Raw genomic sequence first — 72,089 nt, 5'->3', positions numbered from 1 at the left:
AAGATTTATAAACACAAACTAAATAAAAATATTAAGAAATACAATCAAATAACAATTTTTGTTTAATGATTATTAATTTTCTAAAATCCTGAACATTGCACGGGTGACCACTAGTACACAAGAATACGAAAATGTATAGAATTTTCATAATTTTTTTTTTATATTTTTGGTATTTAGTGAATTTCTTAAATATTTTTTTTTACAAATATTATATTTTTTAAGTGTATTTATGTTAGATGTGTTTAAAAATTAAAAAAATTACTTAACATATTAAGAAAATTCAGTGAAAATAAAAAATAAAAATAAATAAAAAATTCAATTATGTGAAAAGTGCTATTTAGTTTCTCAAAAATATTAAATTTATTTCCACTTTTGTTTCACCTTCCCCCCATATAAATGGAGGTTGTTGAAATTATTTATGGGTGAATCGCCAAATCTCAGAATGTGATCTTATGAACTGTTTAATCTTTTATTTATTCTTCTGAAATTAAAGGTCCCATTGACATGAAAATTACATAAAAGGGTAGTCACTTACACGTTTGTATTTAATTTTTGAGAGATAAAAGTGGATATCTCCAAATGTAAAATTATACATTTAGGCAATCCGCAATATAGAGCTTTTGAATTTTTCCTCATTTTTGAACAAATCCCACATTACGAACAATACTCTAATGTAACACACTAAAAAACTCCCCAATATATTTTTTTTTTCAAACGTAACAACGTAACACTCAAAAAAAATTATTTGTGTACTTTCTCAAACGTAACACTTCAATGTAACACGCAAAAAAAAATTCTTTTTTATTCTTTTTTCAAACGTAACACTCCAATCAATATAATTTTAAACGTAACACTTCAATATAACACACACAGAAATAATGAAAAAATTCCTAAGTATGCTTTTTCTCAAGCGTAATACTCACAATTTGAAATTATACATTTGTCCAAAACTTTTTTTAAAAAAAATTGTACTCATTTTGGAATGGTTTGAAGAATCTCACATTTTTTTGGAATGGTTTGAAAAATCCCACATCATTTTTTTTGGAGTGATACGTTTAACAAAAGTACACTAAGAAATTTTTGTGTGTTACATTAGGGTGTTACACTAACAATTTTTTTTGGAGTGTTACGTTTGGAAAAAATACATTAAGGAATTTTTTTGGAGCATTACATTGGAGCGTTATGTTTGAGTGTTGTAGTTTAAAATTATACATTTCCCAAAACTTATAAAGGAATTTTTGTACTCTTTTTAGAATGTTTGAAGAATACCATATTTCAAGGCATTTTTGTACTCATTTTGAAATGTTTGAAGAATTCTACAACCCTTTAGAATGTTTGAAGAATTCCATATTTCAAGTCATTTTTGTATTCATTTTGAAATATTTGAAAAATCTCCCATGTCAAGTCATTCAAATAAAAAAGATTCTTATATAAAAATTCACCCAAATTTAATTCTCATAGGTCTTACCTTTCTAGCACAAAAGAAAAAAAAGAAAAAAAAAGGAAAAGAAAAGAAAAGAAAATAAGGAAACATAATACAAAAAAAGATATAACAGTAAATCTAATTTCTAATAATAATATATTAAATCTACCATTTCAAAATTAATAGGAGTAATTGGTCTATAGGAAAATCCTCTAGACTAAAACAGATCATCATTCCTCAATATGAGATTTATAGGTAATTTTTTCGTTATTTATTACTAAGGGCATATGTTAATAAGATTATCATAATTATGGAAAAGTTACTCTTAATTGAGATAGGCCTCATTTGGGAAGTTGACTATTTATAAGGCTATTTTAGTTTTTGACTATTATAGTAGGTTAAAATTGTTATGTTTGGGAAGAGGGTTGGATTTTTTTTGTAGTTAGATGTGATGTTTGTAAGAAAAAAGTTAAATGATTATGGATTTGATGTGATATTTTATTTTATTGACTATTTAACATATTTTATCTTTTTATGAATTTTAACAAAAAAAAAGTCTAAACCCAACTTGCCAAACGTGACCATAATAACAAGCTCAAGACCCCATGTTGCCAAGCAAAATATGCTAGAAAAAGGTAACACGGATAACTAACAAAAATCTTTACGGGAAACATTATGGTATACATAGAGTTGCAAATAAGCCGAGTCGAGCCGATTTTTAGTATGTTTGAACTTGTTTATTAAGACTCTAACGAATTCGAGCTTGAGCTTGAACTCAATAAAAATTTAACGAACCGAGCTCGAACCGAGTTGGCTTAAGCTTAACTCGAGTTCGAGCCTATTCACGAGCCTTAAGGAACCAAAAAATTTATAAATTCATACTAGTGTATGAGACTAAAGTTATAATTAAAACTTTAATTATACAATTATATATATAATATATATAAACATTCTAAAAAAAAAGTCAATATTTTATCAAAATAATAATATCTACTACCACTATTATATAAATGCACTATTATTTACATTTATATTTTTTTAAATATATGAATAACATGTTTATCTTATTTTTTATACATATTTTTATATTATTTAATATATAAATAATAAATATTAAACGAGCCGAGCTTATGAGCCGAGTTTTAGAATGTTTAGACTTGTTTATTGAAAATTTAACAAGCTTAAGCTCGAGTTCGAACGCAAAAAAAAAATTAACGAACTAAGTTCGAACGAACTTTTGCCGAGTCGAGCTCGAGCTCGAGCCTGTTCACGAACGACTCTGTTCATTTACAATCCTACTTAAAGGATGTATATCATATACATCTTATAATCAAAGAAGAAAATGGCATAACTATTGTCCAATCAACTCCCCACCACTGCATCATTTCAGACCAAACACACCAAGAGTAAAGGCAATATTGGAGCAATAGATGAACAACTGATTCAGGTTCATTCTTGCAGAACACACACACATTAGCTGCATTGCTATTTAGAATACCAATTCGGTATAGAAACACAGATGTCTTGACTCTTTCTTTTCAAGCCAACCATCCAAAAAATTGTACCTTAGGGGGGATATCCTTATTCCATACAAATTTGCACACTCTGATCTGGGGGGTGAGATGAAGCATGATTGGTGGATTGAAAAGAGAGAGAAGCCAAACGACGTTCGGGTAAGCGAAGAATAAGAGAGGGCCAAGAGGGGAAGCTTGCGGCGAAGGTTTGATCGGAGTTTGATTTCATTGCAAGACTCGATGATGATACATATATAATACATATATATATATATATAGAGAGAGAGAGAGCATACAGGCGTAAACTGCCATCGCCACACCACCGCTCGTCATCGTCGCTTGTTTGGGGATTTTGGGGGAAAAAGATGTTGTTTCAAAGATTTAGGGATTTTGGATCAAAATGATCAAGCGCCAAACAATGGGAGAAGCGAGACAAAAAAATTTTATTACTTTTTGCGACGGTATATTTTAACCGTCGCAAAAGATAAATAAAAATAGGTAAAACAACGCCGTTTTTACTAATGCTTTTTTTGCGATGGACATTTGCCATCGCAAATTGTCCACTATTTGCGACAGCAAATTTCTACTGTCTCAAAAAAATTCTTTTTGCGACGGTACACAAAGGCGTCGCGAATACTTCCGTATCTATCAACCTTTTCGTGTATGTTTATTAGCGACGGGATAACTGCCGTCGCAAAAGCTACTTATTTGCGACGGTTTAAACTGCCATCGCAAAAGATCATTTTTTGCGACGGGAAACACGCTGTCGCAAAAAGTTCCGTGTTTTACACTACCTTTTCTTGTAGTGGGGGTGTTTGGGAAAAAGCTTTTTTGCCTTTTTGTGCTAAAATAGCACTAGACAAAATATGCTAAAATAGTAAAAAAGACAAAATGCCATATCAAACCTATAATCATTTCACATTTTCTCTCACAAACATCACGTCTATTTACAAAAAAAAAGAGGTAAAGTGAAGTTTGTCCTTAAATTTCTTCATGGTATCCAACAAGATGTTGCACCTTTTGCCTTGTCCGCTATGTTTGAATCTTGTTTAGGAAATGGAGGGAAAGAGTGAGAAAAAGAACAAAGGAAAAGAAGGTTTATATTTCATTTATTTATTTTAAACTAGTTTCATTTCCCTTTACAAATCTCTACAAATGAATATAATCGAAACATAGAATTGAAATGTGATGAAAACTGTAGTATCTATTAGAGAATTCACTTTGTAGTGAAAGGCCAACCAATAGGACATGTTCTGATTTTTGATATTTGATTTGAAGATCGAGTTTTTCCAAGTGAGGTCAAGTCATTGAGCCAAGAAAATAGGTGAAATGTCTCTTTGCAACAACCCTTATGCTCAAAATAAGTGAAGTCATTGAGCTAATAAAATAGGTGAAATGTCTCTTTTATTTACCGGAATAAGATGGAATGGAATAATTATTTCTTTTATAATGGTGAAAGCTAATTTCATTTATAATGTATTTTTTTATTATTTTTGTTTGTCAACCAAACATGAGAATGAACATTTTAATCGAATGGTCGTTTCATTCCATTCCATTCCATTCCATTATAGAGAACCAAACATTACCTTATAATTGAGTTCTTTTCTTCTGTGTGGTAGTTAATCAACTATCAGCCTAGGGGTCTCTCCTTTTGTTACCAGTGGGGAATTATTTTAAGGCAGCTAGTATCAAAATTAAACAAGTTTGTTTGTTTGTTTGTTTGTTTGTTTTTTTTTTTTTTTTTTTTGTTTTTTTTTTTGTGATCAGCAAAGGAAAATAAACTTTATTGATGAAGAGGAAAAACTAATACATCAATAAAGGAAAAGGAGGATGAGTGCAAAAAGCATCATAGCGAGCCAAATCGATCCCAACTAGGTTGGCACCAATAAGACCGCCCAATCATATGCTAGCACACCATCAAGAGTTGGTGAGTAGCCAACCACAAACACCCAAAAATAACCTCACCAAACAAACCAAAAACTAGTAAACAATAATACAATACCAAAAAGAACCAGTTTCACTATCCCAACTTCACCACATCTACACTTTAGTACTGAAGTAGCAGCAAAACATGCTTCACTACTGGGAGTTGAATATGGAGATGCTGCTGATATTACTATAAAGCTTGGGAGTACCATCAGCAGTAGATCAGCCCAGCAACCGAATACCATCATCAGCATATCTGCTCAACAAAACCAGAGTTTGCAGCCATCATTAGAAAACTTGCAGTCAATTTTCCACCCAGGACTTGCATCCACTGCTAAGCATAGTAGACCGAGGCTCATTCCTTATAACAAAACAATACAACAGCAGACCCACATCAGCCCAACAACAACCAACAAACATAACAGATCAACAAACCTTAGAATAGGAGCCTCTGCTGAGCAACTACAGTTCTGAACTGAGCAGCAACAAACATACTTACAGCTTCACCACCAGCTCCAAATCCTCACATCAAAGCCCTAAGTGATGGCAGACCCAAACTAGCTGATATCCCTCCACTGCATTTCTAAATTTGGTCCAAATTGATGATTAATCCACTAGAGTACATGCGCCCTTTTACAGAAACTCCAAAAGACAGTAGACCCAAAAGACAGCAGACCCCAAATGCAAGCCAGCAGACCCCAGATGCAAGCGAACCATAACACAACAAAAAAATAGACCAAATAATAGCAGACCAATCTCACCAAGTGATGGCAGACCCAAACCAGCTGATATCCCTCCACAGAAAAAACAAAGGACAGAACAGAACCCAGACAGAACAGAACCCAATCAAACAGACAGAACACAACCAGGACAGAACAAAACTGGGGCATCCAGGGCATAACAGATCTGAAGTTGCAATTACCAATCAATATACCTCTATTCTGCAGCATCAACTAGATTAACACCAAACTAAACACAAAAGCAAACCTGCTTCAGATTATATACTATGTCATGAACTGAGTACTTCAACTCTTTATGAGATTTTGCCTATAATGCCACTCTAATCTTCACCAACTTAGTCAAATCTGCAAAATCTGGCTTTACCTCATTAAACACACACTCATTCCTGAGTTTCCACACAGACCACAACATTGCTAGAGGAATTACCTTCCAAATTTTCACCATCTGAACCTTAAATCTTATACCTGACCACCACTGTAGGAGTTCCTCCACTGAACCAGGAATGACCCAACACAGATTCCACCGTTTCACAATATCAGACTAGACCCTCCAGACGAGATGACAATGAAGTAACACATGATTCATAGTCTCCACTTTAGATTTGCAAAACACACACAATGTACTAGCATTGGGATTCAGCACTCCTATCCTAAGCAACAGATAAGAGGATTTAATCCTACATCTCCATGCTAGCCAACACAGAAATTGCACTTTGGGAGGAGCAATATTCCTCCAAATACTTCTTGTAATTGATTTTTCAGGTCCTTTGGATGATTCCATTCTTTGCCACACAGATGCCACAATAAAAGACCCAGAAGAGTGTGCTAACCAATAACAAGAATCTTCAACCTCTGTATTTAGAGTAGGTGCGTTAGACAACAAATCATTCAACTTGGACACCTCATCCTCTTCCTAAGCTAAAAGGGGCCTTCTAAGAGCTAACTTCCAGTCCTGACCCTCTCATTTCTTATGGAAAAAATATAGCAGTGAACAACCTTTCTCAGTTGATAGAGAAAACAATCTGGGAAAGGCTTCACTAAGGCTTTGATTATTAAACCATTTATCGACCCAAAACTTAATCCTTTTACCATTACCCACAACTATTTTTACATTGTTGAAAAAGAATTCACTCAAAGTAGGATTAGTCAAATTAATTGATAATACACCCTGCCACAAAGTAGACATCAAATCTGAACTTACTGTGAATGGACTTCATCTACCACCATGCCCTCCATATTTACTGCATAACACTTGTTTCCACAATGCATTCTCCTCTCTACCATACCTCTACCACCACTTTATTAATAAGCAATCATTTACCTCCCTCAAACTCCTAACCCCTAACCCTCCTTGCAACTTACTCAAGCAAACCTTCTTCCAACTAACCAAATGCATTTTTCTCCTCATCTCAGATCCTCCCCAGAGAAAGTTAGACTGAATTTTATCAATTAAACTTGCAATACCCACTGGCATTTTAAACAGAGATAAGAAATAAACCGACAAACTTGTTAACACTGATTTTATTAATGTTAACCTACCTGCAAAAGACAAGCACTTTCTCTTTCATAAAGCTAGTTTCTTCTTGAATTTATCCACCACTGGCTGCCATGCAGACTTTCTCCTAGGGTTTGCTCCTGAAGGCAACCCCAGATACTTCATAGGCAGCTTCTGGCCATGATAATTGAGCCTTGCAGCAAATTCTTTCACCAAATCATCCTGAACACCTATCCCACACACCTGACTTTTATGAAAATTAATTTTCAATCCTGACATAACCCCAAAACATCTTATTATTCTCTTGATAGCAATTATTTCCTCCCAATCAGCTTCACAAAATCTGATGGTATCATCTGCAAATTGAAGATGAGATAATTTCAGCTCATTTTGACCAATTGAAGCTCCTTTAATCAAGCCCACAGCTTTTGCTCTTTGCAATAATATATTAAGGCCCTCTACAACAATATTGAAAAGGAAAGGTGAAAGGGGGTCACCTTGCCTAAGTCCTTTCATTGGAGAAAATTCTGCTGAGGGCGAACCATTCACTAACACTGAGACTCTAGCTGTAGAAATACAAGTCTTCATCCAACGTACCCATTTTTCTTCAAAACCAAAACTGGTCATCATTGAATATAAGAACTCCCAATTTACTGAATCATATGCCTTTTCAAAATCCAACTTTAGAATGATACCTTGATTCTTTGATCTTTTCCACCAATCCACCACTTCATTGGCTATTAGCACCCCATCTAGGATACATCTTCTACTCAAAAAGCCTGTTTGCACTTCACTAATAAAATTTGGAAGCACCTTCCTCAACCTTCTTGACAAAACCTTGGCTATTATTTTGTACATTGAACTTACCAAACTAATAGGCCGATAATCACCCAGACCCATGGGATTGTCTTTTTTAGGAATTAAAGTGATAAAAGAACTGTTCACTCCTCTAGCCAACTTACCATTAGCATGGAATTCCTTCATAAGTTGCACTAACACCTCCTTCATTATATGCGAGAATTTTTGAATGCAAGATAAGTTAAACCCATCAGGCCCCGGAGCTTTATTGCCACCACAATCATTGACTGTTTCCCAAATTTCACCCTCTGAAAACTCTGCCTCAAACAAACCAGATTCTATAGGACTGATTGAGACAAAATGTGAGAACCCGAATATAAAAATTAAGTAAATAATATAATAATAATATTACAATCTCAAATATTTTTGTGGTGAATCCTAAAGTGCAAATTAAATATTTGGAAGGTCTTTTAATTAATTTTAAACCTAAAATAAATTTATGGTGTAAGTCTTTAATTTAGAGACAAGATTTATTATTTAAAAAAAAGTGGCAAATTAGTAAGCATATTTTAATCCAATAATATTTGTATGTTATTTAAATTAATTGAGAGAGAAAATAAAATAAAACAAAAGATAATTAACTTGAGCCTTTTGGTTAGATATATATATATATATATAGTAACCCTAAGTTGCCTAATACAATATATAACAACCCTAGGGTTCCTAATCTACACTATAGCAGCAGCAAACACAGCAGCCACGGGAGAGAAGGGTTGAGAGAAAATAAGAAGAAGAAAAAGAAAGGGTTGCAAACAAAGAAGGATTTTTGAGTGTGTGGTAGGTCTTTATCTCTCTTCTTCCTTTTGTTTTTGTTCTTTATCCTTACTCTATTATTATTTAGTTCATTGATGGAGAGGTTGTAGGTTTATGTATTTTGTATATATATATATACTATTAAGAAATTTGAGGAGTTAAATTCATGTATAAAGAATGGGTATAATTCTTAATTCAAAAATTCTGCGCATAATCACGAACTTTAAAAATCAAGAAACCATATCAAACGGATGAATTTTGAACTGAAATTTTTACAGTAGATCAGTTACATATTGAATTGCATATCTGAATTTTTTCATAATTTTTGGGAATCAAAATCCATATAAATTGAGGTATTCAAATCTATCCAGGAAACCAGTAGTAAATTCGGGAGTGTTGTTCTCTTTGGGTATAAATCCAAAAATTATCAAATCAGTGTCATTAGAACCGGTTACGAGTCTAGTTTCTTGAATTTTTGACCTTGCATTGATTGCTCGTGTATACTAAGAGAATCGTCAATTTCTTTAAAGTGCTGCAGAAAACAACTTGTTTGGATATAATAAATTGTAGATAATTATTTTGATAAGCAAATCAAGTGAAACCAATTGGGTTTGAAACTTAGGATATATTAGTTGATATATGGAGGTTTTTGAAATTTTTTGAATAGCGTGGAGTGGGTTTTGTAATTTTCAAAGTTAGCGAATAGATTGGGAAAACTTGTTTGAAACTCTGTTTTATCTTAAAGTCACAATTAATTAAGTTTTGACCGGAACCCATGTCTTGGGTGATTTTAAACCTTGAAGAACATGTACTTAGGTAATATTTAAGAGTAACGGTGAGTTGGGTTGAGCCGTGTTAGTGCGCTTTAGTTGAGGTTACTTAGTTCCTATTTTTTAGTATTTTAAAATTAGTTGTGACGTGTAGTTTTTATACTTGGTTCGGGGCACTAGTTGGACTTTTATATTCTATTCGAGGATTATATTATTTCGGTTTCAGGTGAGTAGTTTCATGCTACATATTTTTATAAATGTTCCCCTACCTTGAACTGTTGGAAAATTAAATTGTTATTTCATGATTAAACTGTTTTGATAAATTATTATATTATCAATTGAATCAAATTATTTCTGAAACATGTGTGAACTTGGCATATTATAAACTATTTGTTTGGTCTCATGTTTATAATGATGAACTACCATGTTTTGCGAAACTGATGTGTATTGATTATTGGGACCATGTGTGTATTTAGTCCAGGGAAATTATTCCACTGTGTGTGGTGACTCTGGCCACTAGGGAACAGATCCGGGTTGGGCCGTGATGACTCTAGTGCTCAACGATTGTAAGGAAAAGACCTTTAAAAATAACTAGGTGACCTTCAATCGGATCGTCTTTGAGAAAAGGCACAGGTGCCACCCTGAGGATGACTCTTAGTTCGGTATTAGATCCAACGGGGCTTATAGCCTGAGAAATGTGTGGCATATTATTTGTTTTTATTGGTACCCAGAAAATTATTGGTGTTCATGTTATAATCTGTTTTAAGTGGAAAATGTTGTTTATCATGTTCTTGCGAGACATGAGTATTTTAAGTGTTGAACTGTGGAACCTTCTTTTTGAAACATATTGTATTTACCAAACTGTATGCCAATCTAGTTTCTGTGATATATATCTTATTTTGGAATTGAACCTTGTTTTCAAAACTGGATTTACTATCCATGTTGCTACTCACTGAGCTATCAGCTGACTTAGTTGTTTACCATTTCCAGGTGTTAGAAGGATTTAGAGTGGACTCATGGCGTAGCAGGGACTCAATTGCATGGACCTCTAGGGCATTTATTTAATTTGTTTTAGGTTGCTTGTCGAGTTTTGTGCATACATTGTGGTTGAGTTTTATTTAGAATTATTTTATTTTGTGGGCGGTTTGTGTCCCATTTAGTATATATATTTTTAGGAAGTTGGTTATGACTTGTTTTTCAATTGTGACATGTCACTGGATTGAGTTTTGATTTATTTATTTCTGGGCTATCATCACATTTATTCTTTGTGGTTTTGGGTTCATGTTTAGGCTTACGTGTGCCTTAGGCTAAGTCCCTGTGGGCCACGGCCGGTCATGCCCGGATTTGGGGTGTGTCACAAAAACACCGGACAATTTTGGCTTGTTCCTCCAATCATCAGAGAACAGTTGACTGAAATATCTTACCACTGCTTGTTTATTTACATCAGGCTGATCATTTATAACACCATTCTCATTTACAGAATTTAGCAGATTTTTCCTCTGCCTTCTATTAGCCATTAAACGGAAGAACCTTGTATTTTTATCCCCATTTTTTGCCCATGACAGTTCGGATTTCTGATGCCATAACCACTCCTTCTTTATACTCAACTCCCAAACTAACCTTCGAACCTCTCATCTTCTTACAATCTCCATTTCCTGCAGATTCCTACCTTCAACCCTTTCCGTTCACTCACAAATCTAATTTCATTAAAATCCCCCCTACACACCAAGGTTTTGAAAAAGTGGATTTAAGCTTCACTAAAGACTCTCATAGCTGCCTTTTTCCCAATACATCATTTGGTGCATAAATGTTTACAATAACACAATCAAAACAATGAAGTGAAGTACCTGCCAGCAAAATGAAATTTCTATTACTGCAGCACTCCTTTAGGAGAAAGATTTCTGGATTCCATAGACAAAGTATACCTCCAGCACTGCCCTCTGCCCCAGCCTCCATGTAACCCATCTCCCCCCATGGCCATAGTGACTTAACAAAGTTTTCATCAACACTACATCTCTTTGTTTCTTGCAACAGTAGAACATCTATCTTTCTATCCCTAACCATATTCTTTATTTTTCGTCTCTTTTCAGGCTTCTGAGACCTCTAACATTCCACGATAATATCTTCATAAGGAAACTGTTACTGAACACCAAACCTCCTAGCAGCAACCAAATTGGCTTAGGAAGCAACACCTACACCTTCCATTCTTTCTAAGTCCTTCTCTTCTAACTCAATTATTTTGTTGACCACCTCCTCCTCCTTGCCTTCACAGTTCAGCCCCACAATTTTCCCAACTTGAATTGTAGCTTGTGTTTCATTCATCAACTTCCTCCTATTCCTAGAATCTGCACTCTGCGAAGCTGATAATGAAATTGTAGCAGCGGCCGCTCGAAATATAGCTCCATTTTTGAAACAATTGCCAAACAGCCCACCCTTGTTCTTCAGTTACTTTCGATTTAGCTTTCCCATTTTCTTCAATTCATCTCCTTTCCTCATACTTCGACTGATGACTTTTGTACCAGTCTTTCCCCTTTTTGATGTATTACCCCTGTTGTTCACTCTCTGCTGGGCCATATGAAGAATCTGTGGGCTTGCTTGGGGTTGAATTGCACATTCACTTATATTAGAAGCCTCAATGATAGGCCCATTAGCCAATTTTCCAACCTGACCCCTCTTTAAAACTACCTCCAAATTTATATTGGGCCCTGAACTTTCAGGCCCATTAACCCTCCTAATATCCCCACAAGAACACATTTGGCCTTCAACAATTTGAATTTGATTTGCCACGTCTTTTCTTGGATTATTCAACTGACCCAGAACTTGCACCATACAGTGACCTCCATCATTTGTGTTTCCCAAATCACACTGTGTCTTTTTTACGGATGATATAGACTCGCATTTATTGCTTACTTCCTTCTCCTCTATATCTATGTCCACCATTTCCTTCTCTTTGCTTGCCACGACAACTTTTCCTAGCATTTCCTCTTTCCTTGATTTTGCATTTGCTGCATCCTCATCTCTCTTATCATTTTTTGACAATTGATCGACCTCTTCCTGAATTTTGGAAGCAACATCCTCGCTCTCCTGGCTTTTTTGTTGGTAGAAACATGTATTGACTGCTGCAGATGACTCTTCGCACACTCGAACTGGGAAGACATTTCCATGACATTGAACATTGATCACTGTATTTATGTATTCAAATCCGGTCGTAATTATTCGAACCGTACCAAACTGAAAGGAACTTTGCTTAAGAATGTTGTCATCTAACTGGACAACTTCCCCCCATAGTTTACCAATATCTATGAAAGTATTATCACTCCACAGGTTAAAAGGAACACCCTCACAAGTAATCCACACACACCTTTCTTGTTTGATATACAACATTTTTTCCCAATCACTTATAGTTTCACACCATTCAAAAATCCATTCTTCAATGGCTATTCTGGCTTCCTTCATATGTAGGTCTGATTTGAAAGTTAATACTGCTAACCTTCCACATCCATGTCGCACTCTTACCTCCTTCAGGTATCTTCTTTCAAACTCCTTCTGAAAATCAATGAATGAGGAAAAAGTCTTCATCTTCACAATCAGACTTTCATATAGCCAACCATTACCTGACTCATAAGCCTTTAGCACCACTTTCGGTTTCTCCTGGATGACTCCATTTTGAACAGCTTCAGCATAAGATCTTCTTCCTTCGTTCCCCATTTGTTGCTGTGAATAGTTCATCTTTTGATACTGCCTCATCATCTCACCCCCTCTGTTCCTCATTATGGGTTGTTTCTGCAAATCTTTTTCATACTTTGTGTTTCCCAGTGCAAAAATCCTCTGTTGGTGCTGCCTCACCATCGGACCACCATTGTTCTTCGCTGAAGGTTGTTTTTGTTCCCCTTTTTTATAATCTGCCTTCTTCACCTTCAGAGCTTTATCATCGCACCATAAACCATCTGCCTTTTGAATCGAAATGTCTATAGCAACCTTACAGTCGTATCTTACAAATCCGAACCGAGAGCCTGTAACTTGTCTTCTTTTCATTGAAATAAAAACATCCTTAACTCTTCCGAACTTACTGAATAAAGTAAACAAACTTTTTGGATCCATAGAGTTCGAAATCTCGTCTACAAAGATGGTAAATAACCCATCTACATCCACATTTTGGCTACTTTGATTACCCACTTTTCCTGATCTTCTTCTTTTAAGCACTAGGTTTCACCCTCCTCTCTCCATTTTTCTCTTTGAGTTCTTTATTGTTTGTTTGCTTTTTCTTGACATTATTGCTTCAGAACTTGGTTGAGACATCCATGCACCATAACATAAATCCGTAGGCATATTTGTCAAATACGAGGAGAACATTACTGATTGAAACTACTTCCAACACACCTAAGAAACTTCTATACAAATACAAAAACAAAAACAAAACAAAAAGTGAAAGAGTTACTTAAAGGGGCATTCCTATTAACGATCCAGCATTGGCAAAGAGCAGTCAACAACGGCAGACTAATTCCAACACTCAGAAGTAGTTCTAACTTTCTGACCAATTCTTAAATGGTGCGGTGAAATTCTATACCAAATTAAAATTGATTGCAATATGGAAGACAAATGGAACCCCAAAATTATTGATAGTCTCATCCCCTAATCTTAAGATTGGGGGGAAAAAAACCTGAGAATGGAAAATAAGTTCATGTGCCTTCTGCTAGTCGTTAAATGAAGAATTCAGTATAAGCGTCCTCCTCCTTGATCCACATGACTAATTTCCTCTGTAGCCAAAACTTCTGTCGAGTCACTTCTAAGATCAATTGGCCACTCATTCAAAAATATTCTAGTTTTCTAGCCTAAGCTTTTCGATAATGTTTAATTTAGGAACATAAATAAAGCCACGTGCCAACAAAATTCTTGCACCTCATTAGGGGGTCACATGTTCGAGTGAATCAAGTCTTGCTATAGGCTAGACTCTACCCCTCTCCCCTAGGCAACTGCTGTTAGTATATATTAGTATATATATTAGCTGTCAAACCTTTAATAATGTACCTTTAATAATGTTGTTTGGTTTGTGCTTCTACTTTCGGTTTGTAATTTTTCTCCATCTCCTCTATAAAGGAGAGAGCTCAACACAACATAGAATATATCAATAGATACATTTATTCTCTATGTATTTCTCTCTTTATACATTGAATTTTACATGGTATCAGATGTCACGACCCAAACCCGACCCTATGGGTTTAGCACCGTAACCGGCCAGTAATCCAAGATTACCGAAGGCCTGCTTAACAGTAGTACAGTAAAACAGAGTACAGGGCCTGGCGGAAGCCAATACAGTAAATGAATAATGTCCATTGAGCTGTGACAGTCTGCATGCCAAAAAGATTTTTCATGCATTCACATATACAAACAGTACAGTCTATACAAAATTTACAGTCACACAGTACAGGGACCTAATAGTAGTACGGTAAACATTCAGTCTATACAGAACAGTAGACGGTACAGAAGGGGGAATTGTAAAACACCCCTAAGCCTTAACACGATAGGCTCGGAACCTCGCAGTGAGGCACATAGGCTGGCTTGACAAAACTGGAGTCTAACCCACGCTCCTAGCTCCGGTCTGGTGGCTGAGCACCTACATATATATATAAACAGTGAGCTAAAGCCCAGTGAATAACATAATGCGTAAAGAGGTTATGAATGAAATGTCCTTACAGTAATGAAATCAGTTCATTAAACAATACTTCAGTCTTTCAGTCAGAACAGTTATTCAGTCATATGTGGTACATCCATTAGCATAGCAGTAAACAGTAGGTCTTAAAGACCGAACAGTAATGATGGCCATCAGTCAGTAAACAGTAGTGGTTCCACGAGGGAACCGACAGAGATCTCTGTAACAGTAACAGTAACAGTAACAGTAACAGTAACAGTAAATGCCAAGGATGCCATAGTACAGTTTAGAATATAGGACATACATTTATTCAGTAAACAATAGCAGTTCAGTAAACAGTTCAGTTCAGTATTCAGAAGATAATCATTTGAACATATCTTTACACAATTGTTACTCACAGAGTTCGGGCTACAGTAAGCTAGAGCGTGTCTCCCCAGTCGCCAATCCTACACAGTTAACAGATTGAACACACTAAGCTACGCAGTTGGGAAATATAACAACTTAATCCCTAATGCCTCGGTGTGTTCTACCTCTATATCCTCAATAAGATGTTTTAAACTAGGCCTAAGAATGCCTAGGATGGGATGAGGATGCAAGAAGGCACACTTAAAAGCATTTTCAGAAAAACAGAGTCCCGCTCGAGCGCAAGTTTCCCCGCTCGAGCGGTCATGCAACAAAGGTACACGCTCGAGCGTAAACTTTCCCGCTCGAGCGTACTGTAAAAGTACTGGATGGGTGAAATCTCCGCTCGACACCCGCTCGAGCTTGAGACATGACTCCGCTCGAGCGCCCGATCCTCCGCTCGAGCGGACTGTAAAACAGTGCAGAGAGATGCTGGATGCTCAGATTCCACGCTCGAGCGGAACTTCCCCGCTCGAGCGGAAGTGCGAAATCTGGAAAACCCAGATTGCACCTCCAAGCTCAAACTCAAGTTTAAATGCATCAAAACCGATCCTCTTGGGCTGAATTTCCAGAAAACATTTATAAACACATAGAATAACATGGTTCAAAACTCAATTTGAGAAATCAAAGCCCAAGGGTGTTTAATTCAAATCCAATTTCAAACCATTTTCCAAGAACATGGAGAACATGCAAACATGCATGATCTTAAATCATTTTCAAAGCTTTAATGCTGTTTCAAAAGAGCTCAAACCTTCAAAAACAAGATGAACTCATGGAGTATGACCAAAAGATGGACATGCATGTGAGGAAACATGGACTACAACCTCAAAACTTCAATATATGTACATGCATGCAACAATTAAGCCACAATTCAACATCTAAACCATGTTTTGGCTCTACACTCCATCAATATGACATGAACCATGCAAGAATCAACTTAAAACATGAACAAGAAGACAATGGAGCTACCTTTAGTCTTGTAGTTCAAGAAGGGAGCTCAAATATGCAATCTACCCTTCAACAATTCTTCAATTTCCAAGCAATTCACAAGGTAGAACTCAATTTCTCTCCCTCTCCCTCTCTTGGTCGGTTAAGCACAAGAAATGAGCTGAAGCAATGTTTTGATTGAAGTGTATACAAGGCTCAACATGTGTGAAGTAGTGGCCACTAAGTGGTCTAATGGTAATTAAGTCCAACTCTTTAATTAGCTTAATTTAATCTAATTTAATCATACCTAATCAGTCTTCAGGTAAATACACCATAAAATCACATTAATCATGAGGATCATAAAACACTAATCGGTTTCTAATTCGGCCGCCGATAAGGCCTTCAATTAGCAGTTTAAACATATAAACATGAACAGATAATCATACAGTCAACAGATAAAATGCAATTCAAACAGAAGTATTCATTCCATTCAGTTTCAATTTCGGTCAGTCAGTTCAGTACTTTTAATCAGTTCAATTATCAGTCATGATCAATTCAGTTTCACGGTAATCAGTGTTTATCAGTAACTAATCAGTCATTAATCGGTAAACAGTATGAGGGTTGTTACATCAGGGCAGAGTTAAGAATCTAATAATTTCGCTTCACCGGCGGGCGGCAACCTCGTCTTGGCCGCCCGCCGGACCTCTACACATACCTTCCCTCCGCTGCCACAAATTATTCTTCTTGATCTTGATCTTATTGTTGCTACGGCTGGAATAGTTTCTAACAAATTCCATGGCAGAACTCCGCTCATCATAACGATCATGGCTATACCTACAACAACCACCATTAACAGCGTTTCACCAGTTCATGCCGTAATGAAGATTCTGCTGCTCTACTGAGGGGAGACTGAGTCTTCTTTTCTCCTCTCCTCACAGTCCACATTCAAGACTCTTTCTTTGAAGTGCATTCAACCATAAAAGGTTCAAAAAAAAAAAAAACTGATTAGAACTGAGTGATTATCTCTGTAAAACCAATGGATTCTCATCTGGGTTTGGTTCTGATATGCTGACGGTGCTCGAACATGAGGGGTATTATCCTGAGGATCATTTGGACTCATCCTCACGCCACCTTTACCTTTTCTTCTTCAGAGCACCCTTGGTGTCAAGCAAATGATCTGTTGTTGCAACAAGATGGATGCAACTACTCCCAAGTACTCAAAGGCAAGGTATGATGAAATTGTCAAGGAAGTGTCTTCCTACCTCAAGAAGGTTGGATATAACCCTGACAAAATCCCCTTCGTCCCAATCTCTGGGTTTGAGGGTGATAACTTGATTGAAAGGTCAACCAACCTCGACTAGTACAAGGGCCCAATCCTTCTGGATGCTCTTGACATGATTTCAGAACCCAAGAGGCCCTCAGACAAGCCTCTTCGTCTCCCACTTCAGGACGTCTACAAGATTGGTGGCATTGGCACTGTCCCTGTGGGCCGTGTTGAGACTGGTTTGATCAAACCCGGCATGGTTGTCACTTTTGGCCCAACTGGTCTCACCACTGAAGTTAAGTCAGTGGAAATGCACCATGAGGCTCTCCAGGAGGCTCTACCTGGTGATAACGTTGGGTTCAACGTTAAGAATGTTGCTGTCAAGGATCTCAAGCGTGGGTTTGTTGCCTCAAATTCAAAGGATGATCCTGCAAAGGAAGCTGCCAACTTCACTTCCCAGGTCATTATCATGAACCATCCTGGTCAAATCGGAAATGAACATTTTCTTCACTTTCCCAGTTGCCAAACTCTGGCACTTGTGATCGTTGTGCCATTGATGTGCTCTGTGCAAAATCCAAAAAAAAAAAAAAACGCCAAGCACCACTCTGACCAAACACCACTCTGCTCTTCACTTTTCCCCCTACCCCACTTTCATTTTTAGTTTCTTTTATGTTTTTTTTTTTTTTACTTTACATCATCAGCATGGTCCCACTCTTTTCAACTTTATTTTCTTTTCTATATATATACATATTTTTTTATTATTATCATATATTATATCAATATACCAGCCCACATATTCAAATCACCCCTCATCATATCTTCATATTTGTTTAATCTATCAACATCCACCCACCTACAATTTATTTTTGTTTAAAATATATTTGTTTAATCTGTCATTACCCACTTTAGGTATAATGGCTGGCACCATCATGTGTTGGTTTGAACAAAAACGTGGATCCAATTACCACTTTATTTATTTTATTTTCTCTTCATTTTTCCATTAAAAAAAAACATTCATTCATAACCAACGCGGTTTCCTTCCCCAACCTTGTCATTTCTTTATGCCGAGAATCAACCCTGATTACAATTTTACACAAAAAAAAAAAAAAAACAACAACAACAACAACAAAAACAAAAACAAAAACAAAAAAAAACAAAACCCACACATCTCCAACTACAACCCACAGCCACCACAAAAACCGGCCTTACTTTTTTGCCTCTTCCGTTGTTCTCTTCTTCTTACTTTTCTCTTGGGTGTCCTGTGACAGCCCTGTCTCAGTACTTCCTAATCCACCGAGCACGTTCCCTCCCTCCTGCTCCTCCACTGCAGCATATGGCAGACCTCCGAATCGGAACATAACGGTGGCCTTCAGCTTCAGCTCCTTATTTTCCGCCTTTAGCACACATATCTCTGCTCGCACATCCTTATACATGCGCTGGAGCAGAGCCAGTTGGGCGTTTAACTGCTGCACCTCATTTGTCCTACTCTGAAGCCGGTGCGACAAGTTTGTGACTGCAGTCATCGTCTCCACACATGACTTCAATGTATACTGATTGGCCTCAATATCTAATTACGCTGCCATTATTTGCTCCACAGACCGCATCGGAAAGGTCAACGGAGCAAACCCAGGGGCGCTTGGTTGAGGTTCAAGGGCAACCGCACCAGTTATCTCTCTTGTGGACTCGTTGAGGTCTGGAAAGAGAGTGACCAGACCACGGGAAGAAGAGGCCATGTTATGGGTTGTTGAGTGTTTTAGATGTTACAGAGTGTTTTAGGGTTTGCAGCTCTTAGAGAAAAGCTCTCAGAGAACAAAGAGGTTTCAACTGGTTTGTTATGCTTCCAAGCCTCAGGCTTCACTTTGGTTTATATAGACCATGATGAAGAGGACGACAATACACTCTGTCGGTCACGTGCATCGCCGCGTGTCCGGCACCCCTTTTGATGGCTCGCCGCTCGAAGATTTCTGTTGGGCACGCCTTTTGACAGATTGGGCACGACTTTTGAGGGTGCGATATATATATATCTTTATATATATATATATATATCTTTTGGGCTCCCACAGTCTGACACGACCACACAGTGTCTGCTACAACGGTCCGGCATAACCCCGTAAACTGTCCCGACATTGATTCCGATTAGCTGCTACATCGGTCCGGCATGACCCCATAAACTGTCCCGACATTGATTCCGGTTAGCTTCTACAACGGTCCGGCATGACCCCGTAAACTGTCCCGACATTGATTCCGGTTAGCTCCTACAACGGTCTGACACGACCATACAGTGTCTTCACCAACGGTCTGACACGACCATACAGTGTCTCCTATCCACTTTTATTTGTCAGTTTATTTTCTTGTTTTGTTACTCTCTCCAAACTCAAATTGGTTAGTGCCTATCCTCCTTGAGTTTGAGGGGGGCTGTTAGTATATATTAGTATATATATTAGCTGTCAAACCTTTAATAATGTACCTTTAATAATGTTGTTTGGTTTGTGCTTCTACTTTCGATTTGTAATTGTTCTCCCTCTTCTCTATAAAGGAGAGAGCTCAACACAACATAGAATATATCAATAGATACATTTATCTCTCTGTATTTCTCTCTTTATACATTGGATTTTACAACTGCCTCCAATATACACAAAAAAAGAAAAAAGAAAAAAAAGAAACTCATGAACAACACTCCACATACCTAATGCATCCACAGCTATTTCAGATAAATTTTGAGATATCATTAAAAAATATATCAATATCACATCAAGTCTTTGCATGTGATGACAACATACTGTAACAAGTAAGGATGACTACATGACAGTCATTTATGATAAATCAGTAGCAGCATACCTCCACAACATCAATGGAGTTCTGTTTTTCATGAAATGCACCAACCCACTCGGTGTGATCTGCACTCCTGAATAACAACTGCATGACATACTGATGTGAACTCCAGGCCCTCCAAATAAAAAGGGGAATGGTGGATAGTATTGCCACACTATTGTTTCTTGGAAAGAACACTATCAGACAAAAATGTAATAAAATCATGCAATAGAATAATCCAAAAGAAACTATGGATGATAAGAAGAAACTGTACCCTGAATCCATCTTCATGTGATGAGCATTGAAGATAAAAACTGTGGAGGGTATCAAAAAGATGTCAAAATACTAGACATAGGCTAGAATATCCTCTTAATCTATATCTACCAATGCTATGGTTGCAAACTTGGACACCTCCCTCGTTGATTTAGAAAGCTGTTCTCAAACAAGGAGGCAAATAGAACAAAGGAACCAAGATAAGCAAATGAACAAGACTATAAACATCTACAACTTTCCAAAACTAAGGTCAAGTTTGGCATGTTTTGAAAAAGACAAAAAGTCAAAAAGTCACTATCCTATTTAAGTCACATCATCTTATTTAAATCACATCACCTCTCTAACACATCACTTCAAACACAATCTAAACCCAACCCATATTTCATAAAAAAAAGTCAAAAAGTACACTTATTTAGATCATCCCAAACAACTCCTATGTTTGAAATTACGATGAAAAACTACTTCTTAGAGAAATGCTACACATATTCACTTTACCTAATCTTTTCTTACCCATTAAATACAAGGAATTTGGAACCATATTAATAAACACAAGTGGAACCCACTTGTTTGTACCTAGTTCATCAGAATTATGGATAAGCAATGTAGTTTAGATGTAGCAATTTCCTACTTAATTTGTAATGATGAGTTATTTTAGCAATGTTCAAAGTTTTTATTTTATTTTATTTTATTATTTTTTAAAGTTTTGATTTATAGAATCAACTGTATCGCTTCATGATTACATGAGAATTTTGGAATATAAACAGCCTCAAGCTTTTTTATGGGATGGGTTTGTGATGCACATCTACTCCTAATGATATGTCATTTTTGGCAATGTTTAAAGTGTGAAGTTACCAATTTTCCCAAAAGCCTAAGCTATTAGGAAATGGGTCCAATGATGTATATCAAGTTATCTAACACACCCTCCTTCACGTGCAATGGAGAGATAAACAACTAATCAAACAGAAGGAGAAGCAAACAACTAAACAGAGAGGAAGAAACCAAATGCTAATAGCAGACTTTAACCCAATACCTCTTTTAACCAGAGCTTTGATACCATGTTAAGTTATCAAATTTTTCCAAAGCCTAAGTTGTTAGGAAATAGGCCCAACAATGTATATCAAGCTATCTAACACAAAGTATTTCACACATATTTCTTTTTTAATTTGTTTTTTAATCGAATCACATTGTGTCGCTTCGTAATTAGATGAGAATTTTGGGACAAAAACAAAATTGAGCTTCTTATTTATTGGGTGCATTTGAGACTCAAATTAGGTCTTCCATCAACAAACATATAAGCCACTATTTATCTCAGAAAGCAAAATTAAACAACTCTATAAAGAAATCAAAATGCTATTAGATATAAACAGACAACGGATAGAGAAAGACAAAACCCTAGACCTAGAGGAGCATGACAGAAGTGAACATACAATGTCATCGAGCATGACAGCAATATCTGGTCAAGTAGTTTCACTGTCATGTAGGAATAGATGTGCAAAAGAAAACAGAAAAAAGAATAAGCACATAAAGCCTTTCACCATTAACGGATCCCACTGGAACAAGATGAACATAATATGTAGTAGCAACTACACTGCACATGCTGGTTGTGGCTGAGGGTGGGCTGAACCACTGCTGGTTTGACTTCTGCTGTGTGTGGGTGGGCTGGTGTCTTGCCTTATGCTGGATTTCTGGGCTGATGGCAATGGTTCAAGTATGCATTGTGGTTGACTCTGTCTTGTGCTATGGACTGATGATGGATTGCTGCTATGGACTCATAGGCTTATCTGTTTTGTCTGCTGTCTTGTGGTTGACTCTGTCTTGTGCTATGGGCTGCTATGGACTCATAGGCTTATCTGTGGTGTAGTTGAATCTGCTTTGGACCCATAGACTCAAAGGCCCCGTTTGTTTTGGGTTATAGTAAGGGGATTAGGATTACTAGTACCTTGGGATTAGTATATGGAGTGTTTGTTTTGAGAGATAGCCTTGGGACTATTAATACCTTGGGACTAACTAATACCTTGGTATTACTAATACCTTGTTTGTTTTGAGAGATAGGGAGGGTATTACTAATACCTTGGTATTACTAATACCCTTGGAGAGGGGATTCATAGTGAGGAGGTAGAGATGGTATTAGAAAAATAGTGAGGGGATTAGAAATTTTTTTATTTTTTTTATTTTTTATATATTGGAAATTTTTTTTAAAATATAATTTTTAATTTTTTATATTTTTTTATTTGTTTTATTATTTTATATAAAAATAATTTAACAATTCCTCACTACTAATCCTCTCACTATCAATCCCCTCACTACTAATCCCCTCACTATCAATCCCCTCACTAACAATCCCCTCATTATTAATCCCCTCACTATCAATCCCCTCCATTCTATCTCTGAAAACAAACGACCCTCACTAACAATCCCCTCACTATTAATCCCCTCACTATCAATCCCCTCCATTCCATCTCTGGAAACAAACGGGGCTAAAGGCTTAATTTTGGCTCATCAGATGCTTGTAGGAATGATGGATGAATCTGTCCAGTTTTAAGCCCAGAGGAAGCTTTCTTGGGTGTGGTTGAAACTGTTGGATGCTAACAAAAACAACTGTCATGTAGGCAGCTGTCTGGGTCTGCAGCTCTCTGGAATGCTGTCTTTGGTGGTGGATGTCTCTATGGTTGATTCTGATGTGGAGGTGAGTATTGGTTGATTCTGTCTACTATGGTTGATTCTGCTGTGGAGGTGAATAGTCATGGTGCTCTGTCAAAGCCAGAGGTTACTGAAGTAGTCTTGGTGTTCTGTCTTTTGCTTCAGCAGAGGAGTGTTTTTGTTGCTTTATTGTCTTTGCTTTTGTTTTGTTTTGTTCCACTCTGCATGTTGGTTTCTCACCAACTTGGAGCTTTGAGTGTGTGCTAGCAGATGATTTGGTGTGCATCTAGGTGCCAACCTAGTTGGGATCTAAATGTTTCACTGTGATTCTTTTTGCACCCTCTTCTTTATTAATGTAAGTTATCATACTTGTTATGTTTTTCCATCAATAAAGCTTCTTTTTTGCTGATTAAAAAAAAAAAACTACACTGCACATGCAACAGAGAATCTCTCTCACTCTCACACAAGCACACACTAAGAGAGCTATTTCAGAATTTTAATGTTAAGGCCTTACAAATATAAACAAACATTTCAAGAAGCTCTTGCATTTTCATGGATGGAAGCACGGCGAAGGAAGCTAGCGAGGGTTTTAATGTTAAGGCCTTACAAAAATAAAGAAACATGTCAAGAAGCTTTTGCATTTTTGGTTGAGATAACAACTGCAACCTAGTGCCTTCTCATTAGTCATGTGATGCCTTAGCCAATATCAGTTGCTCTATCATCTATAGGTTTATGTACTTTCCATTAACACCCTGAATTTCACTTCTCTGTCAAAGTGCTCTGAGTTAGTAATAATTGTGCCCCCAAAACCTCATGACATAATTAAAATGAAAAATAGTAACTTAGCCCAGTCCTTTGGAATACTAATAAGAAAAATGCTTGGGAGCACTAAAAGGGGATCACTAAAGGGAGCACTAATGATGTGGCAGTGGGCCCCGCCCACTTTCTATGCCTTGTTTTTATTTTTTTATTATTTTTTTTGTCATTTCCAATGTATTAGTGTTATTAGTGATGTATTTTTTAGTGGTCTAAATCATTATTGTATTAATAAACATGCAGGGATATTAGAATTGCTTATAGTCAAGATCTAAAGGATGTATAGTCTTAACCAAAATGTATAAAACACTTTCTGAAATTCTGCTTTTGTTCTGAAATGCTGATTTCATGAAAGGCAAAACAAAGACACCGTTCTTGCAATGTACCATTCAATAAACTGTGACGCGTAAGATGGAATTTAAAATGGTAAATTTTGTTACATATGCTAGGTCATACAAACACTCTTATTTGTTGAAAGTTGAAAGATATGTTTAACAAATCTAGAATGAGAAAACGATAAAAAATTGGTTACAAAATCAGAAAAAACAAATTCAAACAAAAAATCGCATCAAACCTCATAATCATTTCACTTTTTCTCTCACAAATATCACATCCAACCACAAAAAAACCCAACTATCTTCTCAAACACAAATTTTTTTTTTTTCAATAATATCTTACAACTAAAAAAACTTACAAAAAAGCCCACTTCTCAAACACTCACAAGTCCTTCAGAAACCAAACGTCCTATCAACTGATGAGTCCAAAAATTTAGGAAATGAATTTTGGAATCAATGAAAAGGCTTGACTGCAACAGGTAAACAGTGAATGATATAATTGGAATGATTAAGGGTATGTTTGGTTTGTATTTGGAAGATGAGTTTTAAAAAAAAAATTTAAAAAAATTGTTTGGTTTGAGTTTTTTTCAAAAAAATTCGAAAATCATTTTTTCTCTCTTACACATCAATCAATCATTTTTTATTTCTCATCTTTCCTTCTCAATCACTTTTTCTCTCACACACATCAACTCAAATTCTCCCAAAATATCAAATCATCCTAAACTCTCAAAAAAATAACTCTCCCAAAATATACAACCAAACAAACTAAAAAAATTTCTAAACTCTCTCCCTGAATTTTTTTTCAAAAACAACTCTCTCAAAAACAAACCAAACAAGCCCTAAGTGTTTCGAAGCTAACCCTAAAATTGTAGAAATAACAGCTTGTAAACTGCTAGAGGTCAGATAATTCAAGCTCCTCACAAACTGGTAACCACCATCCAATCAAACGCAAAATGCAACAAAAGCACACAAAAACAATCCTTAATCAAGCTAGCTTACCCATTGCAAACCAAGTCAACCTTGAATAATTACCACTTAGCTTGTCAACATGTTTACACACACCAATGAAACTCTATACATAGCTTTCTAGCCCTCAGTTTATTACATTCAAACTTCAGATGTTTATGTTGCCAAGAAAACATAAAGTTTGGCTTCATTAAGGATATAGCTGTAATTTCTTAACCAATGAAAATGATTCCTATAATTTTGTTATTAATGAAACTTAGGTCTAGTTTGAAAAGATTAAATAAGTGTATTTTTTGACTTTTTATGAAATATGGGTTGTATTTGAAGTGATGTGTTAGAGAGATGATGTGACTTAAATAGGATGATATGACTTAAATAGAATAGTAACTTTTTTATTTTTTGTCTTTTTTTAATCATGCCAAACTTGACCTTAGCGTCATTTGGCATCTCATGATTTTAATCTAAAAATCAAAAAGTGACAAAAAAAAAAAAAAAAAAAAAAAAAAAAAAAAAAAAAAAAAAAGCCAACCGTTTTATCCTACAAACATATCTGCAATTTGAAATCATGTGTCTAATAAAAGCCTACCATCCTATCATTTTAGCCTAAAAGTCTAATAGTAATGATGAGAATTTTTTCAGAATAATAAAGTCTAATAGTAATGGTCAAGTCTCACAATGTATATGCTTTCCCAACAAGCCATTAACTCCCACAGCCAAACAGCAGGCTGTCGTGTCAGCGCCATCATTTCACCTGACAAAAGGTTAGGTGAGTACAAATTCACCTCCAAAAATGTCAATTTACCTATTTCTTTATTTTATAAATTATTACTTTTCATATTTTTTTCGTAAAAAATTAAAAAATAATTTTTAAATATATTAATTTTTTTTGTTATCTTATATTTTAATTAAAAAATTAAAAAATTATTAAAATAATCTGTTCTCAAACGAAACCTTATAATGTGGCAGATTTTTTAAAAAACTGGATTTAAATTAATTTAGAATCAATAGGGTAGTGGATTCCTTAATGACAACAAGTACAACATAAAATTAACAGGGAAAAATGTATTGTTGGCATGTTTAAAAATGGAAAAAGACCTATGTTATAATTCAAAACAGAAATTATATCTAAAAAATGTTGGAAAAAAATGATTTTTGGGGATTTTAATTTAATATTAAAGTGTGGTGACTTTAATTAAATATTAAAGTGGGTCCTAATCATTTTTTGTGTTGGGTCCAAGTGAGCCAAAAATCATTAGGTTTTGAATAAGAAATTGCTTCATGATGTTAGATTCATAAATATGATTTTAAAGAGTATTTAAATCTTTTTTCTTGGCTAAAGGGTGTGAATCCTTTGGGCATCCATACTTTTCATTTTGTGGAAAGGAGCTATAGATGCTTGGTGTTTTAATGACTAGCCTTAAAGGCTGGAGGCTTTTCCTCTCTCCCCTATACATGTATAAATTGAGACCCTCCTGTCAAGTTTCAATATAGAAATTTTTGCTTCCATTTTACAAGTCAGTTTGCTTGATAGTTCATATTGTGAGAGAGTACTGCCATTGTTTTGTTCGCTAAGCTAGACAGATAGTGCTTCTGCCATAGCTGGTTTTGACCGTCGTATCTTGGGAGATAGACGCCGGGTTTCCTCAAGCACTCGACCCGTGAGGCGGCGAAATCTATTTTAAGGAAACTGCTTCCGTGCAGGCTTTGGTTTTGTCTCTTTACCCTTTATTGTTTTTTGTGTATTTCTGTTAAAATTTAGTTGTAATTATCAGCATATGTTCTTGGTATATAATTTGTTTTCTTCATAAATCTATTTATTTAATTTCACAATTTTGAACAACAAGCTTAAAATAGATTTTATATATCTTTTCTATGAAATTGATTGAATAGATTTATATAGACCATTAGGTTAGTTTTGTATAATGTTACTAGGAATTGTTGCGGAATTACTCACTATTTCAATAATTGTAAATTATGCAATGGTACTCTCTAATTGCTTAGTTTAATTAGAATGCTCTATTATAATTTGCATACTTAATTGTATTAGTATGATCTTGTTTTCTGCGTATGGTTTATCATTTCCCTACCATGATTTGCATGAATTTTAAGGTTATAAAATATAATTTATGGATGTTGCAATTTTGACAGGCTAATTCTATTCTAGTCTCAATTTGTTACATGCTTATTATTTTCTAGGCTAGATTACATAATTTAATGTATTTGGAGTTATAGAGTTTTATGAATTGTGTACATAATTAATTTAAATTATCTAATTGGGTGCATTAATCTGAGTTATTTAATTAGGTGCATTAATCTAAATTATTTAATTAGGTGCATTAATCTGAATTATTTAATTGGGTGCATTAATCTAAATTATCTAATTGGGTGCATTAATCTAAATTATTTATTTGGGTGCATTAATCTAAATTATTTAATTAGGTGCATTAATCTGAATTATTTAATTGGGTGCATTAACTTTGAATTTGACTTATCTATTTGGAGTTATTAGTTTAAATATTTATTATGAATTAATTTCATTCATGACTCATGAGTATTGAACTTTATTTTAAAGTTGTAATTTAATTTTGAATTTACAAATTGTATTTTGTTTTGGCACCTTATATTAGTTGGTCACTTATATAATTAATAGTTGGCTAGATGGTTTCAATTATTTATTATAATTAAATTTTTTAGATTATTTGTTTGTATTTTGTTGTGGTTTGCTACTAACTTCTTTGTAGGGATACCAATGCAAAAAGCAAATATAAAACCAAATGAATAGAATTTGGGATGTAAAAACAAAAATGTTTGGACTACTAACGTTTGTGTTGAATAGGAATACCTAAGCGTGGAAAAGCTTTTGGACTACATAGAATCCTTATGGATTGGCTATTTTATCAAAATGTTTGAAGCATGTTTGCTTGAGATGTAATTGATTTATTTACCAATTTGTAGTAGCAAGTTTTATTTGCTTATATTGTTGTAGCAATGGTTTTACATTGCTTGTAAAAGTTTTGGACCCTGGTTTGCTTTAACCTAGTTCATCCCTAAGAAAATTTAATTCTTAATTTGTTTATCACGGACTAGGAGTCAACAAGCTCTTAAAAGTTTTGTCAAAAGGTTAACTAGGTTTTAAGTGGGACCGATGTGACTCCTCCAGTCTTCCTGGGAACTTTCTTGACCATATTCGATTCTAGGTTTTGTGGTGAGACTAATTTTTGAATTAATTTTTCTTCTAAGGGATTTTCTAAGGGTTAAGTTTAATTTCTGGAAACACAGAAGTGATATTCTGGTGTAATTTTCAGAAATGGAAACTATTACTGATGCTGCTGCTACTGCTAATGTTAGTGGGAATTTGAACCCCGGGGCAACTGGATTGCCAACCCCTACTGCTGTGACCTCTGTGGTCAACCCTGGTGTTACTCCGGCTATTCCAGGAGGACCGCTTAGTCACCATGAGCGCCCAGAAAAATTTGCTAGGGAAAACTTTAAGAGATGACAGCAAAAGATGCTGTTTTACTTGACCACGCTAAACCTTGCCAAGGTTTTGAGTGAGGATCCTCCAGCCGTGGCAGAGAATGAGCCTGATAGGCAGAAAGTCATGGCGCTTAACACATGGAAGCAGACAGACTATCTTTGCCGGAACTATATGTTCAACAGCTTGGCAGACTCACTCTATAGTGTGTTTTGTTCTAAGAGCTCAGCAAAAGAATTATGGGAATCTCTGGACAAAAAGTACAGGACTGAGGATGCCGGGGCAAAGAAATTTGTGGTTGACCGTTTCCTTGATTTTAAAATGGTAGATTCTAAAACTGTGATAAGCCAAGTCCAAGAGTTCCAAGTGATCTTGCATGAAATTCGTGCTGAGGGGATGCCTTTGAACGAGTCATTCCAAGTTGCTGTGATCTTTGAGAAACTTCCCAATGGTTGGAAGAATTTCAAGAATTACTTGAAGCACAAGCGCAAGGAAATGTCTGTTGAAGAGCTAGTTGTCCGACTCCGGATTGAAGAGGGTAATAGAAAGAAAGGAGGGAGTACCTCCTCAGTAAAGGCCAATGTCGTTGAGCATGGCAAATCTTCTAGGATAAGAAAGAAGCCCTTTGTGAACAAGAGCTCTAAGTTGGGGCCAAGGGGTGGTGTTGCAAAGAAGTCGACTTACAAGCCGCAGGAACCTGGTTATCGGTTCTTTGGGAAGTGTTATAACTGTGGTAACGAGGGGCATCGGACTAGTGACTGCCGCAAGCAGAAGAAGCCATACAAGACCAAACCTCGTGCTCATATGGCTAACTTACAAGAGCACTCCCATGAGGAGGATGATATGCACTTGTCTGCCGTTGTCTCTGAGGTGAATCTGGTGGGTTCAAACCCAAGAGAATGGTGGATTGATACTGGGGCTACACGCCACATCTGCTCCGAGCAGAAACTGTTTACAACTTTCGAACCGGTTACAAACGGTGAGAAGTTGTTTATGGGAAACTCTGCTACCTCGATTGTTGAGGGGAAAGGAAAGGTGGTCCTGAAGTTGACGTCAGGAAAGGAGCTGACCTTAAACGAAGTCCTGTATATTCCGGACATTCATAAAAATCTTGTCTCAGGGTCTCTTCTTAGTAAACATGGTTTTCGCATGGTTTTTGAGTCCGACAAGGTCGTTTTTACCAAAAGCGGAATGTATGTGGGTAAGGGTTATATGTTGGGGGGTATGTTTAAAATTATTGTTATGACTGTTATCCCAAAGGTGAATAAAGGTGCATCTTCTTCTGTTTACATGCTTGAGTCTTCCAATTTGTGGCATGGTAGACTAGGACATGTGAACTTTGAATCTTTACGTAGATTAATCAAGTTAGATCACATACCATCTTTTAAGATTAATCCGAAACACAAGTGTGAAACTTGTGTTGAAGCAAAGTTGACAAGATCTTCGTTTCATTCTATTGAAAGAAGTTCAGAACCGTTGGATTTAGTGCATAGTGATGTGTGTGACTTAAAATTTATACAATCACGTGGTGGCAATAAGTACTTCATCACTTTTGTTGATGATTGCACTAAGTATTGTTATGTCTATTTGCTCAAAAGCAAAAATGAGGTGATTGACAAGTTTATTCTTTATAAAAATGAAGTTGAGAATCAAGTAGGCCGCAAGATTAAGGCTCTAAGAAGTGATCGTGGTGGTGAGTATGAATCTTCGTTTATTGAGACTTGTGCTCAATCTGGGATTATCCACCAAACCACGGCGCCTTATTCTCCTCAGTCTAATGGGATTGCTGAGCGGAAGAATAGGACGCTAAAGGAAATGATGAATGCAATGTTGATAAGTTCTGGATTGCCACAGAACTTGTGGGGGGAAGCAATTCTCTCTGCAAATTACATTCTGAATAAAGTACCCCAGAAGAAGGTGGACAAGACGCCGTATGAGTTATGGAAAGGTGTTAAGCCTTCGTATAAATTCTTATGAATGTGGGGGTGTCTTGCAAAAGTGGCGATTCCTACACCCAAATGGGTTAGGATAGGCCCGAAATCTGTGAATTGTATATTCATTGGTTATGCACATAATAGTAGTGCATATCAGTTTCTTGTTCATAAGTCTGAAATTCCAGACATACACAGGAATACCATCATGGAGTCCAGGAATGCATGTTTCTTCGAAGACATTTTTCCTTGCCGAACCTATGCAGGGGTTCCAAGGTCTTTGGAGCAATTTGATGAGCTTGCTAGTGAGGATGATCATGTTGATGATCCAGGTGATGATCAAATTGAGGTTTTAGATGAGCCCAGACGGAGTAAAAGGGTTAGGATATCCAAATCTTTTGGTCCAGACTTCTTGACTTATATGGTTGAGAACGAACCTCAAACTTTCCACGAAGCTGTGACTTCTCCTGAGAGTCCTTTATGGAAAGAAGCGATCAAAAGTGAGATTGACTCCATCTTACAGAATCACACCTGGGAGTTGGTAGATTTACCTCCAGGTTGTAAGCCTTTAGGCTGCAAATGGATTTTTAAACGAAAGATGAAGGCCGATGGGTCTATTGACAAGTATAAGTCGAGGCTCGTTATCAAAGGGTACAGGCAACGAGAAGGCCTAGATTACTTTGATACGTACTCACCTATAACTAGGATAACATCCATTCGCATAGTGATTGCGATAGCAGCTTTGCGCAATCTTGAGATACACCAGATGGATGTAAAGACAGTTTTCTTAAATGGGGATTTGAATGAAGAAATCTACATGGAGCAACCTAAAGAGTTTTCAGCTCCAGGACAAAGCAAGAAAGTCTGTAAACTTGTCAAATTTTTGTATGGTTTGAAGCAAGCGCCTAAACAATGGCATGAGAAGTTTGACAATGTAATGTTGTCAAATGAGTTTTGAATCAACGAATGTGACAAGTGTATTTATGTCAAAGACATTGACAGAGGTTATGTCATTTTGTGTCTATATGTTGATGATATGCTCATTATAGGTAGTAACGATGAAATGATCAAAACTTTAAATTTGACATGAAGGATATGGGCATTGCAGATGTTATTCTGGGAATTAAGATTACCAGAATCTCTGACGGAATTGTACTTTCTCAGTCTCATTATGTTGATAAGATACTTGAGAAGTTTAGTGGATTAGATACGAGTGTGTCATCGACACCTGTAGACTTAAGTCTACACTTTACCAAGAATAATAAAGAGAGTGTCTCTCAGTTTGAATATTCTCGGGTAATTGGAAGTTTAATGTATCTGATGAGTTATACTAGGCCAAATATAGCTTACTCGGTTAGCAGGCTTAGTAGATACACAAGTAATCCTGATGCTTCTCATTGGAAGGGCATTGTGCGGGTGTTAAGGTATTTACGCTACACTCGGGATTATGGGCTGCATTATACTCAATATCCAACGGTGCTTGAAGGATATAGTGACGCGAATTGGATATCAGATATAAAGGACTCAAAGTCCACTAGTGGATATGTGTTCACTCTTGGTGGGGCAGCCGTGTCTTGGAAATCTTCCAAGCAAACGTGTATATCTAGATCAACGGTGGAATCAGAGTTTATTGCTTTGGATAAAGCAACGGAAGAAGCAGAATGGCTTTGCCATTTCATTGAAGATATTCCACGTTGGTCTAAACCTGTGCCAACTATTTGTATTCATTGTGATTGTCAATCTGCAATTGGTAGGGCACAGAGTAATATGTATAATGGAAAGTCTAGACATATCCGTCGTAGACATAATTCCATACGACAACTACTCTCGAATGGAGTTGTCTCTTTAGACTATATAAAGTCTAAGGACCACATTGCGGATCCGCTAACCAAAGGGTTAAATCGAGTGTTAGTCGAAACGTCGTTAAAAGGAATGGGGTTAAGGCCTTTGGAAGTTACCGGAATGGAAACCCAACCTAGTTGACTGGAGATCCCAAGATCTAGGTTCAATGGGACAACCTAATTGCGTGTAACGGTGGTATGTCGCTGAGGAGGTTAAACCTCCAGCCATTCCTTCTATTAGTGATACCTGCAAGTGTAGAGGATAAGCTGAGCTTTTAATGACTCTTATGTGTTAAGCTGTTGAGCTAAGTATTGCATGATACTTTAGTAGAGTCACTTATGTGAGTTTGAAGTGGGGCCGCTTCTAGAAGAATTGGGCAGGCCAAGATTCTTTGAAACCACTCGCTGAACCAGGCTAGTGTCCAGGGCCACACAGGGCACACTAGTGAGAACATAATGGTGGTAGGAGTAATTCCCGTGTGAGATCTATTGTCTCAGTTTACATAAACGGTAGAGCAGTTCAAGATGTCTTATTCATTGATCTGCCAGTAAACTCGATAGGTTTTCACTGGGAGAGGTTCAAAGCCAAAAGCTACATTCTCTGATGTCGGGGTTAGTCCGTTGTACTCTCTCTTAGAGTCTTTATTGTTGAACGATGTCCGTTTGTTGAGTCATTCGGTCAATTTTTATTCATGTGGGGGATTGTTGGAAAAAATGATTTTTGTGGACTTTAATTTAATATTAAAGTGTGGTGACTTTAATTAAATATTAAAGTGGGTCCTAACCATTTTTTGTGTTGGGTCCAAGTGAGCCAAAAATCATTAGGTTTTGAATAAGAAATTGCTAAGAAATTGCTTCATGATGTTAGATTCATAAATAGGATTTTAAAGAGTATTTAAATCTTTTTTCTTGGCTAAAGGGTGTGAATCTTTTGGGCATCCATACTTTTCATTTTGTGGAAAGGAGCTATGGATGCTTGGTAATGACTAGCCTTAAAGGCTGGAGGCTTTTCCTCTCTCCCCTATACATGTATAAATTGAGACCCTCCTGTCAAGTTTCAATATAGAAATTTTTGCTTCCATTTTACAAGTCAGTTTGCTTGATAGTTCATATTGTGAGAGAGTGCTGCCATTGTTTTGTTCGCTAAGCTAGACAGATAGTGCTTCTGCCGTAGCTGGTTTTGACCGTCGTATCCTGGGAGATAGACGCCGGGTTTCCTCAAGCACTTGACTCGTGAGGCTGCGAAATCTATTTTAAGGAAACTGCTTCCGTGCAGGCTTCGGTTTTGTCTCTTTACCCTTTATTGTTTTTTGTGTATTTCTGTTAAAATTTAGTTGTAATTATCAGCATATGTTCTTGGTATATAATTTGTTTTCTTCATAAATCTATTTATTTAATTTCACAATTTTGAACAACAAAAAATATGAAAAATAAACCAAAAAAAAAAAAAAGCCAATTGTGAAACATTACTGATATGCCATTTCAGCTAAATACAAACAAATACCAATTTTTTTACCAAACACTCACATGAGTGTTTGATAAAAAATTTAGTAGTTTTCTTTGGAAAAAAATTTGGTAATTTTCTTAGAGTCCCTAGCATGAGCTTTTGATAAAAAATTTAATAATTTTCTTGGGATCCTAACATTGCTCAAATACAAAACCCCCTTTGTCCCCCTCCAATGGGAGAAAGAGACATTGGAGAAAGAAAAAAAAAGAAAGAACGAAAGGGGCTCATGAAAGATTGGCACTAAGTCCAATAACATAGTTTTACAGCAAGGATTGGCACCAAGTCTAATAACAATAGTTTTACAATAAGGATCAGCACTAAGTCTTTATATTTCTGCATTACTTATGGATGAATTTACTGAACAATAATCAATAAGACAACCCTAGTGTATGTTATTTGCAGACAATCGTTTGGGAAATTGGTTATTTTAGTTGTTGATTATTTTAATAGGTTAAAATTTTTGTGTTTGAGAAGATGATTGGATTTTTTTGTAGTTTGATGTAATATTTATGAGAGAAAAAGTAAAATAATTATGGTTTTGATGTGACATTTTGTCTTATTAGTTATTTTAGTTTATTTTATCTGTTTGTGAATTTTAGTCCCAAAAAAAGCCAACTTTTGGCTTCCCTAAGAGTGACCATTTTTGTATATTTTAGGTCAATTATTCATAAAGATTGGTGAGGATAATATGGCCCTTAAAATTAATGTGTGATGGATGGAATAGAGGAGTGCATTAGGAGTAGAATTTTTTTTATAAGGCTATTATAATACTGAATGTCGGGTGGTTAAGTAAAAAAACATCTTTGAAAAATGAGTGCATCCAAAATGAGATATTGAGATTGAAAAATTTACAAGAAAAAAAATAAAATAAGAAACAGATCAAAGTACACCAATTGTATATTAAACTATGGATTATTGTTTGAGACAGAATAATCGTGTACATCATAGACAAGTAAATGCAGCAGTAAGGTGAAACAAGGGCTTGTTCAGTAACCTACTTGGGTGCACGATTTGCTGCAACCTTAGGCTTTACTACCCCCCTGTGTTTGGCAAGTCCGAAAAATACACTTCAAGTTCACTTTGAGTAGTATTCCAAATCTTTTAAGCTTTTGGAATACTTAGGAAAAGATCAAAAATAAAATCATAATTATTGGCTGAGCTAATTTCTTTAATTTTTCCAATTATCAAGCCAGATTTCCCTAATTTCAGCCAATTGTGTTCAATATATACATATATATGTTTGTGTGTGTGTGTGTAATAAACAAGGCCGGGAAGCATGTTAAATTCTCTCTCTTCTTTTTTGCCTTCTCCTAAACATGACTTTGCACCAAATTAACTAATCCTGAGCTAGGGCTCAACTTTTCAAGTTTTGTCCAAATCAAAACCATTGATCAATTCAAACATCTAATTCAATAAATTAAAGCCAATGTTCAAGAAACCTAAAAGTCTTGCTATCAATCCAGTGTTTTACTCTATCTGAATGGAAAAATAAAAACTAAAATAAAAAATAAGCTCAACAAAATAGAAACTAAAATAAAAAATAAAAGGCAAACTTTACTTTACGCCCTGTGGTTTGGACCATATGCGGTTTACTCCCTGACATTCGGATATAACTACATAACCCCTTGTAATTGATAGGCTAAAACGCACAGTTAACTTTTCTGTCTAAAATAACAAAATGTGAAAGTCACGCGCCTCTATTGAGAGTGAGTCTGTTTTTTTGACGAAACTACCCTTTCTATCTCTTCAAATTTACAAAAGATGCCAATATATATATATATATATATATGTACGTACAGTGAAGCAGTGCTGTTTCTCGTCATATCCCACAAATCCTTTTCCTCTCACCTAGAAGGAAAAATTGATTCTGATGTAACCCCCTTTTTCTAGAATGGAACAAAATATATTACCACTTTCTCATCACAACTGTAAAGATTCTGTTCCTTGTTCTAGATTTCTAGCGGTGGGTGCATACAACTTCTAAAGGAGGATATGTTCTTGTTTAAGTTCTGATCAAGAAAAGTATTTCAATTCCATTGTTGTGTCCACTTGCCCCCAAGAAATGCTATCCGTTTTCTTCTCTTCTATGTTAGACTTCAGTGACAATTTTCTGATTTGTGGGGATATTTGTTTTGCAGAATGAGGATAGAACCCTCTGGAAACTGGGCACATTGCCACCTGGGCTGACAACTTTCTATAAGCTGACGTATCCACTGGAGCGGAGCTGGCATGTGTTGGGACTAGGTTATGATCCTACCCTTAATAAAACAGAAATAGAGAATGCTGCTGTCATCCATCAGAATGGAAACAATAAACCGTGGTTGGATCTGACAGGGCCGGCCCTGGGGTGAGACTGAGGCGGTCGTCTCGGGCCTTTAATTTTGAATAAAATTTAGGATCTTTAATTAGGGGATTGTATTATTTCATGTTATTTTATAATTATTTTAATATTAGCTCAATTTATTTATTTTTATATTGTCATGTGGTGTTATTTTGATTCCATGTTCGATTGATGTTTAATATAAAAACTTTCACTTTTAGTTAAAAATAACTTAACAAGTGTATTGAGAGATTAAAATTTTTCTCATAAGTTGAATTTTATAAAATTTATTTCAACTAAATGAAATTATTCATAGAATGTTTGATTTTAATTCAATTGCATTTTTCTAATTAAAAAAATTCTACCTTATTACTATATATTTTTTATTAGATTGACTCTAAAATAGGTAACAAAAAATATACATCTTAAATGAAAAAAAGATATTAGCCTTAATTATTATTTTACATACTTTTTTATTCAGTTAGATAGAGTTAAATAAAAGATTAAAAAAATGTCATGGCATCCTTTAGTAAACATTCAAATATATAACTAATAATTCATGTTATTGAGTTGTGTCATACTTGGATTTATGTTGAAAGTAGTCAACCTTAACTTGCTAATTTTATATATTGCTTGAGTTGTGTCGAAAATTTTCATCTTTACCCCCCAATTAATTTTTGTTCTTATAGCATTGGTAAGCTAAAAAATAAAAATTCGATTCAACTAATTGAAGTTCAACTATTATATATATATATATATATATATATATTTGTTATCTAAATTTTGTTAAATTGCAATGCAATAGAAATAAATTTTTATCTTTTTTGTTTTATCTAAACAATTTTTTTTTTAGATAATGATACATGAATAGCCCAATTTAAAAAATTCGCCTTAGGCCCCTAATAAGCCAGGGCCGACCCTGGATTTGGCCATCTCCAAATAGTCATACTAGTCTAGATGCACTGTCAAATATTTAATGGTTTTCGAGGCTATTGCTTCTGTTCAGAACTCTACAAGGTTTGAAATGGAGAGAGCGAAGAAGAAGATGAAGATGGAGAGAGAAAGAACTGGTTTCATTTGAAAAAATAAATATATGAGGCACTACATGAAGTTGGGTCTTGAATAATGAATTTTTTGTCTCCAAAGAACTAATTTCATTACTATAAATATTTGTGAGAATATTTTCCTCACCAGTTTTGTCATTGAATGTTTGTCACTAAAAATCACCGTGAGGAAAAATAATTTCGTCACCAATGAAATTACTTTAGTGACCAAAATTTTTGTCACCAATAAAACAACATTTTATTAAAAAAAATCATCATTTTTGTCACCAAATAGTTGTCCAATACTATATATATAACTTTAGTTAACAAATAAATTTGTCACACATATTGATCATTAATGAGGAAATAATTTCGTCACAGTAACATGTAAAGTTGACGAAATTTTTCGTCTCCAAGAGTCAAACATGGGTGACGAAATATATTTTATTACGAAAATATATATATGTAATGAAATTTTTAGTCACCAAACAACAAAATCAATAAAAACTTTCACAACCCTGTACTAGATGCGTTATACATGCGGGATTGTTGAATTCTTGGTTTGTTCAATTTGGGTCTTGAAGCATAGTAGATTGATGGGAAGCTCTGACATTGACAACTGGATTCGTGAGGCAAAGGACTCGACTATTAGCTTTTGGAATGACCATGTTGAGCGACTGGTATAATTTTTGGAAACTGTTCACATTTTCCATAGTTTCAAGCTCTAAATAATTTGCATTGTTTGATTGCTTATGCTTGGGATCTAGTTTTAAATTTTTGGAATATTTTATATATCAATTCACCTCTATGGGCATTTGGTGGGGATTTGAGAAATAAGATGGGACAATGAAGATATTGTCGATGAATTTTGAAGATAAAAAGTGACTTGTTTTGTAAATCTATTGAATTTGATGTCTCCACATTTTATATAGTAGCAGATTGTCAGAAACCATGTATTCCAATCTCTTAACTAGAATATAGAACAGACTCAATGAGGCATTTGAAGAAGTAATGGTATTTCTGATGTAATTACACGTGTTATGTAATGGCTTATGATTCTTCTTGAAAATTCAGATAGAGGAACAGGTTCAACGTTCTTTGGATGCGTCCAGTTCAGAGTATAACCTGAAGATTGTTGGCAATATATTATTATTATTATTATATATTTGTAGCACTTCATTGTCCCTCCTCTCCCCCCTTTATTTATGTTTTCTTTCCAAAAAATTTTACACTATGCATTTTTCTAAGTATGGTGGAATAACCAAATGATGTGACTTTCTTCACTCCATTTTTCATCAGCTTCTATCTATAAGAGACGAACTTTTTGAGACACTCAGGAAGAGGCACAAAGTTGTAATGGACCATGAAGAAGTACATTTAAATGCCAAATCCCTACACAGGTTAGTTAAATGTTTGATAATGAATATTGACCATGCATATATGACATGTTTAGATTAGTCATTGGTCATGAGTACATATACAATTTGTCCTGTATATCGTAAACCGTCCCCAGTTTTGTCAATGAAAAAATCTTTTTCTAATTTTTTTTAAAAAAAACACAAGTTTCTATTTACAAAATAAGATTGAGTTGGATTAAGACAATAATGACGTAACATTGAGCTGTCCTAGACCTTAGTCTAACAACTAAGTGATTGTTGATGTATTTAAATAAATTTCTTCCTAATTGTTGATGATTCTTAAGTATTTCCTAGGAGGGTGTGTGAATGTATTACTTTGATTAGGTTTCAGACTTTGAATGGGCCCGAATGCTCTATTTATTAGGCATCTAAGTCGTTGTTGATCAATTTATGACTTCATTTGCTCTTTTGTTTCTTTATGCTTAGTATGAAATCTTTTTTTCCCTTTTTCTTTAGTTACTGATAAAAATAAGAAGGTAAATATCAGGCATTTAAATAAATTTCTTTATGTGCTTGATATATTATGGGTTGGTACATATTACCATTGGATTTGGGTTTTTGTTATATGATAATAGGCTCAGCCAATGCCTCTTATTAAATGCAATTTATGCAATTTTGTTAGTTTCTCTACCGTGGTGTTTGCTACGTGCTTTCCACTGTATATGTGATTGGTGAGGATGGCATCTTGAAGGAACTCAAGCTTGCTGGTTTTCAGTACCTTGATGGGCTAGTATGTATAAATTTCAACAGTGTTACTTAACTATGGCCACCACTATGGTGGCTGAAATGGTGCCCTAGAGCCACTGATATTGTAACATAATTGTGGCGGTCAGTTTTTGGAAACACTAGGAGGATGTGGCTTGTATATTGTAAATGGTATGGATGAAGCAACTATGTTATTTATAAATATTGTTTAGTTTTTTCAAGTGGCATACTTTTTAGGGTTGAATTATTAGAGAAAAGGCATATAACATAAGGAAGTAGGCTATAAGGTTCAAGAGTCCATGGAATTAGTAATAGCTTGTGATTGAATTAGATACTAGTGAAAAATTAGAGGAGAAGAAAAAGATTAGCTTAGGGATTATTCCTATACCTCCTTATCTTATGTATTTGCTACTAAGTGCTCAGGTAGAATTACATCACATTGCAACAAAAGAGGTGACTTCATTAGAGGTATGAACAAAAAAATTTTGCTTTATGTGGATTTTATTTGCATATGCGTTGAAACTATTGAGATTTTGAATTTTTGTTAATTTTTCATTATGACATTACTTTTATGGGGCCATTGAATTATCTTATTAATTTTGGAAATGTTTTGTTGATATTTTAAAATTTCTTGATAATTTTTTAAAATATTTTGTCCCTGAGTCTGTTCTTGTACTTTTGTGAAGTTTCCTTTGTCATGTAGATAAGAAATGCAACAAGATTAGTTGCTCCACCTATTGCCGCGGGTTTAGGTGCCTTAACATATACGTTGGGCACTCTCATCTCTGTGATAGGAGCAAGTGGATTTGCTACAGCTGCAGCTACAATTGCTATAGGAACTGTTGTCAATAGTTTTAGATAATCTCTTAATAGTTGTCGATATGTTTAGAAAGTTAAATATACACAGTTTTGGATTGTTTAAACTTTTTGTACAGTTTAGAACTTAAGGATATAGTTTTTGAATGTTTGGAATGTACAGACAATTATTGAATGTTTATAATTTATGGATATAGTTCCTTTTTGATGTTTCAAATAATATTTTCATCGTTGATTGATGTTTTGTGATGCTTGTTTGTAATATTTGTTAGATTGTACAAAATTGGTTAAATAGAGCCTGCGGAATTTGAAAAAAAAAAAAAAATTGCATATTCTACGACAGGCATAATAAGTCGTTGTATTACATATTTTACGGCGTGCAAAAGTAGTCGTAAAAAAAGTAATAACAACGCATAAAATTTGCCGTTAAATAGTTTTTAACGGCGTACTATAACATGTCGTAGAAAAAATAACAACGATGCACAAAATCTGCCGTTAAATAGTTTTTTACGGTGTACAAAGCATGTTGTTGAAAGTGAATGCATTTCCATGACTGGTCATAATATGACGCGCGTTGCACGTTGTAGAAGGGTTTTTACGACGTGCATTGTACGCTGTAAAAACCCTTTTTTGTTGTAGTGAGAGAGAGAGAGAGAGAGAGAGAGAGAGAGAGAACTCATTTTCATGAGAAAAAGTAAATTCAGAGCATATGCAAAACCATTTAAATTTGACATCAACTATGGAAGCTTCAGGAATAGAGTTTCATATGTAAAACCTATCACTCATTTTGTTTTCTTTTCCTCCATTTCTCAATAACCAAACAAAATACTTGAACTAAAAAGAAACAAAATCATGCTAATAAATAACCATCCAATTCAGAAAATACAAAACTTACAGAGGGTGAGAGAGCGAAGCAGCAGACAAGTGACCATGCGCTGGAATCAATGCCAATGGAGGAGAATGTGAGAGAGTGAAGTATAAGAGAAGTGAAGTGATCCGTTGGGAATCCTTCTCTTTCCTGCTGCAAGCTTGTATGTTCCTCTAGGGTTTGTGCTTCTTCATTTTTCTTTTTCTTTCCATTTTTTTTTACTAGAAAAAATTAAATTTAAAATTTTATATAAATAGGTGGGGAATCAGTTTTAAATATTTTTTTTTCTTTTTTTTTTTTCTAGGGAATTAGTTTTAATTGAAAGTTAGTTTTTGGAAAATTTGCAAAAAAATAAATAGAAACTTGTATAAATAAGGAAATTTATTTGTTAGGGTCCTTGGTATTAAGATTTTTATAATATAAAGGACATTCAATATTTTTATAATGTTTAAGGTCCCTCAACATTGATTCAGAGAAAATTCGATCCAGAGAATTTCTCTGGACTTCTCAGATAAATTCTGGAAAGTTCATAATGTCTAAAGTCCTTCAATATTGATTTAGATAAAATTTAATCTAGAGAATTTCTCTGCACTTTTCAGAGAATTTCTCTCCAAAGAAATTCTTTCCTGAGTTCTCACTAAAAATGTGAGAGAAACCTTAGACTAATCTTCTCTTTAAATAATAAGCAATATTTTAGGACTCCAAAGAATTTATTAAAAAAATTATCAAATACTTGGTGTGAGACCCACACACCCACTCTTATAAGGGGTTGATAAATTTTTGGATAAATTACACTTACACCACTGAGATTTGGATTTAATATACATTACCCCCTGACGTTTAAAAAATTACACTAACCTCTCTGTCATTGTAATTATTTAGATAAAATGAAGATATTGAACTCATGCACTATCTTTTTTTACTTTGCATTACTTTCTTTTTTTTTTTTTGTCCAATATATTTTTCTCTGTTTTTCTACTAGGAGTTGTTACCTTTTATATGAGCAGTGTGATTTATAAAATGAGACTATTAACCGTAGGGATAATGTAAAGCATAATTTACATTAAATGTTTTGATAAAACATTTGAAATATTTACCGTTATTGATAAATAATTACTACAAAATATAAAGAATCACAAATAATTGAACTATTAATGGTAAGAGTGTTTTTTGGGTAGGAGTGTAAATTTGGCCCGACCTGGCCTATGTTAGGCCGCGGGGGTTCTTATCAAAATTCAGGCCGCCCTAGCCCACGGGCCAGAAAATTAGGTCCCGACCCAGGAGGTTTTTGGGCCTTGGACAGGCCTGAACATTTTATTTTGTTTTTTTTCACTAAAATTTTATTCTTTTCCACAAAAAATGACACTAGGCCTCGGATGAGCTAGGCTTTGAATAAGCTGATGGCCCTGGCCATGCATTGAGCTCACGGGTCAGGTCGGGCCCAAAACACACGACCTAGGCACAGGCACAGGATCCCGGGCTGGGCTCAGGCTCGAGCCTAGTCAGGCGGCCCACGGGCCATTTATACACCCTTAGATAAATGGTAAGAGTGTTCCTATTACTATTAGCTCATTTTTTCAGACTCCTACTTACAAAATTCAAAATCTTAAATTTTTTTAAAACCCTCCAAATAATATCAAAAGTATCTTTATAAAAATATCAAACTCACCAAAGTATACACTCTTTTTTTTATAGGTGAAAGTCAATTGTTAGTTGTTAAATTATCATATATGGGAGTTAGCCTCCCCATCTTTTGTAAAACACCAATTGTTTTGAAGTGTGTGGGTAGTGATGGAGGTGAGTATTCTCTAAACATTATGATATGATTTAGTTGGTGAGTGAGTTTAATTGTGAGATAAAATGTCTCAAGATAATTAATATCTTTTCTAATAATTTCATTTGAGTTATTATTATAATAAAAAATAAAAGAAATGAGAGTCTAAAATATTTATTGGGATACTAATAGCAACACTCTACGGTCATGTTTGTTTGGCTCTTTGGGAAGGGAGATTGGACTAATAGTCCGTGAGATCCACCTAAAGAGTGTTTGGTTGAGAACATGAGTGAGAGAATTAACAATCCCCTTGGACTAGTGATTCTCTGTGGTAGAACTAACAAAGCCATGAGAGGATTGAGATTAGAAATTGAGTGAGGTGATTAGTGAAAATTTAAAGGATTTTTAAGCAAAAATTATAGTTTTTAGAATTTTTTTTATAATATTAAAAATAATTATAATATTAAAAAATACTAAAACTTAAAAAATATAATTTTATATATTAATGCTAGCTATAGTATTACAAATCCGATAGTTTACAAACAAACACTTTTTATCCCACATCTCTAACCTAATCACTTCTTTACTTTTTACATATTTTTTAATAATAAGCTAAAAAATCAACTTATAAGTCACTTTCTAAAACAATTTATCCCACATATACTAATAGCAATGTGAGATGATATCAAACATTATGATTAATTGAATGGATTGAAAAAGAAAAAGAAAAAAAATGCTATTTCAGTTAACGAGATAAATATTTTCTTACTCATGCCACATGAATTATTCACGATTTTGCTCTTGCTCAGTGAAAATATACTATTATCATCCCACATCTCCAAACTTTATTTTTTAAACTCTATTCTAGACTCACATTGATAATCTAAATAATTTATCTCGTAATTCTAATAATTTAGATGAGTTATGTAAAAAATTAGTTATATCGGACATCACTAGATATATGAATAAATTGCATCTTGTGTTTTTAAAATGGACAGTAATAGTAAGTTTAAACTTAAACATTTCATTCTATAAAATAAAAAGTGATTTGTTTATGTATTTATTGATATCCGATAAAGTTGATTTTTGCACAGATAGTTTTCATTGTGAGATTTACAAGATGAACGATCTAGATTATCATTGTAGGCCTAGAATAGAGCGCAAAAAATAAAGTATGAAAAAAAATGAAAGATAAGTGTGTAGACACTTAAGTTTTATGTGTCTTGATCACCATCTGATTAATCAAAACAAATAAATTTTCTTGATTAATCAAAAATTAAGATGATCTAAACTTTCAAATGCATGTGGGTCCTACTTAAATTATGGATCTTAACCCATTTTAAATTATGGGTCACACCAAAACAAAAGTGAACCTATTTTAACAATTGGGTCAACGCAAAAGTGTGGGGCCCATGAAGATATTTTGTCAAAAATTGGTGGAATAATTCAAATTGAAATTCAAATTTCAATGCAAATCATTTCCATAAAGTAATAAATAAATTGCTATTTTTCTTGGAAATTAGAGTCAATTTTAGAGTATTCAAAATTAACCCTTCCCTCCTAAGCGTATAAATGGATGCTCTCATTATGAGGAAAGAGAGACACATTTTTTTTTTTTGGCTAATAGTCTTGCAAGCTCCTAAGCAATCTCAAGACTGCCAAATTATCTTCTTAAAAGTTTCTCTAAAGTTCCTCAAACTTAAAAGAGAGGATTATCAAACACTCCAAACTTATGTCAATCCTTTCAAGTTACAAATATAAATTTGGTCTCTTCTTTCAAAAAGATCAATTCAAGACTCGTTCAAGATCAAGCCCTTCAAGCCCGAGATCAAGTCAATTTTCTCTAAGTTTCTCCTTTATAAGTTTCTCTCGGTGCTTTCAATTCAATTAAATTGATTTATTTATAATTTTAATGATTATATGTGTAAGTAAATTTTTTTGTGACTACAAATAAATAAAAAAGTTGTTGTGACTTATCGTTTTATCCATGAATTTTCTTTTTCAATGCAAGAGGGGGCCCCATTTTCCGAAGTTTGCCTTAGGCCCCCCTAAATCTCAGGGCCGGTCCTGTCCCCCTGTCCCAAACAAAAGCAATTAATACGCTCAAATTCAAATTCATAAGTGTTGTTTCCCATCGTTGCCCTTTTATTTCTTACTTTAAATATATTCTTTGGCAAAATAAAACTTTTATGCATTGACTTTTCAAAGTGGACCTGTGTATTGTGTGGTTAGGACATCCAAAAATGAAATTATGGACTAACAAAGTGACTAGTATTTATTAATAGTAATTATTAATGACAATTGTTAAAATTGTAACTAATATTGATTTTAGATTGAAATCCTGTTTTCTATAGTCGGTGTAATTTTTATTTTTTATTTTCTCATGCTTCTACTCCTTTTCCCCCTTTTTGTTAATATTTATTTTATGGAAAAGGTTGATTTTCTTTTGCATTACATGGCACAATCTATAATTTGTTTTGTTTCTTCTACCTAATAACGAGTAAGCACTACTATTCATTGTGCTCCACGGGCAGAGAACACAATTCACAATGTACCTTCCTTTTTTTTATTTTATTTAAGTTGCCTGAGTGAATGGTTGATCTTTAGACCATGAGTTTGGTAGTGGGATGGTATGTTGCTTGTTTTAGAGAGATGTTTCATTTGACTAGTTTTTTGGTGGTTCATAATTCATTCAATGGCTGAGGGATTTTCGGTCTATGCAGGACTCATCAAATAGGGTTCGCCACATGATTCTTTTGGCCATTTTGCTCTGTCAAGAGTTGTGTTCAGTTAAATTAAATAACTCATATAATTTTTTACTACCACAAATTACAATCCATGTCAATTTAGGTCTTCTCCTTCCTTAAGACATTTCTATTTACAATGATCATATCACTGTCGTGTATGAATAGAGTTTTTTTTCTTTCCTGGTTTGATAGTTGCTTTATATATCTAGTATCATTGGCTTGCGTTGTGACGTTGAACTCTCTCTGGGTATAAACTTGCAACCTTCACGTATTAAGCAACATGTTTTTCTTGCAGAAAACAATCTATTCGACTCTAATTTAACACATTTTAAAAAGTGTTTGAAGTGTATTTTTACTCTCTCTCTCTCTCTCTCTCTTAAGAAGGTATTGTTTACTATAAGAACAAAATGTTAGTGAGAAATGTAAGTTTGTGGCCCTGTTTTTGGTTCCCAAAACCATATCCATTATGTACTCTCTTCTACTCTTGCTTATCTTTTTTACATAATGGTCGAAATATTCACATAATTATTTTTATTTTTTATAAAATAGATATTTGTTGCATTAACTCATCTAGTTAATACCAAAATTGTGTTTTTAATATGTTCCTCTAATCCTATTTGGGATTCATAGGTGGTAATCACAGTAATTATACTTTCTTAAATTACAAGTTTAATTAACATGATTATGTTCTGCCTCTAATTCTCGTAATTGTTACTACCTTATCTTTAAGATGTTTAGGCTATTTAGCTACAATTAATTGTACGTCTTTTTTAGTCTGATGTATTGTATACCATGTTTTATTTTGATAAGCGTAGTGTGGTATATGTGAATGATGGGAAATTAAGTTGGCTGGTGCGTCTTTGTAGTACCTACCATGTTGCTTCATGTCTTGAAACAATATTTGTTTACGTTCCCAGTTTTCCCAAGTTATTATACCTAACCGGTCATATATATGCTCATCATTAGTGCTTTAGTAGTTCTTAGGGAAACAACTTCCTACTGAACTAGTACCTTGAAAGTTTAACTTCATCCTTTCTCGTTCATGGATGTGTTGGTTTATCTATTTGTTTTGTCGATAAAGTAATGTACATATATAGCTTCAAACCAACAAAATGGGTCCATCATGATTCAGACCAAGAGAATTGACTTCTCGGGAGTCCTTACTCCTCAGTAATGTAGATGCACCTAAAATCTTATTTATATTTGTGGTGCATCTTTTTGTAAGCACCTCAATGCCTTTTTTTCTTTTTAGATAACAAATTATCATTCTTCTTCACCTGCATTTGATTACTCATTCTTAAATAGGGAAGCTGCTCTAATTGTGTCTAAACGAAATATGGCTTGCCAAGTAGATACTCGAGATTACTATGCTGTAAGAGTTCCAAAAAGAGAAGATAACACAAGGGTATTGGCTCACTCATTGTAGAATGTTGAATATACTTGTCTGTGTGAGAATTTGATCTTAAATCCCCTTCGTTCTCTCTTTTGCCATCTCTTTTTTAGGTGATGACACTTGAAGAATATGAGACCCATCCTGGAAAAATGAAGGCTAGGCAAACATTGGAGCCTGAAGGAAGAGGCAAAGCCACCAGAAAGGTTTGTTGCTTGTTTCATACTAATCGGGTAAAGGAAGAAGACAACCATTTGTTGGAGTTGGTCTGTAAATTAGTTGTTTATTTCATCAGTGTGTGTGTAGACACCCCATTTTGACCGGCCCTAAGACTCGGGCGCTTTCTTTTGATTACCCGATGATGACAATTAGAATGTGTTTCTCACAAAATTCTCAGAAAGAAAGATGGAATTTAAGTTTTAATCCCAACCTTCACCCATTTTTTTGGCCAAACTATTTTAGACCTTAAAACCCTCTTTTCAAAATATGTTTTTTTTAAATGTTTCTACGATGTCCCGAGGCTTCCATTTCGATTAAAATATTGCACTTTTCAGTAAACCGAGTAAGGACAAAGTGGAAATAAATGGAAGGGAGGTGAAATTTTTGAAAAATATTTAAAAATATCTTCTTTATAGGTTTGGAGTTGAAGGAAATAGGAGGGGATGAAAGAAAGCTGGTTTAGGAAAAGGATGAGTATCAAATCATTAAGAAGGAAATGAGCAGTCTTCACTAAATTAGGCATTTCTGTTTGTACACTTAGAATTTAAATGTGAGGCTACCACCATTAGAAATTAGACTTCTGGGGCTTCAATTTAGACCCAAGAACCACCTTAGACCAAGTCCAAATAAGGGAGATATGCCCATTTGAATTTGAGCTTAAGAGCAGATTTTGTTGATCCAGCCCGAGACAGCCTTCACTAAATTAGGCATATCTCTTTGTACACTTAGAATTTAAATGTGAGGATACCACCATTAGAAAGTAGACTTCTGGGGCTTCAATTTAGACCCAAGAACCACCTTAGACCAAGTCCAAATAAGGGAGATATGCCCATTTGAATTTGAGCTTAAGAGCAGATTTTGTTGATCCAGCCCGAGACAGCCTTCACTAAATTAGGCATATCTCTTTGTACACTTGGAATTTAAATGTGAGGCCACCACCATTGGAAAGTAGACTTCTGGGGCTTCAATTTGGACCCAAGAACCACCTTAGACCAAGTCCATATGGGGGAGATATGCCCATTTGAAGTTGGGCTTAAAAGCAGATTTTGTTGATTCGACCCAAAACAACAATAGCCCATTTTTCTTGGTTTTGGTTCGGTTGGGACAACCCATTTACCCATTTTTTGAGCCATTCAAGTGCATCCACTCATCCTCCATTATACCTAATCATCCTCCATAGTCAAAAAGATATTTTGTTTGCATCCATAAAGGAGTATCCCATGCAACCACCTTGAAAATTTGCCCTCCTATCACATTCTTGTCTCCCACCTTGTCTCCCACCTTCTTTTTGACCTTTACTCTCCCTCATTGCCTATATAGAATGATCATATTGTAAGAGAGGAGGAGGACCACGAAATTGAAGAGAAAGGAGTGAGAAAAGAGTGAAAAAAGAGAGAGAATTTGAGTTTTTGAGCCAAAAATATTCCTATCTTCCATATACACCCCATACCTTCCATAGCTACTGAAATTCCTCATTTCCATACACCAAAACCACTCCAAAAATTCTGATATAGCCAAAGATCAATCGCCTCGATCATAAGGAAGAATGTTTAGTGATTGAAAGTGAGGAAAACTAGAGAGTTAGCCACTTCCCATACCACAAACTCCATAAACTCCATAATTTCGAATTGAGGATTTGAGAACACACTTCCTACACTTGAGGGTGATCAAGAGAAAGTTTGGAAATCAAGAAGTTCAATCTTTCTTTAGAAGGTGAATTTTTTAATCTTTCATTTTCTTATATTTTATATCTTATATTTATATTCTTGCTTCTTATTTCGTTGTGTTTTGCTATAATCCAAGTGGTTTGTTTATCTCATATTTATTTTCTTACTTTATATTTCATAGTGTGTTGTTATAATCCTAGTGGTTTGTTTAGCTCATAATTATTTATTTATTTATTTTTATTCGCATACTTTAATTTCATATTAGTTTTGTTGTAATTTTGCATGTTTTACCTCATATTTATTTTATTTTTTTCGTGTATTAGTCTCATATTAGTTTTGTTGTAATTTTGCATGTTCCATCTTATATTTGTTTTATTGCTTTAGGTTTATGTTGTGAGTTTGCACTTTTTATTTTATTTTATTTTATATTTATTTTCTTTTTTTAATCTAACCGGTAGTGGTTAGTTGAGCCACCTACATATTTTTTGTTTGTTCCTTTTCTTGGTTTTGCAACAAGACAGGTTTTGCTTGGCCTAATTCGCCGGCCGGCCTATTTGGCCGGTCGGTTAGCTTCTTCCGAACAAGATGGCGTGATCTCCCAATATTGACCAATTTCCGCCGGCGGTTCTAAAGAACATGAAGCTTTTATTTTATTTATTTATTTTATTTTGAGTGTATTGTGAGGTTTTTATTTTGCTGTAATATTCTCCTCATCCCTCTCTAATTCGGTTTGTAATTATTCCTTAAAATGTTGTAATAATTCCCCGCCCCACTTCTTTCCATCCCGTTCTTTTACTTGCTTTCTTTATTTGTACATAAACATCATATTTATTTTTCATCATAGTTATGCTTTGCATCCATGTTTCATGCATCTTGATTCGGCTAAGTTTGCATTTGTGGATTTAATCAATTCCTATGTGATTATGTGCGCTACCTCATGTTCTTGAGATGATTCACATATCATATTTTAGAAGCCGAATCTTTAGTTGCATCTCATGAGTGAATTGCATTAGGATTTTGTATATAGGATCATGCATATTTTACTGACTTTGTTTTGCAGCTTGTTCGTGGGACGTCAAACATGTGAGTTTTTATGCTTTAGCATCCCGTGTGTGTGTGTTTTTCTTACTATGTCTAGCATTCTACCATGAGGCTAGTTGCTTATGTGATATAACTCTATGAATGCCAGTGGATGGAGGTTGTGTCGCTTAATTTGGAATGATGTTGATTTTTCATGCTTGTAAACTCAATTTATTTGGGTTGTACATCGTCAAAACTCTTTCAAAATGCATGATATCAAATTGTTCCAAAATGAATGGCATAGTCTATACTTGTATGCTTCACATAGTAAATTTTAGGATTTATTAACTAATCAGAACATGAACATATAAATAAAATAAAATTCATATCATGGTTAGTAAAGGCCGATCTTTGATCGGGTGGGCGGGGGTGCTCATTATTGACCTTCCCCTCTCATACCTAAGGTTCTTTGCCAAGCATCCTTGGTTACGACGAACAGTGGCCTTGGCACGAGTCATGGGTTTCCTAATTTTCCCAAAATAAATATTAGGTGGCGACTCTGAGATCTGATGACGCAGTCCATTTTTGACAAAATTGCAATAAAATGAATTTTCAATAAAAGTTGCCAAACCCGGACTCTCATCTAGGTTTCACACTGCACTCATGAGAATAGATCAAAGAGATCTCGGGGGTCCGAACTGTTTAACGCGCGCGGGTACCCCCCGGGCATGTTACAGTGTGTTCTTAATTTTTTTAGCTTTTTTATTCAAGGAGTTTATGACTTTTCTAATTACTACTAAAGCATTGCCAAGGGTTACGAGAAACAGTAATACATTTTGGATGCACGTTTTGAAATTTGGTGCACTTTTGTTCCAATGCAATAAATTATCGATCCAAAGCGAGTCCAAATTTTTTTGCTTCGGTTTCCTTATTGGAAAATATATATATAATGAACCAAAAATCTAAGAAGTGTTGAAGTTTTTGAAGAAAAAAATGCTGGCAATGCTAATAAAAAGGGGTTTTTTCATGATCAATTGAAAAATATATAATATTTTTTATTGTATATCTAATCATTGATAGGGATGGAAACTGGTCAGGATTTTTGGGGTTTTGTGCTCGAATTCTTAATTTTAAACTCAACTATTTTAACGATATGATTTCATACTTTACCCTAACTTTGACAATTTTTGTCTACCTACCTCTATACTTCGCCCTACCAATGCTCTCTCAATTTTTTAAAATTAAAATCGGGCTGGAACAAATATAATCAGGTCAGGTAATTTTGCCATCCTTAATTGTTGAAAGTAAATTGTTCTGGAAGTACCTTAACTTCTAATATTTTAATTTATACAAGTCTACACCTATTGTATCACATTTTAGTGCATGTGGTGTATTATGTTCTTGTTTTAGTTCCCATTGTATGTGGCATAATGATCCAAGTAACGTAGGTTGAGAGACAGAGATAGTAATGGAATTTTTTTTGAATTCTATTGTATTCAAGGAACATGAAACTTATTCTTCTTTCTTTAAATTTTATTTTGATAAGAAACTTCATGTTCTAGTGATTGTGTGATTATGGGGAAATATTATGAAATATTGACGAATAAGAAACTTATTTTCTGTTTAATGTATGATCGTGGAGAATATTATGGTTTCATTTCTTACTCTTTTTTTCATCTTGACATTACGAAATGCTATTAGATGGGTGTGCTGCAGACTGCAGTGAAAGTAATAATAATTGAATTATTTTACGACAATACATTCATACACGCCAAGGGACATCATGATTTAGCATTTCGTAATGTCAAGATGAAAAAAAGAGTAAGAAATGAAACCATAATATTCTCCACGATCATACATTAAACAGAAAATAAGTTTCTTATTCGTCAATATTTCATAATATTCCCCCATAATCACACAATCACTAGACAATGAAGTTTCTTATCAAAATAAAATTTAAAGAAAGAAGAATAAGTTTCATGTTCCTTGAACAGAATAGAATTCAAAAAAAATTCCATTACTATCTTTGTCTCTCAACCTACGTTACTTGGATCATTATGCCACATACAATGGGAACTAAAACAAGAACATAATACACCACATGCACTAAAATGTGATACAATAGGTGTAGGCTTGTATAAATTAAAATATTAGAAGTTAAGGTACTTCCAGAACAATTTACTTTCAACAATTAAGGATGGCAAAATTACCTGACCTGATTATATTTGTTCCAGCCCGATTTTAATTTTAAAAAATTGAGAGAGCATTGGTAGGGCGAAGTATAGAGGTAGGTAGACAAAAATTGTCAAAGTTAGGGTAAAGTATGAAATCATATCGTTAAAATAGTTGAGTTTAAAATTAAGAATTCGAGCACAAAACCCCAAAATCCTGACCAGTTTCCATCCCTATCAATGATTAGATATACAATAAAAAATATTATATATTTTTCAATTGATCATGAAAAAACCCCTTTTTATTAGCATTGCCAGCATTTTTTTCTTCAAAAACTTCAACACTTCTTAGATTTTTGGTTCATTATATTTATATTTTCCAATAAGGAAACCGAAGCAAAAAAATTTGGACTCGCTTTGGATCGATAATTTATTGCATTGGAACAAAAGTGCACCATATTTCAAAACGTGCATCCAAAATGTATTACCGTTTCTCGTAACCCTTGGCAATGCTTTAGTAGTAATTAGAAAAGTCATAAACTCCTTGAATAAAAAAGCTAAAAAAATCAAGAACACACACTGATGAAATAAACAACTAATTTACAGGCCAACTCACTACTACAAATATAGATAAAGATCACACTTTTTTAGTGTGATGTATGTTTTTTAATCACACCTTTTAAGTTTTATTAAAGTGTGGTCTTTAAGAGTGTGATTAAAAATGATCATTTTTAATCACACTTTTTAAGTGTCATTAAAAAATGCTTTCATCACATCTTTTAAGTGTGATTAAAAACATTTAGATCACACCTTTTAAGTGTGATTAAAAATATTTAGATCACACCTTTTAAGTGTGATTAAAAACTTTAGATCACACCTTTTAAGTGTGATTAAAAATATTTAGATCACACCTTTTAAGTGTGGTTAAAAACTTTTAGATCACACCTTTTAAGTGTGATTAAAAACTTTAGATCACACCTTTTAAGTGTGATTAAAAACTTTAGATCACACCTTTTAAGTGTGATTAAAAATATTTAGATCACACATTTTAAGTGTGGTTAAAAACATTTAGATCACAGCTTTTAAGTGTGATTAAAAACTTTAGTTCACACCTTTTAAGTGTGATTAAAAACTTTAGATCACACCTTTTAAGTGTGATTAAAAACATTTAGATCACACCTTTTAAGTGTGATTAATAACTAATAAAACCTGTGATAAAAAAAAATTTGACATATTTAAAAAATAATCAATATTATTTTTGCACGCTCATTTGAATAATGTAATACACACTATATACTATATTTTGAATCACAACCATATATTGACTGAAATAATATCATATATTTCATAAATGAAAGTTAAATGTTTAAAAGTATATACAAAGAAATTAATAAAAAAAAATTAACTGTGATTACATACATTAAAAAATAAAAAATAAAAAACTTGAAAAAAGTAAATTCTTGAATTCTTTGACCATATTTTGCATCTCTCCAAGAAATTTCTGACCTGAAAAATAAAAAAACAAATTAATTTAAAAATCGCCAAAAGCATATGAATAAACTTACTAATTAATTTATAAACTTACATTTAGATCACACCAAAAATAATGTAATTTATCCAGTTGTTAAACTGCCCCAATCCTTTCCCCACAGCCACCAAAAAATTTGAAGCACAAACTTCTTGAATTCTTTGACTATATTTTGCATCTTTCTAATTAATTTCTGACCTGAAAAATGAAAATACAAATTAATTCAGAGACCGCTACAAACACAAATTGCCTTTTAGCAACTCCAAAACCAAACTATCAACCTATATGGGAATCAATCAACTCTGCTGTGGTTATGCATCAACTGACTGTATATGTGATGATCAATGTCAAGCAAGCATGACATGTTAGAGTGACACACATTCACAAGAATTATTGCATGAATGTTAAATCAAATATCATTATACTTAATCCCTCCATACAAAATTTTCCGATATGTAGTGATATGACATTGAATGTGTTTGTTAGCAATTCATAGTATTGCTTTAGTAATAATAATGCTTGGGCAAATCATGAAAATCATAGAGAGAAATTCACAAGCTAATAAGATCAATAAAGTAGTAATAACTCTATAAGTTCACCTGGTTTCAAATATATAATCACTTTCAAAGTTTTCTAGTTTGTTTTCTTCACTGATTAAAACATCAGAGGGTTTGACCTATTTCTGCTTGCTGCTACAATCAGTAGGTTATTTATTTTATTGTTATTATCACCATCATTATTATTTTTTCTTGTTCACTGATAATTTTCTTTGGTTTTATATCCTTCTAGGAGTAAAGCGACTAAGGTTTCCAAAAAACTACAATGTGGGCCTCAGGATCAGGTGAGTAGGTCCATGACCAATTCACCTGTCATTAGCCCATCCAACTTTTTTTACATTCGCATTATCTATAAATTTTTAGAATGAATAGATAGAATAGTATTATAAAAACAGATACCAAAGTATTATTTTTAACAGCCGTGGTACTTACAGGGGTTAGGGGAGGAGCCTCAGGAGGCAGCTGGTAATTCTCAACCCGTGTAATAGAGACTGAAAGATCAGCAATTGTGGATCCCTGAATCAAAAAGGCCAAAAATATAAAAATATAAAATAAATCTAAGGGTTAATAGAAACTGTTTCATCCTCATAGACCTGCAAAACAAGATGAAACCATTGAAGGAAATTAATAAATCACAAAACATAGAGCCAAAACTGTGGGTTCTCTTTCTTTTAGGTAAATAAGGTATAAATTAAAAACAATAACATATACAGGTTTATAAGAGGCATCCCTCAGGCACCACAAAACTAACAACAGACACAGAGAAAAAAACAAAAGGCTCTTTAGCCAGACAACATTGTCATCAAACGAACAGAAACTGACACAAAAAGGCGCAATAAAGAAAGGAAAACAACACAAAAATGCAAATTAAGTCCATTAGGATCAGCAAAAAAACAGAGCCCAATCAAAAAACTAGCCCAATTTGCTGTACCAACCAAGCAGATTAGCCACCTCTTACTGGCAGGAAGACAGTAAGAAACAGCAACAAAACAAAGGTTGGGCAGCATACAGTTCCGAAATACAGTAAAATGACCCTTTTCCAGGAAGACAGTAAGTACCAGCAAAGTCCTGAATACAAAGGGGAAAATGAGGCAGCTCCAAAGGACTTATCCAGGAGACCTGCAAGAGGAAGATCCAAACACACAACAATATATATAGAGACACTGGAAGTAAGAGTAAAAACAACTCAAAGAGCATGTGCTCTCAACACTATATGAGGAAAATGCCATGAGTCCATAAACCAATCATTATCCCCATCATCCTTGAAGTTGTTAACAGATAAGAGCCTGCACCTAACCTGAGATTCAACTTTTCTCACAACCACATTAGCAGGAGTACAAACAGATGAGAAGAACCTAGCACTTCTCTTCTGCCAGATACAGTAAATAGTACAAGTAAGCATTAATTTCTTAGCACTAGTGGCCAAAGAATGACCAGAGAATTGCCCGGATAACCAGTCCACACAACTGCCCCAGTTCATAGCCTGCAAATGCATATTACATTTATGTAACGGAGGGCCCAGCACCCTAGAAGAAAAGGAACAATTGAAAAATAAACAGTTTAGCAGTACCAAACCATACATCAGCAGTTTACCACTAGCAGCAACAATACAGCAGTAGTAGCACCTCTTTACAAGCACCAAAACCAGTGAGTAAACAACAGCTACAACTGCACCTCTCTGATGGGAACCAATTAAGAGCAACTAGAAAAAGAAAGGAAAACAGAACAACAAAATCAGCAGCAACTCAACTCCCGTGTCACAACTTTCTAACAAACTCATATATTTCTTTTCTTATATATGTCATAATGTAAAAACCATGATAAGTTTATTGTTGATCAATAAAATAGCAATTTCACACACAATAAAATATAACTTGCTAGGGATAATAGCAGTAATCAAACCAGGACTCTAGTAAGAAAATTTAATTAAGGAATTTATGCATATCTCAAATCAACAATACTAGAAATCCAAAATTTACCTATAAAATTAATAACTCAAATTTATTATATATATAAACCTTACACTTCATCAATTCAATTTATACCACACAAACACATTCAACATAAATTCAAAATCCAATCACAACCAAATACCAAGATAATGTAGAAAATGTCAAGTCACAACCAAGCATTCAAAAATGTTGAATTTTTGTCCTCATTATAGGAAAGATTAATTGAAGGAAGAAGAAGGATGGAAGGGACATTCAACTGCCAAATTTGGATGCAAAAAGAAAATATTCATCATGTAATCTGAATAAAACAAATAAAATTAACAAGAAGCAAAGAGGAATTATAGACAAAGACAGGAAAGAGAATACTTTGTGCACCTTGGCTAATGGAAGTGTTGGAAATGATGCTCTTATCAGGAAGCCAAAAACAACTCCAATAAAAGTCGTTACAATGAGCCTCACAGACTCATTTGGCTTTGTAACAATTGCACTGCAGACAACAATATAGTTGCTATTACAAATAACATCAATAATTGAGCTCAATACAACAATAAAATCAACCGAAGTCAAAAACCTGCGTCCAAGGATCCCCATTTTATTCTATATCCATAAAAAAAAGAAGCTCGAAGGTTTTGCATTGCTCGGTAAATTGCGGAAGGCCAATCCTTCAGAAAAGAAGAAAGATCCTTGTGGCAGGAAGATAAGACCTAAGAACAGGCTACATTGTTAACAGGGAAAGTGTTAGATGAAAAAAATAAATTATTGGAACTATATGTAAATTTCATGTAAATATACAATAAAGAATGTCTCTAATGAATTACCCAATAAAAAAATTAATACTATAGCAGTTTTATAATGAAATACCAACCACAAAATGTAGCAAAAATGAAAAAATCTTTCGGAGTGAATCATGCTAGTTTACGTCACAACCCAAAGTTGCTCCCAATTTTGATTGCGTCATAAAGCTAATATCATCAAGTAAATTGTAGGGTTCTGTATGGAAACATGATGATGAAACCTACCCGAAGACTTCACATAAAAAGAATTCAGTCACCGGGAATTAGCCGAATATTTTCCAAAATTCCGAATCCCTCAAATTCCCTTTTCTCCTCTTCTTAATTCGTCTTAAAAACAAGATCAAAAGTGTAAAAGTCAAAAGCACAAAGTAATTCCTTAATCAACTCCTATACTCAAACCCAGAAAGTGGCAACCCTTTAGAACTCAATAGATTAATATATTTGGTTCCATACCCAACACACCACAAGTGACTCCGTAGTCAAGCAACCAACAACCCATGTGCTCCATTTGACTATTGCACTTCTCTAGCACATACAGAGCATAGAACTAAGCACATTCAATTCAATTCCTCAACTAGGTAGACCCAAAAACAAGCCACCGTGAATACTTTTTAACCCTTCACAGATATACATCCAAATCCCCAGTATTATAATAGATAATACCAACTGTATAACTTACATTCAAAGCTATTCCACATAACTTACCTCAGAGAGGAGGGTGAGTATGCTTGAATTCTTATATGCGCGGTGGTAGTACACCAGACTCCCGCATATCATCCCTATCACCACCTTCTCTCCTCATCCTCCTCCTCCGACGCTGTTGCTGCTGCTCTTGCACTCCGGAGCCCTTTCCATTCACACAGCAGCCTTGTTTGCTGCTGGCAGTCGTCTGCCGCCGCTCGCCCTCGATCGATCGATTGATCGAGAGAGAGAGAGAGAGAGGGGGGGTGAAGAGATTAGGGATTTTTGGTTTGGGGGGAGTGTTTACAAAACGAGAATGGAAATAAAAGGGGGGGAATGAAAAAAAATGGAGGGAAAAAAAAAAAAAAAAAAAAAAAAAAGAAGAAGATTAAATCATGTTTTATTGTTTAAGGTTGCCGTTGGCAAAAAAAATTATTTCTTGTTAAAATAATTTTTTTTTTGTAGTTAATGAATTTTTTTTAAAAAAAAATATTTTTCTTTTAGTTATTAAGATTTAAAATTTATTTGTTTTATTTTTATTTTAATGAAAAAAATTTATTATTATTTTTTATTTGGTAAAAGTAGAGGTAATATTTTGTGGTAAAGGAGAGGGAGTGGCAGTAGTGGCGAACGTGGTGGATAAGAGATGATGGTAGTGGTGGTGATGGCGAAGGAAATTAGTGGTGAAATTTGTGGTAGTGGTAGAGTAGATGGAGTGGCAGGGGTGAAGGAGAGGTAATGGTAGTAGTAATGGCAATAATGGTAGTGGTGGTAGTAGAGTGGTGGCGATGGTAGTAGTAATGGTAGTCATAGAGGTGAAGTGGCGACCGTGGTAGTAGTGGTGGTAGTGAAATGGCGTTTTGCAGTAGTGGTGAAGGTGGTAGAGGAGATAGGTGGTGAGAGAGAGAGATAAGTGAGAGACAGATAGAGGAGAGAGACAGAGACAGAGACAGAGTGGTGAGCGAGAGATAGATGAGTGTGAGAGAGAGAGAGACAAATAGACAGACAGAGAGAGAAGAGTGATGAGTGAGAGAGAGAAAGAAAAGAGAGAGAGAGGAAGATGAAAAAATATGTGAAAAGATATATATATATATAGAGAGAGAGAGAGAGAAAGAGCGAAAAGAGATAAACGAGAGAGAGACAGAAAGAGATGAGTAAGAGATAAAAAAAAAGAGAGAGAAGAGAGACAGAGAGAGAAGATAGATGAAAGAGATAGAGAGAAAAGAGATGGACGAGAGAAACAGAGAAAAAGAGAGAGACAGACAGAGAAGAGCGATGAGTGACAGAGAAGAGCGATGAGTGACAGAGAGAAAGAAAAGAGAGAGGGGTTGTCGTCGCAAAAAAAACTTTATTTTTTGTTAAAATAAATTTTTTTTAAAAAAATTATTTTATTTTGGTTACTAAGCTTGAAAATTTATTTGTTTCATTTTTTTTTAATGAAAAAAAAAATTATTATTATTTTTTATTTGGTAGAAGTAGGGGTAATATTTTAATGAAAAATATTGTAATGGTAGTCGTAGTGGTGAAGTGGCGACCGTGTTAGTTGTGGTGGTAGTGAAATGGCGTTTGCAGTAGTAGTGAAAGTGGTAGAGGAGATGGGTGGTGAGAGAGAGATAAGTGGGAGACAGATAGAGGAGAGAGAGAGACAGAGACAGAGAGACAGAGTAGTGAGCGAGAGAGAGACAAAGTGGTGCTCAAAGTGTATTTTCTTGTAGTGGATCGATAAATTGAGAGGGAGCTCAGTAAATAGAAAAGACGGAAGGGAAATAGTGAGCAACGCGAACATAAATGGGAGAGAGAGAGAGAGAGAGAGAGAGAGAGAGAGAGAGAGAAAGAAAAGAAAGAAAGGAAGATGAAAAATAGGTGAAAATATATATATAGAGAGAGAGAAAGAGCAAAAAGAGATAAACGAGAGAGAGACAGAAAGAGATGAGCGAGAGAGCGAGAGAGAAAAGAGACAGAGAGAGAAGATAGATGAAAGAGATAGAGAGAAGAGAGATGGACGAGAGATACAGAGAAAAACAGAGAGGCAGACAGACAAAGAAAAGTGATGAGTGAGAGAGAGAAAGAGAAGAGAGACAGAGACACAGAGAGAATGAGAGAGACGGACAGACAGAGAAGAGTGATGAGTGAGAGAGAGAAAAAGAAGAGAGACAGAGACACAGAGAGAATGAGAGAGACGAACAGACAGAGAAGAGTGATGAGTGAGAGAGAGAGAAGAGAGACAGAGACACATAGAGAAAGGGAGAGACAGACAGAGGAGATGGAGTGGCAGTGGTGGATGAGAGGTAATGGTAGTAGTAGTGGTAGTGGTGGTAAGGGAGTGGTGGCGATGATGGTAGTAATGGTAATCGTAGAGGTGGAGTGGCAACAGTGGTAGTAGTGGTGGTAGTGGAATGGCATTTGCAATAGTGGTAAATGTGGTAGAGGAGATGGGTGGTGAGAGGGAGAGATGAGTGAGAGACAGATAGAGAAGAAAGATAGAGAAACAGAGACAAAGTGATGAGCGAGAAAGTGACAAAGTGGTCGTTAAAAGTGCATTTTCTTGTAGTGGATCGATAAGAAAAATGCCCTAGACCCCTAGTGGGAGTGATTCCCACCACCCCCACTGTTTTCTGATTGGTTCAAAAAAATTTATTTATTTATTTATTTTCACTCTTGCTCTCACAGCCCCCCACGTGGAGGTGGGGGTGCTGGGGGTCACCGCCCATTGGGGGTCCCCAACATGGTTGGATCGATAAATCGAGAGGGAGCTCAATAAATAGAGAATAGATGAGGGAGAGAGTGAGGAAGACGAAAACAGTGAGGGAGAGAGAGACAGATAGACAGACAAACAGACAGGTAGACAGAGAAAGAGAAGAGTGATGAGTGAGAGACCGAGAGAGAAAGAGATAAAGATAGACAAAGAGAGAAAAAGATAGAGAGAGAGTGAGACAGAAAAAAACAGAGAAACAAGAGATGAACAAGAGATAAACAAAAAGAGAGAGAAAGAAAGCGAAAAGAGATTAACGAGAGAGAGGCATAGAAAAAAAAAGAGAGAGAGAGAATAAAGAAAAACGAGAGAGACAGAGAGATAGAGAGAGAGAGACAAAAAAGAGAGAGACAAAAGATGCTCGAGAGATAGACAAAAAGAGAGAGAGAGAGAGAGAGAGAGAATAGCAAAAAGAGATAAACGAGAGAGAGACAGAGAAAGAAGAAAGATGAGTGAGAGATACAAGGAGAAAGAGAGACAGACAGACAGAGAAGAGTGATGAGTGAGAGACAGAAAGAGAAGAGAGATAGAGACAGAGACATAAAGAAAGAGAGACAGACAGAGAAGAGTGATGCGTGAGAGAGAGAAAGAGAAGAGAGACAGAGACACAGAGAGAAAGAGAGAGAGACAGACAGACAGAGAAGAGTGATGAGTGAGAGAGAGAAAGAGAAGAGAGACAGAGATAGAGACAGAGAGACAGGAAGATGAAAAGAGAAATGTTGTATCAAAAGAGTAAGACGACGTCGTTTTTTTTAATTTTTTTTATGATAGAAAAATACCATTGTATTTATTTAAACCATTTTGTAACTATATATATGAAGTCTCAAAAAGTCACATTTTTTTGCAACGACAAGTTGTGCAGTCTCGAAAAGGCATATTTTTCGCGATGGCAAGTTGTACCGTCTCAAAAAGTCACATTTTTTTTTTGCGAGACGGCAAGTCGTGCCGTCTCAAAAAGTCATATTTTTTACGACGGCAAATTGTGTCGTTTCAAAAGGTCACATTTTTTGCGACGGCAAGTTGTGCCATCTCAAAAAGTCATATTTTTTGCGACGGCAAATTGTGCCGTCTCAAAAGGTCACATTTTTGCCGTCGCAAAAAGTTCCGTCTCATAAGCCCACTTTTCTTGTAATGTTACTTAAAAAGTGTAATTAAAAAGTAGTAGTGTATATATAATCACACTTTAATTAAAAAAACGTGATTAAAAAATATATAAATAATTACACTTTAATTAGAATGTGTGATTAAAAAATATATATATAATCACACTTACTTAAAAAGTGTGATTAAAAAGTAGTAGTGTATATACAATCACACTTTAATTAAAAATGTGTGATTAAAAAATATATAAATAATCACACTTATTTAAAAAGTGTGATTAAAAAGTAGTAATGTATATATAATCACACATTAATTAAAAGGTGTGATTAAAAAATATATAAATAATCACACTTTAATTAGAATGTGTGATTAAAAATATATACATATAATCACACTTACTTAAAAAGTGTGATTAAAAAGTAGTAGTGTATATACAATCACACTTTAATTAAAAAGGTGTGATTAAAAAATATATAAATAATCACACTTTAATTAGGATGTGTGATTAAAAAATATATATATATAATCACACTTGTTTAAAAAGTGTGATTAAAAAGTAATTGTGTATATATAATCACACTTTAATTAAAAGGTGTGATTAAAAAATATATAAACAATCACACTTTAATTAGAATGTGATTAAAAATATATATATATAATCACACTTTGTTTAAAAAGTGTGATTAAAAAGTAGTAGTGTATATATAATCACACTTTTAATTAGAAGGTGTGATTAAAAAATATATATATAATCACACTTAATTGAAAAGTGACATAAAAAATAAATATTATCACACTTAATCAAATTAAGTGTGATTAAAATATCAATATAATTTTTTTTATCACACTTCCAATAAAAGTGAGATCTTTTTTTTTGTCAAAGTGTGATCTTTAACTATTTTTGTAGTAGTGACTCCAACAAATGGTTGTCTTCTTCCTTTACCCGATTAGTATGAAACAAGCAAGAAACCTTTCTGGTGGCTTTGCCTCTTCCTTCAGGCTCCAATGTTAGCCTAGCCTTCCTTTTTCCAAGATGGGTCTCATAATCTTCAAGTGTCATCACCTAAAAAAGAGATGGCAAAAGAGAGAACGGAGGGGATTTAAGATCAAATTCTCACACAGGCAAGTATATTCAGTATTCTACAATGAGTGAGCCAATACCCTTGTGTTGTCTTCTTTTTTTGGAACTCTTACAGCATAATAATCTCGAGTATCTACTCGGTAAGCCATATTTCGTTTAGACACAATTAGAGCAGCTTCCTTGTTTAAGAATGAGTAAACAAATGCAGGTGAAGAAGAATGATAATTTGTTATCTAAAAAGAAAAAAAAAGGCATTGAGGTGCTTACAAAAAGATGTACCACAAATATAAACAAGATTTTAGGTGCATCTACATTACTGAGGAGTAAGGACTCTTAAGAAGTCAATTCCCTTGGTCTGAATCACGATGGACCCATTTTGTTGGTATGAAGCTATATATGTACATTACTTTATCGACAAAACAAATAGATAAACCAACACATCCATGAACAAGAAAGGATGAAGTTAAACTTTCAAGGTACTAGTTCAGTAGGAAGTTGTTTCCCTAAGAACTACTAAAGCACTAATGATGAGCATATATATGACCGGTTAGGTATAATAACTTGGGAAAACTGGGAACGTAAACAAATATTGTTTCAAGACATGAAGCAACAAGCTAGGTACTATAAAGATGCACCATCTAACTTAATTTCCTATCATTCACATATACCACACTACGTTTATCAAAATAAAACCTGGTATACAATACATCAGACTAAAAAAGGCGTACAATTAATTGTAGCTAAATAGTATAGCGACCCTGGTTTTGACCTGTCTCTTGTAGTGTTCCGGACTCGGGTTTGTATGGTTTGGAGGGTGGTTTATGTCTTGCTTCCCTTGTCTTCCCCTTAATGTTGGTTTTCGGGTTGTAGTTGTGTATTTGGAACGAGTTGGTTGCTTGTTTTTCCAAAACTTTGTTGCCCAGATTTTGGCCTCTTTGCTCGTGCGAGCCTTGTGTAAAATGTTCTTCGCTCAAGCGAGAACTCTTGCACTCGAGCGTGCGTCTGCGTTTCTGTAAGACCTGAAGGTTGGTGTTCTTCGCTCGAGCGAGCTTTCCTTCGCTGGAGCGTGCTTCTGCGTTGCAGACCTGAAGCTTTGCATTGTTCACTCAAGCGACACTTCTCTCGCTCGAATGAGGTGACCTTTTTGTGTTTGGTCGCTCGAGCGAGAACTCCTTCGCTTGAGCGACCCTGTGTATATCAGTTCGCAACAGTGATGTTTTACATCATTTTTTGATTCCCTTTCTTCCCCAAAACCCTAATCCGGCTATCTCTCTCTCTAAAACTCACATTCTCTCTAAGATTTCATCTAAATCCATTGAGTTCTTGACCCTAGTGTCTTTGAGAATAAGGTAGAGGGCTTCAAGAGCTTCGTTTTGATCCAAAAAGAAATTGGTTTCGTCATCTTTGAAGTTCCACCTTGTTGTTTGGGTTTTCTACTCTTGAGGTAGGGATTTTCTACACTCTAATATGGTTTTTAGCTTAGTTATTTGCTATTGTGTATAGATGATGAGATTTGGTTGTGGTTTGAACAAATCTAAGATTTCGATTTCATATGAAAAGATGGGTTTTTGATGTATAAGAGGTAAATGATGTATGGGGTTGAATATAAGATCTTGGTGTACCAAAATAGTTGATTTTGGGTGGTTGAGTCAATATTGGAAAAAGGGGAGATTTTGCCCTAATTTGATAAAATGATTATTTTGTATAAATAATTAGAATTAACATTGAATATGTTAAATTGGATGATTATTGATATAGATGGTGATATTGGATATGTATTATCTCACCAATGGAAGTTTTGAATAAACTATTAAATCCGATATTGAATATATCTTGAAAATAATTATATTGGGCTATCGGTGGAGGAAAGTTATGATTGTTGTAGAAATTGTATAAGGATTGGGCGATTTAATGCTAATCTATTGATGGTGTCATTGAATATGACCATGTTGTAAATACATTGTATATGTATGTTTATTGGGAGGAGAAAATGGATGCACTCCATATATGACCATGTTATAAATACATTGTATATGTATGTTTATTGGGAGGAGAAAGGGGATGTACTTCATATATGATTATGTTTATAAATATATTGCATATGTATATTTGTTTGGAGAGGAGAAAGGGGATGGACTCCATTTAAAGCAAGTTGGCCGGAGTGTCCTAGGTGAAAGACCCGAAAGTATATATATATATATATAAATGGGTGTCGGTTCCTTCGGACGAAATATCCGTAAAATGGCAAAGTTTGAAGTGTTTATGTGTGTATTGCATATTTGGAAAACCATTGAGTTGTTGTCTCATTTGGTTGTTGACAGATAATGAATTTAACTCATGAATTGAGTAGTGTATATGAACTGGAAATGAGTAGATGGAACATGGAATAAGATTGGCCTCAGTGGTATATAGATATGTAGGTCTTGTGGATGCTTCCATATCGGTATTGTTTATATACGTGGTATTTATACCTTTGCTAAACTTCATAAATTGTGTTAGATTATTTCTACTAGACTGTTAGCTCACCCTATAAGGGAATATCATTTTTCAAGTGCAGATGAGATGTTTCCTCCAAGGCAATAGCGTGGATGAACTTTCGAAAAGCAAGAGCTTCTTAATTATGTATTTGTTGGTATTTATAAAGCTAAGGGCTTAAGATGTAATGAGCGAGACCCAATTTGTGTAACCAAGCAATGACTTGGAAAGATGTAAGCCTACATGGCATTTAATTGTTTGTTAAACAGTAAACTCTGATGTATGAAAGTATGTTATTTCTCATATTTATTCCGCATATGAGTTATCTTTATTGTATTATTTTGGGGGCGTTACAAATAGCCTAAACATCTTAAAGATAAGGTAGTAACAATTACGAGAATTGAAGGTAGAACATAATCATGTTAATTAAACTTGTAATTTGAGAAAGTATAATTACTGTGATTACCACTTATGAATCCCAAATAGGATTAGAGAAACATATTAAAAACACAATTTTGGTATTAACTAGATGAGTTAATGCAACAAATATCTATTTTATAAAAAATAAAAATAATTATGTGAATATTTCGACCATTATGTAAAAAAGATAACCAAGAGCACAAGAGAGTACATAATGGATATGGTTTTGGGAACCGAAAACAAGGCCACAAACTTACATTTCTCACTAACATTTTGTTCATTTTTTTTTTTTTTTTTTTTTTTTTTGATAAGCAAACAAAGGAAATTTATAGATATTGAACACAAATACATCAAGAGCATCCAAGCATAGCAAATTGAAACCAAACAAAATTGGCACCAATAAGCTAGCCCAAACATCCGCAAGCAATACAACATTGGTGAGAAGTCAACTAGAAAATAACCAACTAGAACCAGTAAAACAAAAAAGACCGCATAGCATCACCCAAAAAACCCAGAGAGAAACATCAGGCCAACCAAAACAGAGGAGAAAACACCAGCAAGCAGCACCAATAAGCTAGCAACAACAAGCACCAGAAAGATCAGAAACATAGCATCACCCAAAATAACAGTCACCAGCAAAATAGATCAGCAAAACAACAGCAGGCAACAGCAGACAGATGAGATTACACCAGCATAATAGATCAGAAAAACAAGACAACAGGACATGCACATATTCAAACTAATCTGCTACAGAACTTAATTTGACTAACATTTTGTTCTTATAGTAAACAATACCTTCTTAAGAGAGGGAGAGGGATAGAGAGAGTAAAAATACACTTCAATCACTTTTTAAAATGTGTTAAATAAGAGTTGAATAGATTGTTTTCTGCAAGAAAAACATGTTGCTTAATACGTAAAGGTTGCAAGTTTATACCCAGAGAGAGTTCAACGTCACAACGCAAGCTAACAATATTAGATATATAAAGCAACTATCAAACCAGGAAAGAAAAAAAACTCTATTCATACACAACAGTGATATGATCATTGTAAATAGAAATGTCTTAAGGAAGGAGAAGACCAAAATTGACATGGATTGTAATTTGTGGTAGTAAAAAATTATATGAATTATTTAATTTAACTGAGCACTACTCTTGACAGAGCAAAATGCCAAAAGAATCATGTGTCGAACCCTATTTGATGAGGCCTTCATAGACCGAAAATCCCTCAGCCATTGAATGAATTATGAACCACCAAAAAACTAGTCAAATGAAGCATCTCTCTAAAACCGGCAACAAACCATCCCACTACCAAACTCATGGTCTAAGGATCAACCATTCACTCAGGCAACTTAAATAAAATAAAATAAGGAAGGTACATTGTGAATTGTGTTCTCTGCCCGTGGAGCACAATGAATAGTAGTGCTTACTCGTTATTAGGTGGAAGAAACAAAACAAATTATAGATTGTGCCATGTAATGCAAAAGAAAATCAACCTTTTCCATAAAATAAATATTAACAAAAAGGGGGAAGAGGAGTCGAAGCAAGAGAAAATAAATAATAAAAAATACACCGACTATAGTATGGAGAGAGAAATGAAAACAGGTTACAATTTTAACAATTGTCATTAATAATTACTATTAATAAATACTAATCACTTTGTTAGTCCATAATTTCATTTTTGGATGTCCCAACCACACAATACACAGGTCCACTTTGAAAAGTCAATGCATAAAAGTTTTATTTTGCCAAAGAATATATTTAAAGTAAGAAATAAAGGGGCAACGATGGGAAAAAACACTTATGAATTTGAATTTGAGCGTATTAATTGCTTTTGTTTGGGACAGGGGGACAAAGCCGGCCCTGTGATTTAGGGGCCTAAGGCAAACTTCGGAAAATGGGGCCCCCTCTTACATTGAAAAAAAAAATTCATGGATAAAACGACAAGTCACAACAACTTTTTTATTTATTTATAGCCACAAAAAAATTTACTTACAAATATAATCATTAAAATTATAAACAAAACAATTTAATTGAATTGAAAGCACTGAGAGCACAACACTTAGCCCATATATTGTATGTATTGTTCTTCTTGGGCCCAAACACATTTTTATATATATATATATTTTTTCATTTTAACAAATATGGGCCAAACTACACTTCTAAATAAATATGGGTTAAACCATACATGGACCCAATAAAATATTTTGGGGTCCTTTAAATTGATCCTAAAAAAAAATACATTGGACCTATAACATTTTACTAAATTTGGGGTTTTTTTTTGGGCCAAAATTTTGGGACCAAAAGCACAGGCCTTAGGCCAGGGTTGGCCCTGCATGGGGAGCATATAACAATTTATGGTAGCATAGAAACTTCTTGTTAAACTAGGCAAGTTGATAAATTTCTTCAAGTCTTATAAAGGAAAAATTTAGAGAAAAGAGACTTGATCGAGGGCTTGAACGGCTTGATCACAAACGAGTCTTGAAATGATCTCTTTGAAATGAGAGAACAAATTCATATTTGTAACTTGAAAGGATTGGCATAAGTTTGGAGTGATTGATAATCCTCTTTTTTAAGTTTGAGGAACTTTAGAGAAATTTTTAAGAAGATAATTTGGCAGTCTTGAGATTGCTTAGGAGCTTGCAAGACTATTAGCCCCCAAAAAAATGCGTCTCTCTTTCCTCATAATGATAGCATCTATTTATAGGGCTATGAGGGAATGGTTAATTTTGAAAACTCTAAAATTGACTCTAATTTCCAAGAAAAATAGCAATTTATTTATTACTTTATGGCAATGATTTGCATTGAAATTTCAATTTCAATTTGAATTATTCCACCAATTTTTGACAAAATATCTTCATGGGCCCCACACTTACTTTTGCGTTGATCCAATTGTCAAAATAGGTTCACTTTTCTTTTGGTGTGATCCATAATTTAAAATGGGTTAAGATCCATAATTTAAGTAGGACCCACATGCACTTGAAAATTTAGACCATCTTAATTTTTGATTAATCAAGAAAATCTATTTGTTTTGATTAATCAGACGGTGATCAAGACACATAAAACTTAAGTGTCTACACACTTATCTTTCATATTTTTTCATCCTTTATTTTTTGCGCTCTATCCTAGGCCTACAATGATAATCTAGATCGTTCATCTTGTAAATCTCACAATGAAAACTATCTGTGCAAAAATCAACTTTATCGGATATCAATAAATACATAAACAAATCACTTTTTATTTTAAAGAATGAAACGTTTAAGTTTAAACTCACTATTACTATCCATTTTAAAAACACAAGATGCAATTTATTCATATATCTAGTGATGTCCGATATAACTAATTTTTTACATAACCCATCTAAATTATTAGAATTACGAGATAAATTATTTAGATTATCAATGTGAGCCTAGAATAGATCTTAAAAAATAAAGTTTGGAGATGTGGGATGATAAGAGTATATTTCCACTGAACAAGAGCAAAATCGTGAATAATTCATGTGCCATGAGTAAGAAAATATATATCTCGTTAACGGAAATAGCATTTTTTTTCTTTTTCTTTTTCAATCCATTCAATTAATCTTAATGTTTGATATCATCTCACATTGCTATTAGTATCTGTGGGAAAAATTGTTTTAGAAAGTGACCTATAAGTTGATTTTTTAGCTTATTATTAAAAAGTATGTAAAAAGTAAAGAGGTGATTAGGCTAGAGATGTGGGATGAAAAGTGTTTGTTTGTAAACCATCGGATTGGTAATACTATAGCTAGCATTAATATATAAAATTTATATTTTTTAAGTTTTAGTATTTTTTTAATATTATAATTATTTTTGATATTATAAAAAAATATTCTAAAAAATATAATTTTTGCTTAAAAATCATTTAAAATTTCACTAATCACCTCACTCAATTCTAATCTCAATCCTGTCATGACTTTGTTAGTTCTACCATAGGGGATTACTAGTCCAAGGGGATTGTTAATCCTCTCACTCATGTTCCCAACCAAACACTCTTTAGGTGGATCTTACGGACTATTAATCCAATCTCCCTTCCCAAAGAGCCAAACAAACATGACCTTAGAGTGTTGCTATTAGTATCCTAATTAATATTTTAGACTCTCATTTCTTTTATTTTTTATTATAATAATAAATCAAAAGAAATTATTAGAAAAGATATTAATTATCTTGAGACATTTTATCTTACAATTAAACTCACTCACCAACTAAATCATATCATAATGTTTAGAGAGTACTCACCTCCATCCTATGAAGCACGGATACTTCAAATAGGAAGACGTATCCGTATCAGATATCGATACTCCTTGGATACTTACGGATACGTATCAGATACTTATTAAAACTATCGGATACTTCTTAATTAATTTTTCATTAATTTTGAAGTATCGGATGCTCCAAGTCACATATTATCGGATACTTCTTAATTAATTTTGAAGTATCAAATGCTCCAAGTCACATATTACTCCTTTTACGAAATTAGAATTGTATCATTTCTTGCATAAAATCATAATATAATATAATTGCAAAGATAAATAGAATATTTTTACAATATTTTGCTTAGTTCTTTTATAAAAATAACATAACAAGCTAAAGTAATAGAATTCATCAAATTGACATATCTTCATTGTATTATGCATGTCCCCTATAACTACATAGAAGTAAGGATTAATAAGATAATATAACAATAGTAAAATTAAATATCAATAAATAAATAAGCAAATAAACTTGCATAGAATATTTTTGACTAGTGCAAAAGGAAAAAGCATAGCGTCAAGTTGTGTCACGACCCCATTCCGCCCCTAGTAGAATGGTACTGTGATGGCCAGTAATCCGAGATTACCGAATGCCAACTTTCAAGATTCACACACAATCAGAGTGTTACATATGGGGCTAACATGTGCGGAAGCAGTATATACAAATCTAATTAGTCCATAAGAGCTGTGCATAAGTCAAATGAAATGACATACATCTTTACATAGCTTTACAACTTGGATACAATAAAATGAAATACAAAATACATCTTGACCAAAAGGCTTCTCGAGCCATCATATACAAAATACAAAGAAATGCAAGCTAAGAAGCATGATCTTCAAGATGCTACAAAATGCGAGTCCAAAACAAATTGCAAAGCACATCTAGGCGTCACCGCCGTCCTGCTCATCACCTACATATATGTAGAGAGGGTGAGGTTGGATACGCAGTGAATGGTACAAGTAATAAAGGGTTTGCATGAATAATATCCGAGACCTTTAACGAAACAATACATAATCATAGCTTGTAACCAACAAGGGAGGAATCAAGTTCATCTAACAAATCTTTCAAGCTTCATCAATCAAAGTCTTTCAAGGTTTTCAAGTTTCAAGGGGTAACGTTAACAAAGGTTGTGTTACGAATGCTTATAGTCCCCTAGCACGTACGGACTTTCAAAGGTTGTGCTACAAATGCTTATAGTCCCTTAGCACGTACGGACTTTCAAAGGTTGTTATCCAAAACAAGACTAACACTTGATACACAAAATATGGATGTCATTCATGCTTAACAAATACTTTTCCAAAACAAAGCGAAACAAGGCTTTATCAAAACTTTATAACGTAACTTTATTAAAAATACCACTCACATAGTTCTTCAAACGTCGGGGCTACAGGCAAGGATCCAAGTCCTACAAGCACATAACAAATCCCATTGAATGCACTATCAAACAAGCTTTACATGAATGCAAATGATCTAGGTATTCTTTCAAAACTAAGTCGATCCAAAACAAAACACTGTTCCCCATCTCGGAAAGACATAATGGGCACCAACCAGGTTTTGGCCGAGGTCCCACACCTCCCTGCCGAGGTGTGGTTCCGATGGCCACATTCAAGGAAATGAAGTCGGGAAAATCTGGGTTTCCCTTTCTTTGAAGATCATGAAGAACATGAACATGAAGAACATGGACGCAAAGATCATAACTTATCATTACAAAATCTGAGATTTCATGCTATGAATTCAAAAACATGGACCTGGGCACCCATACTCGAAGATTTTATGAAAATAAACACAAAAACATGAATCTCGATGCAAGCTTTCGGATCAAACAAGACTTTTATTCAAGAACACATGAATATCACTTTCTCTTTCTAAAACCAAACTTTAAATCGATGCATGGTTTTCAAATCAGGTTCGATCATGCAATGCAGCTAGATGATCAATAAGAACAACAAGAGTAGATTAAGATTCTAACCTCAAGACACAAATCTAACGGCTCAAGGTGTGAAGAT

General features: G+C 34.5%; 2 protein-coding genes and 1 pseudogene across 6 annotated transcripts; 2 read left to right on the top strand and 1 right to left on the bottom strand.

Annotated features, from left to right (window-relative positions):
- The first annotated feature begins 17,612 nt into the window (after positions 1-17,612).
- Positions 17,613-29,062, top strand: LOC145806953 (elongation factor 1-alpha-like; annotated as a pseudogene). The gene is made up of 4 exons (XR_014350278.1): positions 17,613-18,240; positions 23,416-23,492; positions 23,540-23,702; positions 28,869-29,062. The product of XR_014350278.1 is annotated as an elongation factor 1-alpha-like (transcript).
- A 9,132-nt stretch (positions 29,063-38,194) lies between these two features.
- LOC114300315 (protein DGS1, mitochondrial-like) lies at positions 38,195-40,836 on the top strand. 2 transcript variants are annotated; one of them, XR_014350799.1, is made up of 3 exons: positions 38,195-38,360; positions 38,980-39,080; positions 40,490-40,836. XR_014350799.1 is itself a non-coding variant. In XM_082906046.1 (3 exons), the coding sequence occupies exons 1-3, from the start codon at positions 38,208-38,210 to the stop codon at positions 40,508-40,510; spliced, it is 258 nt and encodes an 85-aa protein (XP_082762172.1). In that variant the 5' UTR covers positions 38,195-38,207; the 3' UTR covers positions 40,511-40,643. The 2 variants fall into 2 exon arrangements, 1 of the variants encoding a protein (XP_082762172.1); XM_082906046.1 differs by having other exon boundaries at positions 40,507-40,643.
- Positions 40,837-53,794: 12,958 nt separating this feature from the next.
- LOC145807660 (uncharacterized) lies at positions 53,795-57,170 on the bottom strand. Of its 3 annotated transcripts, none has more exons than XM_082906242.1 (6): positions 57,084-57,170; positions 56,888-56,999; positions 55,858-56,262; positions 54,993-55,153; positions 54,061-54,201; positions 53,795-53,981 (listed from the first exon to the last, which is right to left on the bottom strand). In XM_082906242.1, exons 1-4 carry the CDS (start codon positions 57,101-57,103, stop codon positions 55,118-55,120), a joined length of 573 nt encoding a protein of 190 aa, XP_082762368.1. In that variant the 5' UTR covers positions 57,104-57,170; the 3' UTR covers positions 53,795-53,981; positions 54,061-54,201; positions 54,993-55,117. The 3 variants fall into 3 exon arrangements, with proteins under 3 accessions (XP_082762368.1, XP_082762367.1, XP_082762366.1); XM_082906241.1 differs by having other exon boundaries at positions 53,805-53,981; positions 54,993-55,076; positions 57,084-57,169; XM_082906240.1 differs by lacking the exons at positions 53,795-53,981; positions 54,061-54,201; positions 54,993-55,153 and having other exon boundaries at positions 55,226-56,262; positions 57,084-57,168.
- Between the last annotated feature and the right edge of the window lie 14,919 nt (positions 57,171-72,089).

This window comes from Camellia sinensis, chromosome 14 (assembly GCF_055761805.1).
Source record: "Camellia sinensis isolate YWXY chromosome 14, ASM5576180v1, whole genome shotgun sequence".
NCBI classification, from domain to species: domain Eukaryota; kingdom Viridiplantae; phylum Streptophyta; class Magnoliopsida; order Ericales; family Theaceae; genus Camellia; species Camellia sinensis.
This window is presented reverse-complemented; position numbering and strand designations above follow the sequence as displayed.

Bases quoted from the DNA above. Each gene is read 5' to 3' on its own strand.
- LOC114300315 (XM_082906046.1), top strand. From the start codon at position 38,208: ATGCGTTATACATGCGGGATTGTTGAATTCTTGGTTTGTTCAATTTGG. The intron at 38,361-38,979 runs GTATAATTTTTG...ATTTTTCATCAG, and splicing joins ATGACCATGTTGAGCGACTG to CTTCTATCTATAAGAGACGA.
- LOC145807660 (XM_082906240.1), bottom strand. From the start codon at position 57,103: ATGGGGATCCTTGGACGCAG. The intron at 57,000-57,083 runs GTTTTTGACTTC...TGTTGTCTGCAG, and splicing joins ATGGGGATCCTTGGACGCAG to TGCAATTGTTACAAAGCCAA. The intron at 56,263-56,887 runs GTGCACAAAGTA...TTCTTTTTCTAG, and splicing joins CAACACTTCCATTAGCCAAG to TTGCTCTTAATTGGTTCCCA.